The sequence below is a fragment of the Furipterus horrens genome, unplaced genomic scaffold, assembly GCF_987537825.1.
Source record: "Furipterus horrens unplaced genomic scaffold, mFurHor1.1.pri manual_scaffold_10, whole genome shotgun sequence".
Lineage (NCBI taxonomy): Eukaryota > Metazoa > Chordata > Mammalia > Chiroptera > Furipteridae > Furipterus > Furipterus horrens.
In genome coordinates, this window is record NW_028327180.1 from 43,798,713 (window position 1) to 43,870,801 (window position 72,089).

General features: G+C 41.5%; 3 protein-coding genes across 3 annotated transcripts; 2 read left to right on the plus strand and 1 right to left on the minus strand.

Annotated features, from left to right (window-relative positions):
• The first annotated feature begins 11,421 nt into the window (after nt 1-11,421).
• LOC149999906 (zinc finger protein 627-like) lies at nt 11,422-13,509 on the plus strand. Its single transcript, XM_090290194.1, has 4 exons — nt 11,422-11,439; nt 12,160-12,286; nt 12,482-12,542; nt 13,158-13,509. The coding sequence occupies exons 1-4, from the start codon at nt 11,422-11,424 to the stop codon at nt 13,507-13,509; spliced, it is 558 nt and encodes a 185-aa protein (XP_090146320.1).
• A 37,192-nt stretch (nt 13,510-50,701) lies between these two features.
• Nucleotides 50,702-53,512, plus strand: LOC149999907 (uncharacterized). Its single transcript, XM_090288818.1, has 3 exons — nt 50,702-50,822; nt 51,028-51,088; nt 51,799-53,512. Exons 1-3 carry the CDS (start codon nt 50,789-50,791, stop codon nt 53,510-53,512), a joined length of 1,809 nt encoding a protein of 602 aa, XP_090144944.1. The 5' UTR covers nt 50,702-50,788.
• Nucleotides 53,513-67,513: 14,001 nt separating this feature from the next.
• On the minus strand, nt 67,514-68,104 carry LOC149999908 (methyl-CpG-binding domain protein 3-like 3). Its single transcript, XM_090290195.1, has one exon. The coding sequence runs from the start codon at nt 68,090-68,092 to the stop codon at nt 67,514-67,516; it is 579 nt and encodes a 192-aa protein (XP_090146321.1). The 5' UTR covers nt 68,093-68,104.
• Between the last annotated feature and the right edge of the window lie 3,985 nt (nt 68,105-72,089).

The window sequence follows — 72,089 nt, forward strand, 5'->3', positions numbered from 1 at the left end:
AGCCAATCAGCACCCAGGATACACCAGACAAGGCTCTTGTTGGTCACCTTCCATCAATCAGTCAATTGTGTGCCAGGTACAATCTCACGTAGGCAAATGAGCTCGAGTATACATCTCGTTTTCGGTGTATGTGTTTGTCCACAAAAGAAATACATACTGTAAACAGTGTGCAGTATTTTATTTTGATTTAATATTATTTCAATGTTAGAATCATTTATTATATTTTTAAATATATTTTTTGAAAAATTTTAGGAAAAATCATTAAAATCATAAGTGCTATGCATATACATATACAGTGCCGCAAAATCCAGCGATATAGCGAAAAATCCACAATAAATAATTAAATATAATATTTTTAAAAATCCTGCGATACAGTGAGGCCACAATAAGTGAACTGCGATATAGAGAGGGACTACTGTACAGTTAAAAATAGTTAATGTGTGTTATATGAGAAGTTAAAGGGACTGGTTTAAAAAACAGAAGCTAGGGAGATGAAACAAAGGCAAACGAAACAGGCAACGAGAGTGGAAAAGGAACTGTGGGTAAGGGAAGCATAGTGGGGGGAGGTCAACAGGGAGGGGGAGTGGGGAGAGGGAGGGAGATGATATAGGAATTGGGGATCATGGTAGGAGGGAATGGAATAGACGGAGAGAGGTTGGGAGGAACTGTATGCACAACTAATGGACATAATCTAAAAGGGGGGGACAACTGGAGGGAGGGGGCCACCGGGTGGAGGGGAGCAGAGGGAAGGGAAAGTGGCACAAATGTAATATTTTAATCAATAAAACACATTAAATCTGAAAAAAAAAATAGTTAATGTGGCACTGACCAGTGTGGCTGGGTTGGTTGGGCATTGGTTGAAAGGTTGCCGTTCGATTCCCATAAGGGCACATGACTGGGTTTCCAGTTCCACCCCTGTTTGGCATCCGATGGATGTTTCTCTTTCACATTGATGTTTCTTTCCCTCTCTTTCTCCCTCCTTTCCCCCCTTTCTAAAAATAAGTAAATAAATAATCTTCAAAGAAGTTTAAATTGCAATGTTTATTGTAGGTATATATCACCACAACTTAAAGTAAAAATGTTCAGCAAGGGAGTTAAAACACAGCCCACAGATGAAAGATAATGCAAATCATATAGCAGATAAGAGGCTTGTGCAGAAAATGACTAAAGACCCTTTATAATTTAAATATAAAGTCAAATCTCAATCTAAAAATGTTAAAAAACATGAATACACACTTTCCAAGGAAGTTATGCAAATGGCCAAGAGCACATGAAAATATGCTTGATATCGGTGTCATTAGAAAATGCAACTCTGCCCTGGCCAAAGAGTGGTTAGAGTGTCATCTGAATATGTCAAGGCTGCTGGCACACACAAGAATCAACCAATGAATGCATAAATAAATGGAACAACAAATTGATGTCTCTCTCTCTCTAAACATTAATAAAATTTGAAAAAAAGAATATGGAAACTGTAACTCAAATCCCCACCAAGACTCCACTTCACAATCACTAGGATTACTATAATCAAAATGTGCGATAAGAACAAATATTGAGTATATGTGAGATATTTGAACCCCTATACACCAGTGGTGCAAAATATAAAATGGTGCAACCACTTTGGAAAACAGTCTGGCAGAACCCCCAGAGTTAAAACTAGAAATACCATATAACCCATCAATTCCTCTTCTAGGTATATACCCATAAAAACAAAAGAAAACATATGCTTGAACAAATATTTGTACATGAATTTTATAAGCAGTGTTATTTATACCAGCGCCATTCGGAAACTCAATCAGGAGTTCCCCGCTTAAACCTGTGCCCACGTGTTCACAAAGAGCTGGGTGAGTACAGTACAGTCAGCCCCATGTCAGGAAAAACTTGCATTGAAAATGCCAGTCAGAGAAAGAAGCCTTCCAGAGGCCGAAGCTACAGGAGTCTGGAGGGTAAGCTTGCTCCCGCGGGGTCTTCCTTAGTTCTGTCAATTAAGCATGACGGAGATGATTTCTGTCCAATCGCGATCGCCGCTGGGACAGGTGGGTGGGGCCACGCACCGCACAGGTGTAGATATCCCAACTCGGCCGCTGCCGGGCTGACGGTCTGTGTTCCTTGCCTGTCATGGTCCTTGGTGGGCCGGCGGCTTCCTTTGTCGAGCTGTGAACTCACTGGTAGTTGGAGTGGCAGGAAGGACTCAGGGAGACCCAGGAACGGTAGAAATGGTGAGTTTGCCAGGCCAGGTGCGGAGAAGGGGAGGAGGAAGCGAATATTGCAGTCGGCTGCGGAGGGAGCTGGTCCCCCTAGCTCGGTTCGGAGTCTGCGGACCCTAGTGCCCTCGGGGCGCCGCTACGTCGGTCCCCTCTGACTCGCATTCGTGGGAGCTGGGCCGTTAGACGGGATCCCAGGCGTCCTGTCCTGATTCTGCGTGGCGACTTCAGCCAGGACCCTATCTGGGCAGCTCTGCTCCTGCACCCCCTGTGTCTCCCCACATGGCGCGGTGACCACGAGGAGGGTCCCTCTGGGGTTCGTTTGTTGGAGCTGCTGTCGTGTGTGGCCCCCAGTCTCTCCTTTCTCCTCAGGGGGACCCATTTTCTCCCGCATTTTCCAAACGTTTGGGAAGCAGAGTCTCCAACACACGACCCTGTCCTCCCAAACTGGCCCTTACGAGGACTGGCAACAAATTCCTAAATTTTTATATTCCTTCACCAAATCCCAAAGCCGAAAGCTATCCCTCTTTGAGTCACAGCATCAGCAACTATTTGTCCTTCAGGTGCATTTCAAACGGATCTGATACTTTAGTAGTTTGTCTCTTTAAAAAGAGTAATGAAATGCTGTTTTTTAAGGATTTATATTAGTCGTGGATGTTTTACATGAGAGGAAGATAGTAATCACCTGGATGATGTTGTTCGAAATCCCTGTTTCTCTCCCCTCCCGGACTTTTCCTCGGCACAGACATCCTCTGGGAAGCCCTTTGGGTGGAGGGTTCTCTTTGGGAACCTTCCCGTGTGTTCTCTCCTGTCAGCACTGCTCCTCCCTGGGTTTGTCACTTGAAAACATGTATTGATCTAAGTCTCGTTTTTTTTAGTACAGGTAAAACGTATTTAATCAATAGAGCCTGAAAGGCTATATAAAATAGATTCAAACAGGCAAGAAATATATGAACTTAGAAAAAATAAAATATTGCATTATTCAATTTTGTAGAATTCTTTCACTTTTTCTTCCTGAGCATGTGTAGTAAGTTTCTGAGGTTTGTTTTATTTTCGATGTTTTAAAAAATATTTTTAGAGCTTAGTCTTGCAAAGCAGAATTTTTCAAGTTAGATTAATGAGAAAAGCCACGGAGCCCGGGAAGCTGGGGATACAGGGGGTGGGGTGGGGAATGGGGAACATGACAGGGAGGTGGGGGGGCAGTGATGATGGCCTTTCTAAGGTTGTAGTTATGGCTTTTTACACTTAGACATTTTTAGATTTTGTTCTTTTGCACTCAGATTATTGTTTGTGCACATTGAGAAAGTCTGAAGATCAGGTGTTTTATCTCAAAGACAAATGGTTCATGGAATTGGGGGGTCATTTGGGTCAGAATCTGAAATTGAGTTAGGCTGAGTTGCCTCACTGAGAATGGAAGCCTGGGGCGGGGGGCACTTCCATGCCTCCAGTAGAGGGGAGGGTGTGTGGAGTTCTGAGAGTTCAATCCTGGGGCTGCTTCGGGGTCCCCACCCTCCTTCCCCAAGGACTGACCAACTCTAGGGGTTTTGTCTCAACTGGGTTGTCTGAACCCCAAGTCTGGTGTTAACATAAAAATGTCCAAAGTTGCGGAAAAATGTAAAAAGAGTTTTAGAGTTTATTTGATCCAAACACAGGATAGGCCTGGAAGCAAGATCCCAACAGACTGAGAAAATGTTCTAGAGAATGACAGTTTGCAGTCTTTTTGTTTTTATTTTTTAAATACTTTTGGAATTAAGGAGGGAATGTATAGAAGATTACATGGAGGTGAAAGACAGCAAGGCCAGGATTGGATTACAGGACACTGATCAAGACTGTGTGCTCCCTTGAGGGTGGTTGCAGCTCTGGGGTCTGTAAAAAGGATGCTTCTCATTTCAAAGTTGTGCTAACCTTCATGCACAAGGACAATGGACAGGGCTTGCTTAAGGCAAAGATAAACCTGTAATACAGAGTGATAGGCTGAGGCTGGATGACCCTTCATGACCCACCCAGTTAGGAATTTGTGATCAGATCACCCTGTGAGGTGACTTTTCCCTCACTGAGCTTTATCAAATTTATTATGGAGCCCATTTTTATTCATACTGGGAATAGGTGGAATTTCCTTAATGTGCGTTTTTCTTCTGAGCTCTAGGGGAGCAGAATGCTATGTTTTGTTTCCAAGATTTGGCTTTCTTTCTTCATTGAATATGACAGCTCTTTGATTTTACTTCACATCAGCACTTGGGCTTTTAAAATGTAACTTGATTGAGCAATACCATATGAGTAAGGCAAGAAAATTGTGGAATTAATAGAATTTTGGTTCTATCTATGTATGCAAGAGAACCTGAAGATGTGAGATGGGTGTCTAAGTTCTTAGATACTTTTTCTATTTTTTGGTCATTATTTGTATGTTTATATCTCGAGAAGTTTGACAATTAAAAGGTCATACTAATCTTAAGGCAAATGACCTTATATTTTAATGGAAATGAGGAAAAGCAACTGAATTTCTGTATTCATTGGTATTGGGAAAACACCTCAAAACATAGAAAATTTAGGAATTTCTAGTTCATTTCAGGGCATTCAGGGGTGTGAGGTGTTAATTATAAACCCCTAATTCATTATAATAATGGTAGTCATTATGTAAATATCTTCAGTGTGAAATATATTAGAATGCATTTTTTAAATAAGAAAGATATTTGGAAGTTTTAAAGTTTAATGTTTAAAGGATTAAATTTTAGAGTAGTTTTCTTTGTAGAACAGTTAAAATTAAATTAGTTTTAAAATGTTTAAATAAGATGATAAGTGATTGGAAAATATGGTGTATGTAAATATCTGTTTGTTTTAAGCAAATAATACATGGAAATACCTAAGCTAGGAAACTAACTTAAGAAGACTTGCTGCTTACATATCCTGGTCCACTCCTGGCCCCTTACTCTAGCTACCCTCAAATAACCAATTTTCATTAGTTGTAGAACTTTCTGTTAGTGTTCCTTACCGTAGTTTTGTGTCAATGTTATTGCTGTTTTTTAATTGAATTGGTGACATTGGTTAATAAAATTGTATAGGTTTCAGGTGTCCAATTCTATAATATATCATTGTATTGTGTGTTCACCACGCCAACTCAAGTCTTCTCTTATCACCATTTATTCCCTTTTACCCTCGTCTTCCTCCCCCTTCACCCTTTCCTTCTGGTAGTCACTCAACCCCCTTCTCTTCTAACAGCTGTCATTCTGTTCTCTTTGTCTATGAGTCTGTTTCTATTTTGTTTGTTATTTTGTCCTTTAGATTCCACATATAAGTGAAATCATGGTACTTGTCTTTCTCTGACTGGTTTATTTCACTTAGCATAATAGCCTCTAGGACCTGTTACAAAGGGTAAGATTTCTTTCCATTTTTCATGGCTGAATAGTATTCCATTGTGTAAATGTACCACAGGTCTTTTATCCACTCATCTACTTGAGTCGATGTCTTGATTGGGACCTCTGTATGTTTAGAGAAAAGATATGAGGAAAGCTGAATTCTCCTTGACATGATATTGAGTCTTTGGGACAGGGTGAGGGGACAGTATTAGGATGATTATATCCTGTGAGACAAGTCTATCAGATTGTCACTCCTTAAATAACAGGAATACTTTTTTTTTACTTAGTTTAAAAAATCCTTTAAAATTTATCTTTTATTGAAGTGTATTGGACAGATATCATTTTAAAATGTATAATATGATGATTTGCATTTATACACCTTATGATGTGACCACGACAATAAGTCTAGTAACTGTCTGTCACCAAACAATCCTATGATATTACTGACTCTGTTTTCTGTGCAGTACATTACATCTCAGTTACTTTATAACTGGAAATCTGTACCCCTTATTTCTCTTCACCTTTTCTTTCCATCCATCGCCCTTGCCCTCATTCTCTCTGGCAGCCATTAGTTTGTTCTGTGTTTCTATGAGTCTGTTTCTATTCTGTTTATTAATTTTTTATTTTTATATTTTTATTCCACATACAGCATTTGTTTGAGAATATTTGTCTGTCTGACTTGTTTCACTGAGAATAATGCTGTCTAGGTCCTTCCATGTTTCACAAATGGCAAGCTTTCATTCACATTTTATGCTTAAGCAATATTTCATTATATGTAAATACCAGATCTTCTTTATTCATTCATCTATCTGTGGACACCTAGGTAAATTCTGTCTTGGCTATTGTAAGTAATGCTGCAATAAACATAGGGGTACATATATTTTTTGAATTAGTGTTTATGTTTTCTTCATATAAATACCCAGAATTGGAATTCCTTGCTCATATAGTAGTTCTACCTTTAATTTTTTGAGGAGCCTTCATACTGGTTTCCATAGAGGCTGTTCCAATTTGCAGTCTCACCCACAGTGCATGAGGGTTTCCTTCTCATCCTCACCAATGCTTGGTATTTTTGAATTTTTGTAATAGCCATCTGACAGGTTTTGGGTGATATCTCATTGTGGTTTGATTTGTATCTCCCTGATGATTAGTGATGCTGAGCATCTTTTCAGATGTCTGTGGTTATCTGTATGTCTTTGTGGAAATGTCTATTCAGAGTCTCTTTTTTTATCAGCTCCATTTTTTCACTGGATTTTTTTATGTTGAGTTGTATGACCTTTTGTATATTATGAATATTAACCCCTTACCCGATATATTATTTTCAAATGTTTTCTCCCAGTGAGTAGGTTCTTTTCATTTTGTTGGTTTCCTTTGCAGTGCAAAAAAATTTATTTGATGTCCTCCTATTTGATTATTTTTGTTCTTGTTGCCCTTGCCTGAGGATACATATCCAAAATATATTGTTAAGACTGATGTCAAAGAGCTTACTATGTGTCCTTCTAGGATTTTTGTGGTTTCAGGTTTTACACTTAATTCTTTAATCCACTTTGAGTTTATTTTTATATATGGTGTAAGAAAGTGATCCATCATCAATTCTTTGCATGCATCTGTCCAGTTGTCTTAACACCATTGATTGAAGGCACTGTCTTTGCCCTGTTGTATATTTCTGCCTTTTTTGTTGTAGATTAGTTGACCACATAAGCTTGGGTTAATTTTTTTGCTTTCTATTCTGTTCTGTTTATTTCTCAGTTTTTGTGCCATATTATACTGTTTTGATTATGAAAGCTTCCTACTATAAATTTAAACCAGTGAGTTTGATACCTAAGCTTTGTTCCTTCTCAGGGTTTCTTTTACTCTTTCCGGTCTTTTGTGGTTCCATCCAAATTTTAGGATTATTTGTTTTATTTCTTGGAAAATGCCATTATTATTTTGTTGATATGAATGAACAGAATCTGTAGATTGCTTTGAGTACTATGGACACTTTAAACATATTAATTCCTCCAGCCCATGAGCATGGTATATTACACATATGTGTGTTGTCTTCAGTATCTTTCATCAATGTTTTATAGGTTCCAGAGTACAGGTCTTTTGTCACTTTGGCCAAATTTATTTTTAGGTCTTGTATTTTTTGATGTATTTGTAAATACAATTGTTTTCTTAATTTTCCTTCTGATTATTTATCGGTTTGTAGAAACCTATTGATTTCTGTATTTTTTTGTATCTTGCAACTTTACTAAGTAGATTTCATAATTCTAGTAGGCTTTTTGGTAGAATTTTGATAATGGTGAGAACTGGAAATACAGGTTTGTTTGTTATGAATACAACCTCAAGGTTGCAGTGATCTAATGTGGGGAATCATTGATTCTTTCCAGATTTAAGAACAGGCCAAATTCAGCTGTTCATAATATAAGTGGAAATAATCACTACTTCCTAAAAGGTTGCTTATAACAGTTTCAACTTACACTGGGCCATATTATCTATTATTACTAAGAATAAGGACCATGTAGTCTCATTATATGAAGCCAATTGGGAAGTGATGAAGACTTAATTTAATGGAATTTTAAATGATATATTACTGGTTCAGAGCTTTCCTTCTCACTATGGATATTTAAAAGAATAAGTTTTATGATCATAAATCAAGGCACACTTTTGATTTTCAAGGTGTATATACCCCTTTCTTCTCTTTTATTTCAATAATTCCCCTAAGATCATGGAATACCTTGATTCAGTTAACTGAGATCCCAGGTATAACTGTAGCTTGAGACAAAAGATAGTTAATAATTCAAAATTATTTTAGAGACTCAAAATCCAAGGAGTGCCCATTAATATTTTTCTTTTTTTAAAATGTAAAAACTTTCTATATATTTTGGATTCCTAATTGGGTCAAACTGTATACAGTTTTCAATATCTTTTTTCTTCTTGTCTCTTGTCTTGCGCCCTTAGTTTTTAAATATTTTAGGTAAATACATAAACGTTGAGATAGTGTGTGATCTCTATACCTTGGTATCCATAAACCTCTTTTTTCTCCAAAGGACCTCAAGTCAGTGCCATCAGCATAAGAACCCTTCCCCACAGTCACACCTGGTTTGTTCTCAGAGACACTTCTTTATAAGGCTTCAGTGACCACCTTTCATACTTCCTGGAGTTACCCATAATGGGTGATGGTTTTATGTTGTAATTCCTACCTCCCTGTTTTCTTAGTTACATTTATGAATGTTGTTCATCTGATCAAAGAAGCAGCAATTTTTGAACTTTCTTCATTGATTTCCCACAATTACCTTGATTACTTCTAATTTTTTTAATTATTTTATTCTGTTTACTTTAGGTTTAACTAGATCTTCCTTTTATTATTTTGGATATTAGTCATGCACATTAATGATTCTAGATTTTTTTTTTTTTTTTGCTAGTGTATTTGTTCAGTGGCATAAATTTCCCTTCAGGCATTTCCTTTGCTGCATCCCACAACTTTGAAGTTGTACTTTTATTTCATGGAGTTTAAAAAAATTAAAAAAAAAATTTTTGAGACAACTTTTTTGAATTTTTATATTATTTGGAGTGTCTTTTAAAATGATTATACATTTGGGGATTTTCTCACTATCCTGTTATTGATTTCTAGAGTAATACCTCTGTGACATGAGAGCATATTTTGTATGATTTCTGTTCTTTCAGATTTGTTAAAGTGGGTTTTATGTTTCATGATGTGTTCTGGCTTGGTAAATATACCATGTGAACTCAAGAAAAATGAATATTCTCTTGTTGGATGAGTATTTCATAGATTACAATTAAATCCATTTGTTACATGACACGGTTGAGTTCATCTCTCTGTCCTTAGCGATGTTCTTTCTGTTAGAAATTATAATTTATGATATGGGGTTGTTGAAGCCGCAACTGTACAAGTACTAGTGCTTTTGTCCATTTTTTTTTTTGCTTTTTTGTTATGTACATACACAAATAATTGCTATTTCTTCTTAGAAAATTGACCTTTCATTATTTTAAATTTAAGTCTATATAGTTTTAAACAAAGTGTCATCTGTTATATTATGTATGACAAGAAATACAAAAGATATTTAATCTTTATTTGTTTTTAATTGACAAGTATTATTCTTTATATTCTTCTGATAATTTTTTGAATATTTCTTTTAATGTTGGGGTACCCATATCAAATGTCCTCAGTTTTTATCTCATAATATCTTTATTTTTCAAGGATAATTTTCTTGACACAATTCTAGGATAGTGTTTTTATTCTTTCATAATTTAAATATATTTTGCTAGCCTGATTTATGAAGAGTTTGATTTAATTCTAATATTTGTTTTGTATATGTAAGGCATTGTCTCCTCTGGCTTTTTTCAATATATATTGTTTGTCTTTAATCTTTGTCTAATTTAATATGAGACTTGGGTGAGCAATTTTGTTGTTTGTCATGTTTAGTGTCCTGTGACCTTCCTAAACTTACTATTTGGTGTCTATTGTTAATTTTAGGAAAATTTTAGTAATTGGTACTGCACTGATTTGTTTATTTCTGTCTTTTTTATTTTTATTTTTTAAGGTTTTATTTGTTTATTTTTACAGAGAGGGGAAGGGAGGACAAAAGAGAGGGAGAGAAACACCAATATGTGGTTGTCTCTCATGCACCCCCAATTGGGAACCTGGACCGCAACCCGGTCATGTGTCCTGAATGGGACTTGAACCAGTGACCCTTTGGTTTGCAGGCTGACACTCAGTCCACTGAGCCACACCAGCCAGGGCTAATTTCTTTTAAATATTTTATTTATTTATGTTTAGAGAGAGAGGGGAAGGAAGGGACAGAAAGAAGGAGAGAAACATCAATGTGCAAGAGAAATGTAGATTGGTTCCCTCTCACATGCCCATGACTGGGATCTGGCCCACAACCCAGACATGTGCCTTGACAGGGAATTGAACTGGCAATCTTTCAATTTGCAGGTCGGCACTCAATCCACTGAGCCACCAGCCGGGGCTGTATTTCTTTTTAAAAAGTTATTCCCGTTATATGTTTTAAAACTTTTTCTTTAAAGAAGGTTGCCCCAGTGTTCATGGATATTGTTTTCTGTCTTTTTGGTTATTTGTTGTTTCTGCATTATTTTTACTGGGATAAATTTGAGTATTGGTCATGTTTAGAACAGAATATTTGGGCCATATTTTAAAATGTCATGTTTATTTGCTCTTTCCCAATTTTTGAAATATCAGATGCTCTATGATGTAAATTATCTTATAGATCTAAGAATAGAAGTTCATTTTAACTTTTTGGACTTCTTTCCTGTAATTGATGGAATGACATCTTATAAGTAACTTAAATTCCAATCTAGAAACTTGAAGTCTCTGACTCTAATTATCGATGTTTGACTGCTGAGAGCTTTAAAACCTCATAACTCGCCCCCCCCCTTTGTCTTTACATTGATCTGAAGAGACAAGAAAGCCTTAGTACTTTATCCTGTGGTGTAGGAAGAGATTGACTACACGCAAGCTCAGTCTTTGTGTATGAACTCTGATCCTAGCCCCCACGCCCTCCCACCTCCAAGCTTAATAAAACAAGTCCATGCACCTTTCCTTGCTCTCTAACCTTTTTCATACCTGTCTGAGGATCCTGCTTTACTTTCTCTAGACACCTAAATTATGCAAGTAATAAACCCTTTCATACCCTATTGGCAATGTGTGGTGTCATCAGCTGAGGGATTTCTACGCCCAGGGGTTGAGTTATCCTGCCTGCCACTTTACTTCACAGCAGAACTCAGAAATGACAGAAGGAAATACCAGTTACACAAATGCTTAACACTTATGTTGCAGTCGCCTGCAGTATTCAGTACAGTAACATGCTATAGAGGTTTGCAACCTAGGAGCAATTTGCTATACCATGCATCCTTGGTGTGTGGTATGCTATATAATCTAGGTTTGTGTGTGCACACTGTATTATGTTCCCACAATGACAAATTTGCCTAACAACACATAACTCAGATTGTACCTTTGTCATTAAGTGGCATGATTAACATTTAGCTCATCAGATTGTACAGAAAGAGAAAGGAAGAACTGAAATTGGCGAATATTACACAAGGTAAAAGCAATGCTTCTCCCTAGAATATTTTTATTCAGCCAGATGCATCTGATAGCTTGTAATGTCCTGGAGGACTTTAGTGAGATATGGCCTGTTGCACCTTGTTAAAAGTTGGGTTACCTGAGACCACATGGACTCTCATGCTTGGTGATTGGAAAGCTTCTATTTCTTAGTTAAATTTTATTCATTGAATGCAGATTTGACCCTCCATGAGTAATAAGAAAGAACATGAATGAATTTTTCCACACAACGCATTGATGGTATTAAAATGGCAATATTGGTTTTATTTATATAGCATTTCTGTCATTTCCCAACATGCTCTGAACTTTGCCATTAGAGACATAAAAATGTAATGTGATCACACTAAAAATGTGTGTTCATGGCGGTTGTTAAATTTATGTGGACAGAGAGCAAGTTTCTGATAGCCAAGTCATTGAATAAATGTTTGGAGATGACAGAATCATATGCAGCCTTCTCTTAAATGGATTATAGGTGTCCAGTGCTGTCATTTTTACTCTCCATATATTTGAACTGTTTTAGGACTCATTTGTCCTTGAAGATGTGGCTATAAAGTTCACCCTGGAGGAGTGGGCTTTACTAAATCCTTCACAGAAGAAACTCTACAGAGATGTGATGTGGGAAACCTTCAGGAATCTGGCTTCAATAGGTAAGGTTGACAAGCTCCCTTCAGTTCCTCATTTGGAGGACTCATATTTCCTACCCATCAACATAGTCTAAGATGTGCAATGTGGGAAGGAAGGACACTGGCAAAAAGTCACAGCTCATCATAGAAGTAGAATGTGCTAAATCTTCTATAATTTCTAATATTTTGTAATTATTTTTCTGGGTCTACATTTTTTAGGTAAAAAATGGGAAGATCATGACATTAAAGATCAGTACAAAAGCCAGGAGAGAAAACAAAGGTGAGTCACAGTCACAAGAGAAAGCAGTGTTTCAGGTGAGAAATCTGTTTTCTATGAAATTTTAAAAAGCAACCAAAACAACCCCTACTTTAAATGTATTGCTTCTTAGGATATTTTTACCAAGTTACATTTTTATAAATGACATAAATAGTCAACATTTGCAAAATAAATCACAAAAAAGTCAGCATTATTATACCCTGTATATAGCTATCACTGTTTTAGTAATAGCAAGGGGGAACTTGTCTTGCAGAGCCTTCATTATATTAAATTTCAAACAATTCAGGCAAAACATAAAACCTATACTTAAAAATATTAATTAATTTATTTTTAGAGAGAGGAGAAGGGAGGGAGAAAGAGAGGGAGAGAAACATCAGTGTGATGATTGCTCGCATGCCCCGAACTGGGAACCGGGCCTGCAACCCAGGCATGTGCCCTGCCTGGGAATTGAACTGGTAATCTTTTGGTTTGCAGGCCAATGGTCAATCCACTGAGCCACACCAGCTAGAGCTAAAACCTATACTTTAAATATGAATCATAAATATGTTTAAATATTTTAATAATAAATACTAAAGAACTAATAAAAATCATTAATAATGTGCTTCCTGATTTTTACAGAATTCTCGTGTTAAATAAAAACTGTGAAGGGAAAAGCATTAGTCAAGGTGGGGAAAGTAAGAGTCTTATTCCAAATCTCAATCTGAAGAAGAAATCTCTTCCTGGAGTAAAACCATATGAATACAGAGTATGTGGGAAAGTCTTTGCGGATCATTCATCCCATAACAGGCAAATCAGATGTCACACTGGACATAAGCTCTCTGGGGATCAGAAATATGGAGAGAAGCCATATGAATGTAACATATGTGGGAGAGCCTTTAGTTATCTCCAGAGCTTTGAAAAGCATGAAGGAACTCACAATGAAGGAAAACCTATAAATCTAACAAATGTGGAAAAGCCTTCATGGGCTTAAAATCCTTCAAAGACCCATGATCACACATACTGCACATGCTCCTCATGAATGTAAGGTATGTGGGAAAACCTTTAGTTCTTTAACTTCTCTTCAAACGTGTGAGATAACCCACACTGGAGAGAATCTCCGTAAGTGTAAACACAGTGGGAAAGCCCTGAGAAATTATGAAAGTTTTCAAAGATATGAAAGAACTCACGTTGAAGAGAAACCCTATGAATATGTTATGTGAGAAGGCCTTCAGCTATTACAGCTCCATAGAATCACACAAATATACTCACACAGCAGAACAACCCCATAAATGTAAAGAATATGGAAGAGAATTCAAACAGCACAGTTCCTTACAAACACACAAAAAGACTCACACAGGACAGAAATCCTATGAATGTAAAAATTATGGTAAAGCCAACGGTTATCTCAGCTCCCTTCAAGTACACGTGAAATAGGTCCCTGGAAATATGCCTTTTCGGTGCAAGGAATGTGGGAAAGTATTCATCCGTCCGACTTAGTTGGTATCACAGACATGAAAGAACTCACACTGGAGAGAAACTCTGAGTGTAAATGATGTGGTGAAACCTACAGAGATAATAGTTCCTTACAAATACACAAAAGAAAGCACACTGGAGAAAAGCCTTTTAAATGTAAGAATGTGGAAAAGCATTTACTTGTAACAAAATCCTTCAATTACATTTCAGAGTGCACACTAGAGAGAAACCATATAGGTGTGAAGAATGTGGGAAGGCGTTTATTGATCACTCTTCTTTACGAAGGCATGAAAGGATTCACTGAAAAAACAGTGCCTGTCAATACTGTGGGAAAGACTTCAGTTTTCTCACATCTTTACATGTGAAAATACCCACTGAAAAGAAATAAAAATGTAAATGACATGATAAGGCTTGATGAAAATTTATTTTTGTATAATGTTCCAGAAACTGTTTAAGGTGAAAGAGTTATTAAAGTTATAAATAATTGTGTTTACCAAGTTCCTTAAGTATGTTATTGGAATGTGGATTTCTACTATAGTTGTCCTTGAACAATGTGGGTATTAGGGGCACCAACCACCCACATAGTCAAAAATCTTTGTATAATTTAAGCCACTTCTCCGCATGGCTTCTCAACTACAAGTGAAAACTATAGTTTATTCTTTAACAACAAGGGTTTGAACTGCCACTTATAAGTGGACCCATGCAGTTCAAACCTGTGTTGTTCAAGGGTTAAATATAAATACTTTCAGAAATGAGTATTGTAGTGATATAATTTTGGGAGTTGTCTTTCAAAACTATTACATATTAGTAATTTTTTATTATGCTAATAATATTGTCTATTTACTTTTTGAAGTCTACCGGATTTAAATTGTCTGAATTCAAGTGTATTTCTACTATGCAATTAAATTCATTTTTTATGATGTATTTGCTTTGTGTTAAGGGGGCATTGAAAAATGGCAGTTTGTTATTTTTGATTTTGCTGTTTGAATTTTCCTACTGGCTTTGTGGAATATTGTGGGTATCTCTATTGCATTATATATGGTTCTCCCTTTCTTTCAGAAGGAGATGGTATAAGAGACTTTTCTCATTTTTATTCCAATAAAAAGTTGGAGTAAAGTTTTATGTAAAAATTATAAAAACTATTTTTATGTTTATTGTTACTTACATATTTGACCTTGTGCTTTGGATTTTTTTTTTTCTGAAAGTCTTGTTGGATATATTTTGATGTAAGGGGAGATGCCTGTGATATGATCAAAAATCTAGATTTGGAGCTGTCTCCCTGTAGGTAAGATTAGGAACTAGATTGCCCACAATTCATTTTCCTTGTGGTTCCATATTAGACTTTGCCCATATCCTCACTTGCATGAGATTTGGGGGGCAGATGCAAAGAAGGCATTAGTCACATTGTGGAGCCACCATACAGGGAGAGAAAATGAGACACAGGGGCTTCAAGGACATCATCTTCTAGCTCATTTTTTTTGGATTTTTTGCCTGCCTGGTTAAGAGCATTCTCAAAGTGGCTACGATCTGTGTGATTTCCATTTTCTTAGAGGTATAGTTTTCCACTGGTGTTTTCAAAAGATTCACTTCTAAGATCCATCAGAGTCTGGCTTTTTCTGTAACTTCTCCTGTGTCCACCAGGAAATTATTTCAGCCTTTTATGCATGGGACTATTGTCTGATTTCTGTTTCTTCTAGATTATATGCATATAAAGTCTGATATGTATATGAAGCAGCTTATGCTGTGAATAGTTCTGGTGATTATGTGTTCTCCATTCATCATGACATCTACAATTGTAAATTGAAAAAAAACCCATGACAGTTCATTTTTCTACTGCATTTTACAGTGTTTGGCTTGATCTGTTTTTTTAATATGACAGTAAGCACTTCTGTCAAGAATACTGGGTATTTTCTGTTACTTATAGCTTAATGTAATCCCACAAAGTGTTTTATGTTTGATTGTTGTGATTAAAATTAAGCATTTTTGTCAAACAAATACTTCTCTTGTTATTTTATACAAAAATTATATCAACTTTTAAACTAGAATTCTAACAAATATTGTGTTAGAGGTTATAATTTCTATTCAAGGAAGCAAGACCTTTTTCTGTGTTGAATACTGTGAAGAGGTAAACTTGATTCTGTCATTACCACTCATAATGCTAGGAGGTAAACACAATATAGTGGAACTAACCTTAATTCAGAAGAAGCTCTACTCAGTGATGTTAGTATGAAGAGGGGAATATCGGTCATTATTATGATTTAGAACTATATCTTTTACCATTTTTAGAGATATGGTTATAAAATAAAATACCATTATAATTTTTGGTACATTCTGGTCACTGATTACCTTTGATGAAGGTGGTGTGTGATTTTTTTCTCTTTAGCAAGATAAGACTTGCTCTTAAAAGATTTCAGGCCAGGTACTAACTAGTCTTCTGCAACAATTTTGTTTTTATTGTTATCTAAATACTAATCCATTTTTTATGGTATATTAGACACCATTTACTGTAAAGTACCTCAGTTAAAAATATAAATCTATTTCTAACTGTACTGCACAGTATACTTACTATTTCTTTTATGACTCAACTGAGTCCTTTGTGATTAAGATAATTATTTAAAAACCCCACAAACCTAGCAATAGAGAAATAGAGGGACACAATTTCAACCAAACTTTTTCAGAGACTACACTCTTGTTGCTGATTTTTCAAAATTCCTTAGTATAGCATGCACTTTATCTTTTTCTTTTTTATTGTAATTTACCATTACCATTTATCCCCTCTGTGCCCTCTTCCACCTCCACCCAACACCCCTCCCCCTGCAGTCACCACACTGTTGCCTGTGTCCATGAGTTCTTTCTCTCTTTTTCCTTTTTGCTCAATCCCTCCACCCCCCACCCCCCTTACCATGCACTTTAAATTCAACATATGCCATTAAGCACAAATAATCAAGACATTGTCATATTTGGAAATATTGTCATGAAACAAGTTCTTTTAGTCCTGCTGCTTATATTTTTGTGGGAAGAGAGAGATGGTTAACAAATGATAGAGTTTTGGTTTATAAATGAAAATAAGGGCTGTGACAGAATGCAAAAAAAGAACAAAATATAGTAAGGAATCTGGGGTATGTATAACTTTTCCATGTGAGTATGTAACCAAAATGCAGGTTCTCTTTTAAGATTATCTCTTTGTCTTTAACCTTTGGCATTTTAATTATCGTGTGTTTTGGTGTGGGCATCTTTGGGTTCATCTTGACTGGGATTCTATATGCACCTCCTGAACTTGTGTGACATTTTTCTTCACCAGGTTAGGGAAGTTTTCAGCCATTATTTCTTCAAACAGGTTCTCTATCCCTTGCTCACTCTCTTCTTCTTCTGGTACCCCTATGATGCAGATTGCAGATGTTGTTATGCTTGTTGTTGTCCCAGGGGTCCCTTAGATTTTCCTTAATTTTAGAGAGAGGGGAAGGCAAGGAGAAAGGGAGACAAACATCAATATGTATGAGGAACTTTGATCGGTTACCTCTTGTACATGCCCTGACCAGGGAATGAACCTGCCACCCAAGCATTTGCCCTGACCGAGAATTGAACTGGCGACTTTTCACTTTGCGGGACAAGGCTCAACCAACTGAGCCACACTGGTCAGGGCTAGACAGTCCTCATTTAAAAAAAAAAAAATCTCTTTTCTTTTTGATGCTCTGCTGGGGTGCTTACTGTTATTTTTATCCTCTAAATCATTGACTTGATCCTCTGCTTCATCTAAGCTGCTTTTGATTCCTTCTAGTGTATTCTTCATTTCAGATATGTATTCTTCATTTCTGACTTCTTTTTTAATGGTTTCTATGTCCTTTTCAATGCTTACTATCTTTGTTTAAGTTCTCATTGTTCCCCTTCGGTCCTTGAGCATCCTTATAACAATTGTTTTAACATGTTAAGCACCATGTCAGTCACTGGTGACTGGCACTGTACTTTCCGTTCGGACCGTGTCAGTCACTGGTGACTGGCAGTATACTTTTCTAAAGTATTTAGAATGTATTTCAAAAAAAAATTGAGTACAGGTTGCAATAAATACATACAAGAAATATATCTGAAGATATATCATACATGCAGTCTTATCAGAACCTTACACAGATCTCCAGCCACCAGCTATTGGTGAAATCGGATATGGGGGCTAAACAGAAAGGAAGACAAACAGGCTGGGCGCTTAACGTGTTAAACTCTGAATCTGGTATTTTGGTTGCTTCCATTTCACTGAATTCTGGGGATTTCTCTTGTTCTTTCATTTGGGGGCATATTTCTTTGTCTCCCTACTTTGCCTTTTTGTGCTTGTCTTTTTGTATTAGGTAGAAATCAGCTTGTTACAATACGATGACTTTGTTATGTAAATGTCCTGTTGGGCTTGGTGGCACAATCTTTCAGATTACCTGAGCTCAGTACTCCAGGAATATTTCTTGTGGGTTATGTGCACACTCCAGTTGTAGTTGAGTCTGCGATGCTGTTGGCCCTTTTGTGGGTGGAGTTAATTCTTCAGGCCGGCTGACTATAAGGATAACCACTGTGTATGAGTCACTGTGCAGGGGCTGCTCCCTGAGGTGGAGTTGTTCCCAGCAGGGTCTGGTGCCTGCTGGAATCCTCCTTTGGGTGTGCCTGTGTGTGGCTATTTGGGTCAAGCTCTAGTGTGGTCTGAAGTCCTTTTTATAATTTCTGAAAAAACCTTCAAACTGTATTCCATAGTAGCTATACCCATTTACATTTCCACTACACTTGTTATTTTTTGTCTCTTTGTTAACAGTCATTCTTCAGGTGTGACTTTTTCATTTACATTGCTCAGATCTTTAATTCATTTTGAATTAATTTCTGTGTATGGTGTAGACAGTGGTTCAGTTTCATTCTTTTGCATGTGGGTGTCCACTTTTCCCAACACATTTTATTGAGGAGACTATCCTTTGCCCATTGTATAGTCTTGACTTTTTTGTTATAATTCATTTATTTATTTACATTATCTAAGTTTAATTTATTGCAAAGCTCAAGAAAGCACACTAGAAGTTGGCAGCTTCTATTTCACACCATTCACAGTTCTCACTCAATTCTTCATTCACTCACCCAGGCAAAAAAAATGTTGGTATACACAATGATGTCTGATGTTTCTTAATTTCCATAGTATAATAGGAAACTCGACATTTCAATGAAAAAGGTAAAATGAAGACATTTATCCTCAGAATATAAATAAAATACTTCTGGAAGAGGGATACTTGAAGATATGTTTTGGAAAAATCATATGCAAAGTGAAAGGGGCACCATTTCAAGTGCTGTAGAACTACATTAAACTTAAGTACATTTCAACATTCAAAATAAACAAATCTAGTGTTAACAAAAGTTTCAATAAGCTAAAATTATCTTAACAGACACAATGAACAGTGTAAATAATATTAATGGGCATCGAGTTTAATAGGGCAGACAATAATTGCTTTTGCATTCACACTTTTTCAATTACATTTTTTTAAAAAAATGGTGCTGCTTAAGCTATGAGTGTTTTACAAAAATTTAATTTTAATAAATATGACAAGTGCTAAAAATATAGTCAGATTCTCATGCAAGAAATTATGTAACCAAGACAAATTTATAATAAAGGCAACTTGCACTCAATATGAGCTCTACCCTTATATCTTACCAAAAGGGCAAATATCATGAATTAAACCAGATGCTTACTTGAATTACAAAAGTAACATTTAATATGAAAATAAACTGTCTATAAATATGACAGTAATAAATTGCAAGATACAGCCCTGGCTGATGTGGCTTAGTGGATAAAGTGCCAGTCTGTGAACCAAAAGGTCACCAGTTCGATTCCCAGTCAGGGCATATGCCTGGGTTGTGGGCGCGCGCGAGGCAACCAATTGATGTTTCTCACACTACGATATTCCTCTCCCTCTCTTTCTCCCTCCCTTCCCCTCTCTCTGCAAAATAAATAAATAAAGTATTTATAAAAAATAAATTGTAATCTACAATGCATACAGCATCCAGAGTAACAAACTCATACAAAACAAAAATATTTTAATACCTTTAAAATTCAAATTTTTCTTTAAAATCATTCATGAAAAAGATTCTCAAGTCAGAACGAACACCTCAATTAGTCAAGCATTAGGAAGTGACATTACAGCTACTTAATGTACAGAGACACCCTTTCACCGGTCCTCACCTCCTCACGTCTCCTTCAGAATCATATGGACTCTCTTGCTTCTCTGTATTTCCCACTCCGTCATTTCTTCCCATCATGAAAACTGAACTTGTTGAACACCAGGAATATGTTGATATGATGTTGTGTAAACCTTAACATTTTGTTGTTGACCATCTGCAGTTATTAAGCAAGCCAGTAACTGGTTAGTAAATGCCTCCTCTGTTAGCTCTTTACTTATCCGTCTGCACCTGTGACTGCGCCTCTGCTTCCTTTCTCTCCTTCCATTGTCTTGCTGAATTTCTGAAAGTATAATTTTAGAGATTCTACGTAACTGTCAAAGCCTCAGGTACACATGGCAAGAAGAATATCTTCTCCATTGATTGTCTTCTGTTTTTCTTGATGGCATCTTTCACTTCAGATCTTCCAGTTCCTTTCAAATGCAGGGAAAACCATGAATTATATATATATAATTTACAGAAAGTGAAAAAACTGGTGAAATAGACCTTTGCTGCAGATGGGGCCCCTTCTGATTAACTAATCAGAGAACTATGGCCATCTAACCCTGCAAGCCAGCCCCCTCAGCTCATTGCTAACCCTCATCCCCACCTTTTCTTGTGCTGCACTACCTCCTGGGCCCACCAGGGGGCAGGCACTCCCAGTAACAGGACTTGACCCTGCGCCAGGCCCTGGGCTCCAGAGAAGGGGGAACAAGGGAGCTGAGGCCAGAAACCTTTCAGCCTAACCCACTCTGATGACAGATGGGGAGACTGAGGCTGAGGTTTTCCCAGTACTGAGAGCTCAGGACTCAGTGAGGGGCTTTCTACTTCCAAATAGTATCCTGATCCCTCATACTCACCCTGAGACTCACTACCCTCCTGACAATCGTCCCTCGCAGTGTCCAGCAGCGGCAGGTAAGTGAGGATGGTGCTGAGGAGCACGATGGCACCCTGTGCCCCCAGGGCGGGGTGGTGATGAGCCTGGCTAGCAAGTGCCCCCATGGGCCTTCTGAATCTGTTCAACCTCAGCCTTCTGTCCCCACCCCCACCACAGGGCTCCCATGGAGAGCAGCCAAGGACCCTTAGCAGCCTTCCCCTAATATCTCCCTATCCTCCCCTCCAGGACACCAGAACCACTTCAGTCACCCCCAGGGCCAGCTTTGAACAAATCCCAAAGTAAATGTTTCCTGCTTTCCACCCCCCTTTCCCCAGTTCATCCTGCACCCAGTTCTTCTAGGCCAAGAGCAACGCAGGCATTCCAGGCTCAGTGGCAGCAGGAGCTGGGCTGGAGGAGGAAGGCCCCCCCTCTGAAGGAGGCCTCCAGCTAGGAAGTAGGAGCCCCCTCCCCTTTATTCTGGGGCCCTTTCCCCACAGGCATCCTTTTATTTAAAAGGCAACTCACTTTTATTTAAGCAGCCAGAAGACCCAGCCAGCCTAGATGAGGGTTTTCATTGGTTCCACTGAGCCTGGAGGTCTCGTGGGGCTAGGGAGGGGGCTCTCATGTTGTCACATGGGGCCTCCATTCCCACTTCTACGAAGCAGGTCTTTTTTGACCAGAATTGGTTTCAGAAGGACAGAATTCTCTTGATATTAAGAAAACACTTGAAAATCTCCAGTTTGGCTCAACTTGGGGTCTGACATTAAATGAAAGTGATTACCGAAGTGGAACCACTGACCTAAAGTCCAGAGAGAATCAGAGACCCTGCCAACCAGGTCAGGCCCCGTCCCCAGCCAGTCACAGAGGGGACCCTGGTCCATCCTGGAGCTCTGATGGAGAGTGGCCAGTACACTCATCCCCATGTCTTCTTCTGTCGGTGAAGTGAGGGGCTTTGCAGACCAGATACAATGACACGTAAGGAGACATCCCCGAGGACTCAGCTAAGAGGGGAGAACTACAGCACTGCTTCCTGTGGCTTCTGTCTCCTCATTGACTCCTCCTGTCCTGGATGAGACAGAGCTCACACCTGGGACCCGAAGAGTAACACTCCCAGGAAGGAGAATTTTAGCTCAACCCAATGAAGGAGCCAGGTAGAAAGTGAGCCTCCCATCACTGGAACTGGGAGTCAAAGGGGTCAGACCCCAGACTCCAATCCTGAGAGCTGGGAAAGTACAGTGAATTTCCCCTGACTCCATAGATCCCTGGGCCATCCCATAGCATATCTGTGCCACCTTGATCCAGAGCTCTATCACCCTGTCCCTGTTCTGGGCCATCATGCTTGGGTTCCCGAGAAGGGTAGTAATAGCACAATTGGCCACACTGTTGAAATGGAAGACAGTGGCATGGATGGGGACACCAGGTGTTCATTGCCCCTGTTGGTCCCTTGGGAACAGATGAGCCCTGGCAGTGATGGGGCACCTACCTTCTTAAACAGATCCTGGGAAGGACAGGGAGTGTCACCAAGCCATGCAGCACTGAGTTCAGCATTCACAGTCCCCCACAGTCCCAGGTAGGTCACTAGAGCTCATGAGCATATAGCCTGAGTTTTGTGGGAATTTCTGTTTTTGTTTTTTTCCTTGTCCACTGAGGGTACCTAGTATGACACAACCCTGGCTGGAAAGGGAGAGTGACATTTGCACAAGCACAGCTTCACTTTCTCTGCCAGATGGTGGCTCATACCTGCCCATCCTGAGTGGCTTCTTCCTCCCTTTCCGATTACCCATTGGCTCAGACTCCCCATTCAGATGCACGTTCTTTCATGGCAGCTACAACCACGGGCTTTGTTTGATTCTCATGTAGACAAGTACACATCGGGTGCCTAAGGAATGCTCAGGCTGTTGACATCTGGGCAAATGGTTGACTGACCCAAGTACCAGGAAGCACCTCAGTGAGACCCCGCCCCACCAGCAGGAGGGGCATATCTCCCCTTCCATCTGCTCCCCCTCATTGATCTGCTCTGCTCTTCTGCCTGGCAGGTCCTCTGAGTGTCCAACTTTACTGTCCCTGTGTGGACACTGAAGTGTTGGGGGTTAAGGAAGTTGCCCAGGTCACACAGTAAGAAAACGAGGGACCTGGGACTTGGGTAAAATCATACATTCCAGGTCAGCAAATGGCAGGTCTGGGGACACTGATAATGAGGGGTGGGCCATCAGCCCAGCCTAAGAGGCTCACTGCATCCATCAGTCAACTGCCTGGCTGCCAGCTGGGGACAGAGCCCTCCAGAGGCTAGGCTTCTTGTTGCTCAGCAGGTTCTTGTGGTCACAGCCCAGGGCCAGAAGGCTCTGGGGCTGAAGCTGGCTCTGTCGTTACTGGTACAGCTGGAGTTGGAATCTGCATTGAAGCCAAAGGTCCAGCTGGCTCCAGCTCAGCGGCTGGCGCTGGGGCTGAAGCTGATGTTGGCACTTGCTCCAACTCCTCAGGGGCTGATGGAGGGGATGCTGGCTCCAGTCTGAGCACAGGTGGTAGACTTAGAGCCGGAGCTGGCTCTAGCCCAGGGGCTGGCTCTTGCTGTGGTGCTGGAGCTGGTGTGGAGCACACCTGACTTTTCCTGTGCCTTTCCTAAGCCAGGAAAGGTGCTACTGCCTTTAAGGGAACTCCAGCCCATGACCCCACCTCAAACAGTCTTCCCATCACCGTAAACCACCAGAAGGATCAAGGTCTGGAGCTCATCCAGGAACTCCCAGCCACTTGGAGTTGTGTATGGAGGGACAGTAGTGCCCAAGCTGAAAAAAGATTCTGGACTTTCAAAGTACAATTTGATTTTAGGGGGCGGGAAGGATTGTGTAATCATTCCCTTTAAGACATTTTTTTTTTGGTCTGAGGAACAACAGGCCTGTCTGCAATAATAGCCTGTATTAAGAGCATTGTCCCAGTGAGTCCTCAACAGAGATGAAAAAGCAGAGGCTTAGGGATATCAAATGGCTGCTCCAGATCCTGCAGGTCAGAACTGAGAACTGCCCAGAGCAGGGCTACACCGCACTTCCCTGAGCTACTGAGGCTTCATCTGTCCCCAACATGGAGGGGAAGGTTCTGAGGAGTGTCACCCCTCCTCAGTTTGGAGACAGTGTACAGGGCAGACACATTCTCTGAGAGCCCTCTTGATTTCCATAAAAACACGATTGTTCTTCCTTTTACATTAAATTGAGTTTTGAGAGCCTCATTATGGAGCTTCCAGATTTAGTAAAGGGGCAAATGCTTGGAGATTTCAGGAAACCAGCCCATCACAGGGAAAAGATCTGAGCAGATGACTCAGGGAGGAGGAGGAAATGGTCAACAGCTGACAGGTGACACAAAATATCACTGGGGCAATTGCAAGTCAAGGACCCTTGTGAGAGCATTGGACAACCTGACACCAGGTTGATTTCAATTTTAAAAAATGGTGACTTCTGAGTCAGGCCAAATGCAAGGAAGCAGCCCACCATCAGAGTGCAGGTGGCAATGTCACTGCCACAGCCTTTTCAGTGTGGAATCTGGCTGTAGCCATGGACGCATGAAAACATTGTACATGGCAACTCTCTTCAGCCAAGGATTAGCATATGTTAAGAGCTGAATTGTGTCTCCCAAATTCACGTGTTGATATCTAAAGGCCCATTACTTCAAATGTGCTTGTACATGACCCTAAAGGAAATACGGTTGAGTGAATTCATCGGGGTGGGTCCTAATCCAAAATGACCGATGTCCTTATAGGAACATGTGGGGTCACAGAGAAACACAGAAGAAACGTGAACACAAAGATCTGAGACGCTCATCTACAAGACAAGGAGAAGGGCCTCAGGAAGAGCCAGTCCTGCTCTCACCTTGATATGAAATGTCTAGCTTTCAGAACTGGGAGAAAATAAATGTTTGTTGTTTACACCAAGCAATGTGGATCTATGTTACGGCAGCCTGAGTAAACTAATACCACCCATCTGGATATACTTGAGAGGTTGCCGACAGAACTGCGGCAACTGAACTGAATCAGGTTGAAGTTCAACGGCATTACAAGACCACATCGCTGCGGCAAATGGCCTCCCTTGTGGGACATCATGAGAACAAGCAAGGCCCCAGCTCCTGGCCATGGGAAGTCCTGGTCTGTGAGAGGACGAGTTGCACAGAAACCTGTAGAATAACTGAATCTTATTTTCCTTTTTGTGCACAAACCATCCTATTAAGTGTGACGTGTGTCAGGCTTGGAGAAGGTCTGGAGGGACAGTGGATACCTGGGGCCAGTAGTTCAAACAATCAAAACAGGAGCAAAATACAAGATGCTCATGGCCTAGTGTGAAGTCAAACAATATACCATTTTCTCTAATATTCCCACAAATACACGAGGACTGCTTTCTGCCCTTTTATCTAGCGTGTGGTGGTGGGAGAATGGGGATCCGGAGTCCTCTGGGAGTGGGACAGAGGAACACTCTAGTGGGAAAGCCTGGGAGGGTCCCAAGGAGACCCAGATTTAAGTCCAGGTTCCGGGCCCACTTGGGTCAAACTGAGATCCTGGGTGTACACAGCCCTCTGTGCCCACTCTCACCTCTGACTGGCTCTGATTGTTGGTGGCCTGGTGCACCTGCCCAAGGAAATGGAGAAGTTATACCTGTCTACCAGTCTCCTGGGTGGAGCTCTGTAAAGACAGTGTCTGGTGTCCAGCACAGGCAGCACTAGGGACCAACCTGCGCATGACCACAGTGGTAAACTCATCATAAATCCTGTCCCCCTGATCACCTGCATAGACCTCCACCCAGGGAGGGAACAGATGACACCTCAAGGGCCTAGGATTACAAGTGGGTAAAGAAGCTTGTCCAGCACTCGCTTCTTATCCTACTGGCCATGACTTGGGGAATGACTTGGCAGACCCACCAGGCTTCCAACAAACTGCTGCCGCTGCCCAGGTTGGCCCCCCTCCCTGCCTGTTGTCCCCCACCCCAACACAGATACACACACAAGTGGCAAGGGCTGAACAGCTGCCCCTGTGGGCTCACAGCAGTGGCTCTACCCCAACTGACCTGCCCGGGGCTGTCGTAAGTTCCCTGGGGCTACATGCTGCTGAGTGAGCACAGACGTTGGAGGGGAGGTCAGAGTCCCTGTCTTCGGTGAGTGAAACAGCTTTCATTATCAGCTTTCCAGAATCCACGGCCTCAGGAAGTTGGGAGAAACTGGAGACCATCCTGCTCGCTCAGCTGCCTCCAATCAAGTGAGGCACAGGGGTCTTCCTCTAGAATGTGGGTGCCTGGTTACCAGAGTTCTAACTTGTTTTGTTCTGTCACCAAGGATATGAGGTCACTTCCTCAAGAGTCCATTACCTTGGCCCCTCCCTTCAATCAGACCCCCTCAGAGCCCCCTCTGGGCTGGTGACTGCTCCCGCTCCTTGCCCATGTCATCTCTCTCACTACAGACGTCCGACGCAGGCCTCTCCATGGCTCCCTGGGAATGTAACCCGAGTTTCAGCTTGTGCAGAATGTTTTAAAATATTAAACTGTTGTTGAGTGTGAAGTGTAGCTTTCTCTGGGGTTAGGACAAGAACCTCATCTTCCAGGCACAGCTGGAGGTCTGTTTCTGGTTCTAAGACCATGGCCATCTGCATCCTGGGATCTGCCCCCCTTCCCTCATAGTAAAGCTCCAAGTCCTCGACCTCCAAGGGATGCTCAAATGGGGGGGAGGGAGAAAGGGGCTGCTGGCCACCTCACCCTCCCCAACCAAAATTATGGGTGGCCTTGCAGTCATCTCCTGGGCATCCCTTGGGGCATGGAGCTCAGGCAGCAAAGTCTTCCCATTGACCTCGAAGAAATTGGGGACTTACCTGGGTTGGGGTTGGGAGGAATCCACCAGCCAATGGTGGCTCTGGGCATGAAGCTTTCACTGTGGTGCATCCCTATCTGTGGAGAGAGTAGAGTGTGGGAGCTGAGTGCTCTTCTCAGGCAGCATTGTCTTGAGTGTTAAGGGCGTGACCAGGAGAAAGCACCAATGAATCAAATTTCAAACACACACACACGTGTGTGTGTGTGTGTGTGTGTGTGTGTGTGAAAATAATACTATATACAATTCTGAATTAACATGTCACTTAAGGACAAAAAAATAAAAATAAAGATCTATATCTAATTTGAGAACATAGATATAACAACTCTTTAATGAAATCCTATGTTGGAATTTGTTGGAATATCACACCCATAAAAATATTATCCATTCTGAATAGGTAGGTTTTACTTTGTGACTGTTAGGGCAAACACTGGATAATTCCATGACTTGGATCTCTATTGGTTTCACAACACACAAAAAAACAATGTACATAACAAATGAAAAAATTTGAAAAACTAAGATGTCCATTGTTTCCTCACTGAAAACCCAAGCTCTCACTTTAAAAAACAAACCAATTTGCAACCAAAAGAAGACTTCCTGCTGCCCCTGTGTGATAAGTAGAAAAAGAACAAAATGCCTCTCAAACTTAGAGTAGAAAATTACTAAGCACCCATCCCGAGCTAGCTGTAACCTGTCCCAGAAAGAACTGAAGTTAGGCAACCATGAAACAAACATGGCCTGCAGTCTCGAAGGACCTGAGCCAACACCTGTGCTAACACAGAGTATCCATCACTGGCCATGTACCTGATCACGAAGTTCCCTATTGTCAGAGGCAACTGAGGCATAGCTGCCAGCACCCTGCTGAGACCTGGTTTCTCGCCTCTTGAGCATTTCCCAGGAGCAAGGGCAATAGATCTCCTGGACTTTCTGTTCCCATAGCAACCATCTCTAACCAGAGGGCATTGTTACAGAACTGACCATCATGGTGACTCAGTAGAACCAATCAGTTTTAGATACCTTGTGCTTAGAATGTTAAGTCTGGACTACCCAGCCAATGGGGAAACGGGAGGGCACCCTGCGTTAGAGCTTAAATACTCTTGTCTGTCCTGACAACCGTGTGCCTGCCTCTGGCATAGCAGCTGTTTCTGCAGACTCATGAATGAATCTCTCACTTTGCTGCTGAAGTCCTGTGTCCCAGTGTCTTACTGTGAGCATTTCTCACACCTGGGAGGTCCTATCCTAGCCCCGCAGGGAGCCCTGTGTTAAAGGGTATTTCTTAGGTGTCCAGCCAGTAGGGTAATCAGCTGAACTTGGGTCCCAGACTCTGGACCCCCGCGGTTGCATGCTTCAACCAAGCAGAACAAGGAACTTGACCTAACTGGTATTCCTTTGAGCAGTGACCTATTCCTTTGAGCAATGACCTGGGGAATAGTGGAAAATTTTTGTCTGTACAAGCTGTATTTCTGTCCAAGTTCTTGCACCTGCAGGAACAAGAATGCACCTGAAATGCTTTATAAACTCCCCAATCCCTAAGGTCGGGGCTGTCCACCTAAGTCTGGCTTGTGGATGGGTGGGCAGTCGCTGGCCAGCTAATAAAGGCTCTTTAAATTCTAATTTGGTTGTCTCCGACCGTTTGATTCCCGCACTTGCTCCACAACACCCTGTGGCTCACACTGTGCACCATGGTTATGCTGTGCACATCCTGAGCTCACATGAGGATCTCGGGTTCCCTGCCCATGCCAGGGGGACCCATACCACGTGGGAATTCAATACTGAAGACCAAACTATGTCAGCCCAGAGAGCTGAGCATGTGCAAGTCCCATGTGAAGAAGAGGAGGGGGAGGCACCATTAGGCCTGCACCCCCCCCTTGGGACCCTCAGCAAACCACATCCTGGGATCGGCTTCTCTTCCCCGAATACCCTCTTCAAACCTCTCTCCAGGGCCACTCTCCCCCAGGGCTGCTCCTGGTTGTTTGATTCCAGGCCAGAGATGCGCCCTCTGCCGGCTAACTTCAGCCTGGACCTCTGCAGTCTGGGGCCCTGGCCCTGCTCTGCACCTCTGCCTCCCTTGCTGAGTCTGCAGAACACCCAGGAAGGCCCAGAGATGTCCCTCCTAAAGGGATTGTCCCTGAGTACCCAGCCCACAATCAAGAATTGGCTCATGGCACTCAGGAAGAGGGAACCCCTGCTTCTTCTAGGGTATCTGGATAGAACCTGTCGTTCTGGTGTGGCTGACACTTTCAATGTGAATGTTGGATTTCTTGAGTCTAATAAATTGTTATAAAAATGCACTGGCTCTATTTGTGTTTATTTTTAAAATGTTTTTGTTCAGAAATTTGAAATCCCATATGGTGCATTGTTGTTTCTATTGGACTTGGCCAAAGCATAGGATAGATAGCAAAGCCCAATGAGAGCGGACAGTTAGGAATTCCCAGGGCAAAGGAAGCTCTGCCACGTCCGGAGAAGGTGCAATTTACCCCGCAGCATGCCTGCGCGCATGCACACTCATACTGTGAGGTGATAAAAAAGCTAACCTATTGTGGTCATCATTTTACAATATATACATATATCATAACCCTGGCTGGTTTGGCTCAGTGGATTGAGCGTCGGCCTGCGAGCTAAGTGTCACTGGTTCGATCTTCCAGTCAGGGCACATCAGAGAAGGAAAACTCTGACTCCAAAAAACCTCCGCTGCCTTGCGGCATACCTCTTCAGGGGAAAGGCTAAGGGAGTAAACCCCGACAGAAAATCCGGAGCCGGAGTCCCTAAGGCGGTTTGACGTTGTAGTTAACACCGGCAACTCCTGCGGCGCACCTGAAGCCAAGCTGTATTGACTCCGTCTTTCCCTTGGACCCTTCAGCTGCGAAGAGAGGGGGGGTCTGCTGCATGGGCAACAGCAGACCCTCCATATCACCCTGCCCAGGCTCTGTAGCTTCAGCTTCACTGGAGAGGACACTCCAGCGTCATTGCAAGATGTCGATTCAACACGGGAGGAGACAGATACCGTGTCACTCCCGAGTCGGACTGCACAGCCATTCTCGGCGGTGCAGATAGACTCTTAAGAAGCTACACCATCGTCTCTCGAGACGGACGGCTGCCGACAACATATATCATATCATAGTGCTGTATACCTTAAACTTCCACAATGTTCTATGTAAATTATATCTGATAAATCTGGGGTGAAGAAAAGATTTATCTGGAGTTTCATAGGAGCCATATTTGTAATCATCTTGGTAGATTGACAGTAGTGGGTGTAGGTGGTGTGTGCGTAGAGAGTGTGTAGTATGTACTCTTTTACTTTGGTTGAAGATCAAAATATGTATTATTTTAGCAGTCACTTGTTTCCTTTAAGAAAGCAGATCTTTGAGCATATTTAAGTGCTGTTAAGTAGAGAGGTAGATATCCATTATCTCTAGCACCTGAAATATCACAGGTGCTTTGAACAAGTGGGATTTATTCCACAGACGAAAGGTTGGATTAACATCTCAAAATTCATCAATGTAAAAAATGAGACCAGTAGACTAAAAACCAAAAATGTTAAGATCATCTCAATAGGCTTAAAGAAAATAATTGACAAAATCCAGTACCCTTTCATGATTAGAATACTCAGCAAACCCAGAAGAAAAGATTTCCAAACCTCATTATCAACATCGGTGGAAAACCCACAGCTAATATTATATTTAATAGTGAAAGACTGAATGCTTTTCCCTGAAGATAAGGAACCAAGAATGTCTACCCTTGTCACTCTATTCACCAGTATACTGGAGATTTTAGACAGAACCTTTAGGCAAGAAAAGAAATAAAATGCATGCAGATTGGTTAGGAAGATGTAAAACTATTTTTACTTCTATAACATCTTGTATATATATATTTACAAGATGTTATAGAAGTAGGCTGCTTTTCTTTCCACCTGACTGCCACCACCACCACAGACACAAGTTGTGTGCAATCTATCAGGCTAGTCAGGGTCACCAAGGTGCTGGGCAGGACCAGTTTCCAGGGACAGTGCATGCAGGTGTGCTTGGAATTCATGGACGATACGAGCTGCTCCATCATCTGCAACATGAAAGGCCCTGGGCACAACAGCAACGTGCTCACCCTATTGGAGTCCAAGCAAGAGGCTACAGGTTGCCCTGCGTTTGTGTCTGGGTGGACCACCTGGCCCATGGGAATGACATTTGACTGTTGGTAAAATGTTTATACAAAGTATGTGTATGTAAAAACAAAACAGAATAAAATCTCTAAGGAAGCCACTAAAAAACTAATGGAACTAATGATTGAGTTAAGCAAGAGTGTAGAATTCAAGATCAAAATATAAAGATCAACAATATTCCTATACACTTGTAATGAACAGTCTGATAATGAAATTAAGAAAAGAAATGCATTTACTTAGAATCAAAAGAAATCAAATACTTTAAGAAATTTAACAAGATATGTACAAAATACCTATTCTAAAAATGACCAAACATGTCAAAAAATTAATAAATGTATAAACCAATGGGAAAACATCCCAATTTCATGTATCAGAAGGCAACATTAATGAAGTGTCATGACTCCACAAAACGATCTAGAGATTCAGTGCAATACCTATTATGATCCCAGCAATAATCTTTATAGAAATTGGCAAGCTGCTTCATAAATTTATGTGGAATTGCAAATGAACCAGAATCACCAAACCCACTCTTGAAAAAAAAAAGTAGGACTAACATTTCTTGAATTCAAACCTTTTTACAAACCAAAGAGGATCAAGATGGTTTGGTACTAACACAAGGATAGACATACAGATCTGTAGAATAGATTGAGACTTGATAAATAACCCCCTATATCTATGGTCAACTGATATTTGAAAAAGGTACCAAGAATGGGGAAAGAATTTCTTTTCATCACTTTTTATAAATTGGTCTGGACCAACTGGACTACCACATGCAAAAGAAACAGGTTGTAATATACACATCACACCACACACTGTAATTTACCCAAAAGGATCAAAGACCTAAACATCAAGTGTAACTAAAACAAACTTAGATAAAACATAGAAGAAAATTCTGGACCTTGGATTACACAAAATAGTTAACTATGACATAAAAGACAATAATGAAAAAATTAGTAATATAGACTTCATGATATTAATGATTTTTTGTGCTTCAAAGGACAGGCTCATCCAGAGAGTGAAAACACCCAGTGAAACCCTTGTGCAAAACTGCTGGGAATATAAAATTGTGTTGCCCATTTGAAAACATAATGGTTTACCAAAAAATTAAATGCCGAGTTACTATTTGATCTAGCAATTTTACTTCTGTGTAAATACCCAAAAGAATTGAAAGCCATAATTCAAGCAGATATATGTCTACTCATGTTTATATTAGCATTATTCGCAATATCCCAAAGGTGAAAATAACTCAAGCATTCATCATCAGATGAAAAGATCAAAAAAAATTTGGCACATCAATGCAACAGAATATTTTTCAGCTTTAAAAAGAAAGCAAATTGTGACACATGCCAGAAAATGGAAGAACTTTAAGGACATTATGCTAAGTGAAATCAGCTGATCAGAAAAGGCCAAACACTATATGATTTTATTTGCATAAGGTGGGTAGAGTAGTCATATTTATATAGACAAAAAGTAGAATGGATATTGCCAGGCACTGGGGTGAGAGGAAGGAGAAGTTTTGTCTTATGGGGTAGAGTGTCACTTTTGCAAGATGAAAGTAGTCCTGGAGATTTGTTTTGAAATGTCAGCGTTCTTCTCCCTACTGAACAACACACTTATAAAATGTGGAAAATGTAAATTTTATAGTATGTACACATTACTACAATTAGAAGTAAATTTTTAGGCAAGAGAGTGAAAACACAACCCACAGAATGGAAGAATTTGGCAAATATATCTAGTAAGAAACATGCATCAGAAATACCTGGAGGCCTCTTATAACTTAATTATAGAAAGTAAAAAAACTAAGTTTAAAAATGGCAAAGGGTTAAATACACCTTTTCCCAGGGAAGACAGACAAATGGTCAAGAGCACTGAAAAAATGTTGGACGTCATTACTCATCCAGAAAATGCTGAAGTAAAATGAAGTCATCAATCAAAATCCCAATGTTATACCACTTCACAACCACTCGGACAGTTAGAATCAAAAAGTGAGATAGTAACAAACATTGTCAAGGACTGTGGAGCTATCTGAACCCTCATACACAGGTGGTGCAATATAAAATGGTGAAGCCACTATGGGAAACCTTCTGGGAACTTCTAGAAAACTAAACTTAGAATTACCATATAATTTATCAACTCCTATCACAAGTATATGCCCAAGAAGAATTAAAACACGTTTGAACAAAACAAAAAACCTGTATATAAATTTTATAGCAATATTATTCACAGTAGTGAAAACATGTAGCTCATCCGATTGGCGAAGGAAACGAGCGCCAGGGGTCTCCTCTGACGGTGGGAGAGGTCATCGCACCTCACTGGACAGCTACCATCTCGCCATGGCTCGCCTGCCCCACTGGGTGCGTGGGGATCAGAGAGGCGCCTCTCGAAAAGTGGGCCACAAAACACCCGCACCAGTTAATTCCAAGCAAACAACAAGAAAGAAGCCTCCGGCTCTTTGCCTCGCTAGCTGGAACATCAGGACCATGTGCCCCGGACTTACTGCAGACCTTCCGTGGATCAAGGGTGCCAGGAAAACCGCTGTCATCGATAGGGAACTGGCACGACTAAACATCGACATTGCGGCTCTACAGAAGACCCGGTTGGCCGACAACGGAACTATCAGAGAAACCAACTACACCTTCTACTGGCAAGGGAAGTCTCCGGACCAACCAAGACAGCACGGTGTTGGGTTCGCTGTGAAGAACACGCTTGTTAACTCCATAGAGCCTCCCACAGGAGGCACAGAGAGATTACTTACCCTCCGATTGTCAACAACTTTCGGCCCAGTCAGCATTCTTAGCGCATATGCCCCAACCCTCTGCGCCACCACTGAAGAGAAAGAACAGTTCTACCATGCACTGGACGAAGCGTTATCCAAGATTCCCAGAAGTAACGCTCTCTATCTCCTTGGAGACTTCAACGCAAGAGTAGGAGCCGACCACATGGCCTGGCCCACCTGCCTTGGAAACTTTGGGAGAGGAAAGATCAATGAGAATGGTCAGTGACTGCTTGAGCTTTTGTGTCACCACGGCCTGTGCGTGACAAACACATTCTTCAAGTGCAAAGAGATCCACCAGGTGTCATGGAGGCACCCCCGCTCCCGTCATTGGCACCAGCTTGACCTCATCATCACCAGAAGAACGGATATTGGCAGCACCCTCCTCACCCGCAGCTACCACAGTGCAGACCGCGACACGGACCATGCCCTCGTGGTAAGCAAGGTGCGCATAATGCCGAAGAGGTTGCACCACTCCAAGATGAAGGGTCGCCCACGCATCAACACCAGTTGTGCCAGCAACCCAGTTAAGACCCAGCAATTCATCAACAAGATGGAAGATGCACTCGGCGAGGGAATGGCGGCAGATGACATTATCGAATCCAATTGGCCACGTCTCCGCGACGCCATATACAACTCCGCCATTATTGCTTACGGGAAGAAAGAGCGGAAGAACGCTGACTGGTACGAGGCTCACTGGGAAGAAATGGAACCCATGATCGAGGCTAAGAGGAAGGCCCTACTGGCTTACAAGGTCACGCCCACTCCCAGTACACTTCAAGCTCTACGGGCTGCCAGGAACAAAGTCCAGAAGACCGCCCGCCACTGTGCCAACACCTATTGGCTAAACCTGTGCAGAAGCATTCAGGAAGCCGCCGATATAGGCAATGCACGAGGAATGTATGAGGGTATCAAGAAGGCAACAGGCCCAATCCCCTCCAAGATCGCCCCCCTTAAGTCCAAGACAGGTGAGGTCATCACTGACCAGGAACAGCAAATGCGGCGGTGGACCGAGCACTACCTCGAGCTGTACGCAACGAAGAACATCGTAACAGACACTGCTCTTAACGCCATCCCAGACCTACCAGTCATGGAGGAGCTAGACACCCCACCTACTGCGGCAGAGCTCGGCAAAGCCATCGACCGCCTCGCTTGCGGGAAAGCACCAGGAAGCGACGGAATCCCTCCAGAAATCCTAAAGAGCGGGAAACCAGTCCTGCTACAGCCGCTCCACCATCTACTCTGTCTCTGCTGGAAGGAGGGTTACATCCCCCAGGATATGAGAGACGCCAACATTATCACCATGTACAAGAACAAAGGAGACCGCAGCGACTGCAACAACTACCGGGGCATCTCTCTCCTCAGCGTCGTCGGCAAAGTATTCGCCCGGGTCGCTCTTGCCCGCCTGCAGACCCTTGCTTCCCGCGTCTACCCAGAGTCCCAGTGTGGCTTCAGAGCTGGCCGCTCAACAGTGGACATGATCTTCTCCCTACGCCAGCTGCAGGAGAAGTGTCACGAGCAGCATAAACCACTCTACCTCGCCTTTATTGACCTCACGAAGGCGTTTGATCTGGTCAGTCGAAGCGGACTCTTCAGCTTGCTACGGAAGATTGGCTGTCCACCACATCTGCTTGCTGTGGTCATGTCCTTTCACGACAACATGCACAGCACGGTGTCCTACAACGGCGCAACCTCTGAGGCCTTCCCAGTCAGCAGCGGAGTAAAGCAGGGCTGCGTCCTCGCGCCTACGCTGTTCGGAATCTTCTTCTCCATGCTCCTCCAATACGCCTTTAAGGACTGCAGCGAGGGTGTCTTCATTCACACCAGATCCGATGGCAAGCTCTACAACCTGGCACGTCTACGAGCCAAGACCAAAGTCAAAGAGGTGCTCATCCGTGAGATGCTCTTCGCCGACGACGCAGCTTTGACATCACACTCCGAAGAGGGACTCCAGCAGCTAGTCACTTGCCTTTCCCATGCATGCAAGGAGTTCGGACTAGCCATCAGCCTGACGAAGACGAATGTTATGGCTCAAGGCACGGGGACTCCCCCATGCATCACCATCGACGGATACACCCTGGAGGTTGTCAACGACTTCACTTACCTCGGGTCCACCATCTCGAGCTCTCTGTCAGTCGACTTGGAGGTCAACCGGAGAATCGCCAGGGCAGCCACAGTTATGGCCAGACTGAACCGACGAGTGTGGAACAATTCCAGCCTCACTGAGAAAACCAGACTGCGCATCTACCAAGCCTGCGTACTCAGCACCCTCCTCTATGGCAGCGAGACGTGGACCACCTACGCAAGGCACGAAAGGAAACTCAACAGCTTCCACATGAGGTGCCTGCGACGCGTCCTGCATGTCGCCTGGCAGGATAAGGTCCCCAACACCGAGGTGCTGAAGCGAGCCAATATGAGCAGTTTGCATGCAGTTCTTAGCGAGAGACGCCTCAGGTGGCTCGGCCATGTCAAAAGAATGGATGCAGGCCGTATCCCCAAAGACCTCCTCTACGGCGAGCTAGCAGAAGGCAAGAGGATGACAGGGCGCCCAAAACTGCGGTTCAAAGACATCTGCAAAAAGGACATGACACAATGCTCCATCAATCTCAACACATGGGAAGTTCAAGCAGACGACCGCCTAGCCTGGAGGCTCACGGTCAGGCAAGGTACGTCACGCGCGGAGGCTGCGCCCAACGAGGAGGCGGCCCAGAAAAGATCGAGGCGGAAGCAGCGTCAGCAGCAGCAACAACAGCCATCTGCCTTCACCTGTACCAAGTGCGGCAGGGATTGTCACTCCCGAGTCGGACTGCACAGCCATTCTCGGCGGTGCAGATAGACTCTCAGGAAGCTACGCCATCGTCTCTCGAGACGGACGGCTGCCGACGACGAGTGAAAACATGGAAGCAAACCAAACATACATACCAGGTGAATAGATCAATTTTATCCATCCAGTGGAATACTATTTGTCCCTAAAAAATAAATGAAGTATTGGTATACGCTACAACCTGGATGACTTTGAAAAAATTATGCTCTATCAATGAAGTCAATCAGAAAGACCATAGGTAATAGAATTCTTTTCACCATAAGACTCTGGATAGGGAAATCTGTAGAGGCAGAAAATAAACTCATGGCTTCTGAGGGCTAGGGATTGAGAGGAAGATGGGAAGTTTGGAAGTTATAGCTTTGTTTTTTTGAGGTGACAAAAATGTTCATAACTGGACTGTTGTGATGATTGCACATATATGCAAATATCCTGAAAACCATTGAACTGTACACTTTGACTTGTACTCTTTAGGTGTAGTGCATAGTATGCAGATTACATTTCCATAAATGTTGTTCATATAAATAAATAAGTGCATTCAGAGTTTTGCAAGCAGATCTCTCAGGCGCATTAGAGTTTGCAGGTTGTGTTGCATCCATCCCTCCTGTAGCTACTGTTTTGTGTGTTCGGTAAGAATGCTTAATTCACTTTTTTGAAAGCAGTTTGGAGGGTTGTAACACATAGTTAAATACCAGTCTACATATTAATACACATTTGGCCCCCAAACACAATATTAATATGTCATTTTGGATTTGTAGATAAACCATGCATTTTCTTGCATACTTAATATAAAATAAAGTAAGTGGCATGCATCACTTGTTAAATGGGGAAAAGGCAAATTTTATCTCTCTATATTATGAATGTTATTAAAGAATGTATTAAATATGAAAATTATAATATAATCTTGAATAGTGTACTGATCTAAATTAATTTTTTAACTTAAAGTTGTTTCCTCTTATATACCATACTTTTAAATTTTTATTTTTATTTTTCAATTACAGTTGAAACACAATATTATATTAGATTCAGGTGTGCAACATAGTGATTACACATTTATTAAGTACTGTACAATTTTATTTTTCAGTTATACCTCAATAAAGCTGGGAGAAGAAAGTTCCCAGGTGCATCCTACATCTACATAACGATTTATTATTTTTCTTACATTACTAAATATAGGAATAAATCGGCTTAAGGACACTTTAGTTGTCTGCATTTTAAAGTTCTCTAGGGACACAGGCAAAAAGTGATCTAAATTAAATTTCCTTCCAGTGCGAAATGCACATCTGAGAATGAACGAACACATCTAACCCTGTGGTTAGACTGAGGAGAGTCCTTGCACCCAGGCTGATGCTTGGGGGTTTTAACTTCCCACCAGAGCCAAGTGTCCTGGGATTCTTTCTTACGGACAGAATGAGTGGGGTTGGAGGAGATGGATGGAAGGTTCAAGGTCTGCAAGGATCAAAGCCTAAAATGAGCCAGACTCAATTACAGATGGTGAAGTCGTATTTCAGTGTCACAGTCCTATGAATGGACTCACAGACTTACCGCCGAGCCCTTGACCCCTAGGACATAAGACCCTCTTGTTCCAGTGTGGCCTGGCCTGGGCCACCTTCTTGTCTGTACTTACTTGCTCCATCTAGAAACTGAATCAGGATTCCCTGCACACAACTGTGCCCTCGCCTTCACAAAGAACTGGATCTACTACATGGGCAGCTCCAGGATTAGAAAAAATTCTGTTTATGCAAACCTTCCAAGGTGGGTCAGCTTCCAGTTCACCAAGGGAGGCTGTTTCCCCGGAGCCTGAGTTCTCCCTCCGGCTGTTACTCAGCCTTGGGATCTGCCCAATCAAGAGCGCGCTGGGGCAAGTGGGTGGAGCAACGCACCACGATGGCACGTACATCCTTCTGGCTGCAGAAGTACCTAGGATGCAGCACCGCCTGCTTTTCATGGTCCCAAGTGCGTCTCTTGCAGCGTCTGTCGCACTGTAATTTACACGATCTTGGAAGTCATAGGAGGAACTCAGGGAGACCCAGGAAACCTAGAAATGGTGAGTAGTGCCCAGGGCCAGTGGGAGATGGGAGGAGGGGCTTGTTGGAACCGGTTGGAACCGGCTGTGGAGGTACCTTCCATTCCCCCCGCCCCCATAACCTCGGAGTCTTGAGGACCCAAGTCTCTTGGGGCGCTGTTTGGACTCGGTCCCCTCTGGCTCGCAAGGTGGGCGCTGGGCCAGCAGCGTGCACCCCAGGCGTCCTGTCCTGGCTCTGCGCGCGACTTCAGCCCCGGAGCCTCTCTGGGCAGCTCTGCACCCCGGGGCCCCGTGTGTCCCCAGATGGTGCAGTGACCACGGGGAGGCTCGTCAGGGAACAATTGTGACTTGGTCTCCGGGGTTCATTTGTGGGAGGAGCTATGGTCAGTGGGGTCCCCAGTGTGGAGGAAAAAGGGGCACTATAATAAATCTAAACGAAAGTAACCTAACAGGGTGACCAAATCATAAATTCCTAACTGGGCAGGTAATGGTCACACCCCAACACACAACTCCTGTAGTAAAAGGTTTATCTTTGTCTTTAGCAAGCCCTGTGCATTGTTCTTGTGCATCTAGGTTAGCATACCTTTGAAATGCCTCTTTTTCAGACATTTCGGAAACATAACCGCCCTCAAGGGAGCAAGTAATCTTGCTAAGCATCCTGTAATTCTATCCCCCACTTTGCTTTACCCAGTTCTGCAGTAATCTTCCTTAGGTTCCCTCCTTAATTCCAAATGCATACAAGAAACTGCAAACTGTAAGAAAATAGTAAGGGTCTTTTACTGAGAAGCATTTTTCTCAGTCTGTAAAGATCTTGCTTTTAGGTATATTCTCTGTTGGGATCAAATAAACTCTACCAAACAAAAATTTTTCTGCAGGGACGTTTCTTAGTGCAACACCAGTCCTTTCTGTGTCCCCAGGAGAACTGTTTTTCTCCTGAGTTTTCCAAGTGTTTGGGGAGGAAGATCTCAAATCCACAACCCTATGCCTCCAACCTAGCTCTTTCTGGGACAAGTCCCTAAATTTCTAAAGATTTTTTTTTTTTAATGTCTATGGATATTTTACAAGAAAGGAAAGCAGAGGACAACCACATGGAAAACTTGGAAGTCCTTGACATTAGATTGCTTGAAGTCCCCCAGACCTTCCCTGGGCACGGATATCCTGTGAGAAGTCGTCTGGGTCGGAGTTCCTCTTGGGAAACTTCCCTGGGTGTTCTCTCCTGTCAGCACTGTCCCTTTCTTGGTCTGTCACCTTGAGAAGATCAATAGGGATAAAATGTATTTAACCAATGGAGCTGGAAACAATATAAAATAGTTTCAGACAGGCAACGAAGAGGTGAATTTCAGAAAAAAGGAAAACATTCCGGTATTACATTGCATTTGCATAGAATTCTTTCACTCTTTAGTCCCCTGAACATGGGTAGTAAGTTTCTGAGGTCTGTTTTTTACTTTTGGGTGTTTTCACATACAATCGCAGAGTTTAGACTTGCAGAGTAGAAGCATGTAAGTATGATTATTTACAAACCAGTTATTTTCTGTTGAAATACAATTAACTGACACTTTCCTGAAACTAGTAGGTATTAGAAGTTTTCTAATTGAACTAGTAAAAGATCCTTATGGTTTTCTTCCTTTCTTTTCACATAAGGCTGGGTTTATGTGATTTTGATGGATTTTTAAAACACTGGGCTTTTGCTGTTTAAAATATCAAAAGTGGGCCAACGCAACTCCGATGGGGGTTAGAGGCCTGTGGTGGGTGACTCAGGCTAAGGTCCCCTGAGCCTGCACAGGGAAGTACTTGAAGGCCCAGTTGTCCCTGGGGAGTCTCCCCCTGCAGGTGTCCTACCTGCTCATGCCCAACAGGGGAGGAGCCTGTACACTGAGAGAAGCTATTGCCCTGGTAAGCTGGGGTGCACAAGCACACGGAGTTGAGGGTGGTGGGGAGGGTGATGATGCCCTTTTTGAGATTATAGTTTCTTAGGCCCAGACATTTTTGGACCCAGGGTTTGAGTTCTGAATCCACAGTGTAGGTGCACTCAGGTGAAATTTTTGCACATTGAGGAAGTCTGTGAATGTCAGGGGTTCTGACTTCTGGACAAAGGTTTGAAGAATTGGGGAAGAATTTGGTTCAGGACCTTAAACTGAATCAGGCTGAGAGGTTCCTCACTCATGGGATGGAAGCCTGGGGGAGGGAGCCCTTCCACGCTTACAGGAGAGGGGAGGGTGTGGAGCTCCTGAAGTTCGTTCCTGGGGCTGCTCAGGTGTCCCTCCCTACTTCCCACTCTGGGGGTTCTGTCTCAGAAAGGGGTGTCTAGACTCTGAGATTGTGATTATGTTCAGCTTTCTCAATGTGGGTTTTTCCTTACCTGTGGGAAAGCAGGCTGCTTCTCTGTTTTGATTCCAATGTTGCTGTGTCTTTTCATTGGATTCTTTTTATTTTCTTTCTCTTGAATATTGTGGCCCTTTGGCTCTCATTCCCATTAGCACTTGGACTTTAAAATACAACGTCATTGAGGGAAATTATGTGAATAAGGCAAGACTGATTGTGCAAATAAAAATTTTGTTTTCATTCAGGCAAGAGAACATGAAATACACGATAGGTGTTTTTAAGTTCTCAGATGCATTTTCCATTTTTAGGTCAATTTTGTATATGCCTGTCCCTAGGGAGCTTTGACATGTAAAAGGCTATACTCTCCCTAAAGTAAATAAACTCCTATTTTATTTAGGATGGGAGGAAAACAGCAGTTGAATTTTGATTTTCATTGATATGAAGAAACACATCAAAGCTTATGTAAATTTTTGAAATTTCTAGTAAAGGGCTAAGTTGCAAACTCCTAATGTATAAATATCCAGAGTGTGAAATATAGTGGATGGGAAAGTATTATAGTTCTGTTTGGGGTTTTTTTTTTGGTTTGTTTGCTTTTGATATTTAGAAAGGGATTTGTAAATTTTTTTATGCTCTTGCAGTTTTATATCATTTTATTTTTAAAGGCTTAAATTTTGTAATGGTTTCTTATGTAGGAAAGTTAAAAACAATTAATTTAATAAGCAAAGTTAATTAATAATGATGATTAACCATAGGAAATATGGCATATATAAATATCTGTTCTTGTTTTAAGTAAATAATGAGTGGGAAAGTGTTTTAAAATGCCTGAAAGGAAGCTAATTTAATGTTACTGCCTGAATATTCTGCTCCACTCCTGTGCTCCAAGTCCCTCCACCCTCAAATGACTAGTTTTGATCACTTTTTGCTTATTCTGTTAGTGTGTGTTTATATAAAAACAAGCCAGTATGACTGCATAGTTTTTATAGTTGTGTTTGTTCTTGCCATGGGTTGTCAGGCTCCACATGTTTGATGTTTGTTTACTAAAAATGAAGCCTCAGCCCTCCCTTTCCCCTGGTCCTTCTTATCTGTCAGGCTGGTAAGAACCTGGAGGTTCCTGCTTTGTGAGTTGCTGCTTGCTGGGGGCCCCTCCCCCAAGCTGTGCTGCCCTGGGTTGTATTGTTGACATCACTGAGCCTGGGTTCTATATTCAGAGAACTCTGGGCTCACAGTTTAGGCAAGTTCTCATCCTTTGGGAACAGGAGTATGGGAATCAGACCTTCATTAAAGTGGTCCTGGGTCAGTGTCTTGGCTGGAACCTATTTGTGTCATAGGCATTAAGGTATGAATCAGGCTGCGGTCATGTCCACAGTATCGGCAGCCATCCGTCTTGAGAGATGATGGTGTAGCTTCTTAAGAGTCTATCTGCACCGCCGGGAATGGCTGTGCAGTCCGACTCGGGAGTGACACGGTATCTGTCTCCTCCCGTGTTGAATTGACATCTTGCGATGACGCTGGAGTGTCCTCTCCAGTGAAGCTGAAGCTACAGAGCCTGGGCAGGGTGATATGGAGGGTCTGCTGTTGCCCATGCAGCAGACCCCCCCTCTCTTCGCATCTGAAGGACCCAAGGGAAAGACGGAGTCAATACAACTTGGCTTCAGGTGCGCCGCAGGAGTTGCCGGTGTTGACTACAACGTCAAACTGCCTTAGGGACTCCGGCTCCGGATTTTCTGTCGGGGTTTACTCCCTTAGCCTTTCCCCTGAAGAGGTATGCCGCAAGGCAGCGGAGGTTTTTTGGAGTCAGAGTTTTCCTTCTCTGATGTGCCCTGACTGGAAGATCGAACCAGCGACACTTAGCTCGCAGGCCGACGCTCAATCCCCATGTCCACAGTAGGGTGGATCTAAGTGGGGTGTAAGAATGATTATACCCCAAGAATGAAGTGAATCCATCAGATGGCCACTTCTTAAAGGGCAAGGATTTCAAAGGGAAAGAGCAGAGATGGGAAAAGGCAGCCATAAATGGTAGGCTGAATCCACTTCCCTAATACCACAGGACTTCCCAGGACCCTTTATTACTTCTGCTGCTACACCAGCCTCTACTGCATCAAAGATCCTGACCCTCTGATATACCGGGGATAACACCCATAGTCTCATTGTTGCACAGCAAAGGTATTCATTCAAACCAGACTTAAGCCCAGGTTCCTTAAGTTCTATATAGCAGGGGTGGCCTCTAATCCAAATGGCATGGATTTGAGGTCCTCTACGCCATGGTCCAGGAGAATAGGTATGACATGACATTCATGGTATTCTTTGTGGGTATTCATTTGACATTCAGGACATACCTATATTGGAAAAACGGGTTTCAGAAAAAGTGGATGAGACCTTGCCCCACACATACTGTGAAGCCCTGATGCCTAGGATACATTTTAAAAAGTTATTTAATAAACAGAAGGCCATTCACTTTGTGACATCATGAAGAAATAGCTATAGTCTCTTTCAGCACCCACAACACTGTCTAGATTCTTTTGTGTTTGGGAGGCAGCAAGTTCCTTGTTTACTAATTTTATTTGAACCCATTTATGCTGTTACTTATGATCTACTCCACCATGAGTGGATACTCCTACCATAGAAGGTTCTAGGCTGCTTCAGTTGCCACAGGACCTGGCAATGTCCTCAGAGACCTGTTCACATAGAGATTTCAGTGGTCACCTCTCTGAGCTCCTTAGACTTGCCCATGATGGCCTTAAGTTGCAGTTTTTCTCTCCCTTTCATTTGTTTTGTTGACCAGGTGCTTGTCAATTCTATTAATTGTTTCAAAAAACAGCTTAGCTTTCCCCCCCTATTTATTTATTTTTGTTTTTGTTTTTACAGTTGAGTTACAATTTTATATATTTTTTTTCCTAACTTTTTTGTTCTTACTTTTGGTCTGCTTACTTTGGATTTAATTTGCTCAACTTTTTATTGCTTCCTAAGGTAGATCCTTACATTATATGATTATAGATCTTTCTTTTGCTACTGTATTTGTTCGATGGCATAATTTTTTCTCTAGGCATTGCTTTTGCTTCATCCCACAACCTTTGGTAAGTTGTAGTTTCATTTCATTTAGTTCAAATAAGTTTTCATTTATTTTAAGATAACTTTTTTAATCCCCTGTAGATTTGTATTGTTGAATCTCCACATATTTGGCTGTTTTCCAACTCTCTTGCTATTACTGATTTCTAGGTTAATGTCTGTGCTGTAGAGCTTATTTTGTATGATTTCTGTTCTTTCAAATTTGTTAAGATGTTTTATGTCCCAGAATGTGTTGTTTTGGTGAATATTCCATGTGAATTTGAGAAGAATATATATTCTCTTCTTGTTGCTGTGTGAAGTATGCCAATAATTAAAAATTTTAAGGCATAGATTTTACATCACAGATTATAATTTTTAAATTAAATTTTGTTGTTACATGGCAGTGTTCAGTTCATCTCTGTCCTTTGTGATTTCTTTCTGCTGGAAGTTATAATTTATGATAGAAAGTGTGGAAACCTGCAGCAATCCTTCTTGCAGCCTATCAGCTCTCACCTCATGTGTTTTACCCTGTACTGTCATATACAAGCATAGAAAGAACTGCTAAGCCTTTTTGGAGAATAGACCCCTTTATCATTATGTAATGTCTGTCTTTATCTCTGAGATTTTTTTTTTTGGTCTGAAATCTTCATTGTCTGAAATTTATACACCCATCCCAGCTTTCCTTTGATTACTGTTGGCACAGTACATTTTCTCCCTGCTTTTACCTTTCACCTATCTGTGTCTTCATATTTAAAGTGGGTTTATTATGGGCAACATATAATCATAATTTTAAAATCTGATAGTCCAGTACTTTGTCTTTCAGTTGTAGTGAGACCATTAATGATTAAAGTGGTGATTGATACAGCTGGATTAATATCTACCACGGCTGGTCCTGTGTTCTATTTGTTGGTCTTGCTCTTTGTTTCTTTTTTGTTTTCAACCTTTTTTCTTCATTCTCTGTCTTTAATTGAGCGTTTGACCTGAATTTTCTTCTCTTCTCTTATATCAAATACACATCTTTTCTTAAACTTTTTAGTGGTTGCCCTTGAGTTTTATGGATACATCTACAATTAGGCACTACCTTTGTCAAGTTACACTGTACCGCCTGACGGGTTGTGCAAGTACCTCACACCACACTATTTCCACTTGCCCCTCTCTGTCCCTTGTCACATTGCTGTCACTTATTTTAATTATCCATAGCTTGAAATTACCAAATACATAATTTCTAATATTAAAACAGTATGTCATCTATTATATGACATGTTTAGTGTTCTCTGACCATCCTGGATCTGCACTGTGCCATCTGTCATTAATTCAAGGAAATCTCAGTGACTTACTTTACTGTCTTCCTGTCTTTTATAGTCTTCAGGTATTTCCCTCAGGTGTATTTAACCTTCTGTTTGAAGACAGTATCTAGGGATTATGAACATTGTGTTCTTTTTTGTTGTTGCTGTTGTCCCCCCCCCCCTTTCTTTTTTGGCGTTAGACTTTGCCGAAATTTTTTTTTTTTTAGTACAGGCCATGTTTGGGGTATTTTTCTAAATGCCAAGTTTATTTTCTCTTTTCCAATTTTGGTGACACCGAGTTGCCCTGTGACCTAAATGCTCTGATACATCTAAAGTAGAGAAGTTTGTTTCAAATTTTTAATCTTTTTTCTTGTGAGTTTGGGAATGACAATTTCTAAGTTACTTAAATGCCAGAACATAAACCATCAGCCTCCTGCCCTGATTTTTTTTTCTGCTCTCATTCTTAATTTTTATTCTTATGTTGATTTTAAAGAGAGGGGAAGGGAAGGAGAAAGAGGGAGACAAACATCAATATGAGTGAGGAACATCAATCAGTTGCCTCCTGCACGTACCCAGACTGGGGACGGAATCCACAACCCAGGCATGTGCCCTGAGTGGAAATCGAACCAACCTTTCAGGTCTGTGGGACGATGCCCAATCCACTGAACCACACCACCAGGGCAACCTGCTCTAATTCTTGATGGCTGGTTGCTGACAGCATAGAGCCTCATCTCTGCTCCTTCCCCTTGTGCCCCACGTGTGTACAAGGTGATAAGAAAGCCTCAGTGTGCCCTCCTGGCAGTGGCAAGTGATTGAATCCTCGCAAGCCGGTGCCGTCGTGCATGAACTCTCCCCCTAGCTCACCCTGTAACCTCATAAAAGAACGTGTCCACGCACCATCTTTTCTCTCGCAGGCTATTTAATGCCCTCTTGAGAGGCCGGCCTTACTCCGTGTAGACACCTCACTTGGGACAGTAATAAACCCTTTCACACCCTACAGGCTGTGTGCGCTGTGATCAGTGGAGGGATCCCATGCTCAAGGGTTGAGCTATCCTGTTCCTTTACTCCACCGGAGCTTAGAAGTGACAGAAGGGAGAGCATCCTCCAGAGAGGCTGGTCAGAAAACACCTCCCCCTGAGTGGGGAATTGGTGTTACACGCTCTTTTGGAAGAAACCACTGATACAACCTTTACGTATTTTATAATCATGAGCAAGTTCACCATGACACCACTGTGGATGTCAATGAACTCCCTTGCACCCTAAAGCTCTTAACCTTTCCTGAGTGTCAGCAGCACCCAGGAAGGACTGTTATGGTTGTGCTCTTCTGCCATATTGTCTCAGTGTGTACCTGTGTGTGCCAAAAACTGACTGGAAGCACCCCTGAGGCACATGGCTATAGGGATTTTGCCGTGTAAGTTGTCATGCCTTCTACTTTGTGTCTGAGCTCTAAGTCTGAAATAACTTTTTAGACCATCAAATCAGACAGAATGAGAATGGAAAAACTGAGTCTGTAAAGAACATTACACAAGCTAAGAGCAGTGCTTTTCTATGAGGATACAGTAGTCCCTCTATATGGTGGTTCACTTATCGTGGCCTCACTGTTTCGTGGGATTTAAAAAATATTATATTTAATTATTTATTGCAGATTTTTCGCTATATCGTGGGATTTTGCAGTACTGTGTACGTATTTATATGTGTAGTATTTATTATTTTAATGATTTTTGCCTAAAAATTTTCAAAAATATATTTAAAAATATAATAAATGATTCTAACATTAAAAGAATATTAAATCAAGATAAATACTGCACACTGTTTATGTTACAGTATTCCCTCACTTATTGCGGGTATTACATTCTAGACACCCCGCGATAGGTGAAAATCCACGAAGTAGGAACCTTACATTTATTTTAGTATTTATATATATTTTAAGGCTTTATAAACCCTTTCCACACTTATAAACCATTGCCAGTCCCTTATTAATCTTTCCCACTTTCTTATTAACCTTTTCTACACTTTTATAAACACTACTTATGTTTTTAAACATATTCTACACTCTTAAACCTACATAACTTTAACAATATACAGTACCACAAAATCCCGCGATATAGTGAAAAATCTGAGATAAATAATTAAATATAATACTTAAAAAAATCCTGTGATACAGTGAGGCCACGATAAGTGAACTGTGATATAGAGAGGGACTACTGTATGTACTTTTCTTGCAGATGAACACATACATTACACTGAAAACGAGATGTATGCTCGAGCTCGTTTGCCTATGTGAGATTGTACCTGGCACACGATTGACTTATTAATAGAAGGCGACCAACCAGAACATTGTTTTGTGTATCCTGGGTGCTGATTGGCTCAGTAACTGTAGCATCAGTCTGTCTGCTATCCCACACTGTGCGCATATGTTCAGCATCTCACCTTGTCCACTTCACTTCTACCTCTGATCACTGTGCACAGTTTTGCTCTGCGGTGTTGTGTTTTATGAAATTTTCCTTAAAGACTGAATTTATTCAAGCCCTACAATGCCACTCAAACGTTCTGCATCTTCTAAGGATTCTGGCAGTGAACCCAAGTGCCAGAGGAAGATGCTTACCATAAAAGAGAAGGTGGAACTTCTTGATATGTTAAAGGAAGGGAGAAGCTATGTGTCTGTTGGCTGCCATTACGGGATCAATGAGTCTATGGTTCGCTATATAAAGAAGGATGAGAAGAATATCAAGTCTACAGCATCAGTGACTTTCAACAAAACAGCAAGGAGAGTGGTTACTTCCCACAATAAGATCATTGTGAAGATGTAGTCTGCATTAGCTGTGCGGATAAACGATTGCAGAAAAAAGAATATCTCGCTGGATACAAACACCATCTGGACAAAGGCCAAGCAACTGTATGATCATTTAGCAGCAAAAAGGGATAATCACGATGGTGATGAGAATGAAGAGGAGGATGACAATGACGACGCTGAAGCAAGACCTGCGAGTGCTTCTCCAACCAGACCAATCCCATTCAGTGCCAGCAAGGGCTGGTTTGACAAATGTCAGAAATGCTCTGGACTCAAGAGCATTTCTCTGCACGGAGAGGCTGCCTCTGCAGATAAAGCCGTAGCCAAGAAGTACGTGAACAACACGTTCAAAGACATCATCAAGGAAGGAGGCTATAAGCCTGAACAAGTTCTCAACATGGATGAAACGGGCTTATTCTGGAAATGGATGCTGTATCACTTTCATTATGAAGGAAGAAGCAAAAGGCCCTAGTTTCAAGGCCCAAAAAGATAGGGTAACTTTAATCATGTGTGGGAATGCTGCAGGCTTTACGATAAAGCCAGGGCTTATTTATAAGTCCAAGAACCCAAGGACCCTAAAAAAGAAAAATAAGAATGTGTTGCCTGTGTACTGGATGCACAATCCTAAGGCTTGGATCATGAAACTCCTCACGACTGATTGATTTCATCAATGTTTTATCCCGAAAGTTAAGGTTTATCTGGCAGAGAAAGGCCTTGATTTGAAAGTGCTTCTGATAATGGGCAATGCTGGAAGCCATGCTGTCAACCTGACATATGATGGCTTCCAGATAGACTTCTTGCTGCCGAAAACCATCTCACTCATTCAGCCAATGGATCAAGGCGTTATTCGTGTTTTTAAGGCGCTCTACACCCAAAAATGCCCCGCAAAACCTTGTTGAAGCTATGGACTCAGATGAAGACTTCTTGCTAAAGGCGTACTGGCATGAGTACACAATTGCATTGTATCTCCAAAATATTCAAAAGGCCATAAAGGAGATGAAGAGTGAGACTTTGAATGCCAGCTGGAAAAAAAATGTGGCCAGAAGTGGTCCATGATTACAAGGATTCTCTCCTGATTAAATCCATCACTCTGTGGTGGATAAGGCCGTGAAGCTGGCAAAAATACTGGGAGGAGAGGGCTTCAGTGACATGACTACTGAAGATGTAAATACCTTGATTGATGTACACTCTCAAGCGTTGATGGATGAAGACCTGGAAGAGCTGACTAAGTCAGCAAGTGAAGAAGAGGATGAGGAACAAGATGAACAACAGGTTGAAGAAGAGGAGGAGGTTGGCCTAACACTTGATTGTCTTCCAACCATAGTCAGAATGGCCAAAGAACTTCAATGAGTGGCTGAAGAATGGGACCCCCATATGGTTCATTCATTGCAGTTTGCAAATTCAATCAACAGTGCCATGTCAGTTTACAAAAACGTTCTCAATCTGAAGAAGAAGCAGAGCCAGAAACTCCCCATAACTATGTTCATCACTTGAGTGAAGAGGTCAGTTATGCCTATACCTTTAGCAGAAGTAGAAGTTATGGACGAGACCAAAGATACTACTGCACCACCTGAAGAAGCGTCTGATGAAGTGGTGCCTTTAGAAGAGCTGTAATGCTCTTCTTTGCTGTGCAGTACATTCATCTCATCTTTATCACCTTCATCATCATCAGTACTGCACAGTTAATTCATCATCTTCATCATTCAAGTTGTAGTATACTTCACTGGTGAGTACCCATATAAAATTTTATAGTACTGTATACATATGTTGTTAAAGTTACGTAGGTTTAAGAGTGTAGAATATGTTTAAGAACATAAGTAGTGTTTATAAAAGTGTGGAAAGGTTAATAAGGGAGTGAGAAAGGTTGATAAGGGACTAGGAATGGCTTATAAGTGTGTGAGAAGGGTTTATAAAGCCTGAAATATATATAAGTACTAAAATAGATGTAAGTTTTCTACTTTGCAGATTTTCACCTATCGCGGGGGGATCTAGAATGTAATATCCGCGATAAGTGAGGGAATACTGTACTTCCATTCAGCCAGCTGCCTGTGGTTACTTCTAATGTCCTGGAGGAATTTAAGACAATATGTTTAGCTGGGCTGTTACAAGTTGGGTTTCCACAGGCCTCCTGAATGATCATGTTTGGGATGGGACTAGAGGGAAAAGCTTGTAGGTCTTCACTGTGTTTTTATCTTTTAAAACCTCATTGCAGATGTTAACATCTACCTCATGGAGTGCTGTAAATGGTGGGTAGTGAGGAAGGAGATGAAAGAATGTTTCTCATAAGGAATTGATGGTCTTACAATGATAATACTTGTTTCATTTGAATAGCAATCTTGTTATTTCCAAGCATTCTCTGAACCCTATTCTGAAAAAAAAAAAGGTGTAATGTGATTAAAATAATAATGTATAAACAATTTCCATGTATTCATGATGGTGTTAAATTTATGAGGAAGCAAGTGTGGACAGAGAGTGAGTTTCTTATAATCAAATAATAGACTAAATGTTGGGAGACAACAGAATCACACATAACTTTCCTGTAAATGGGATTTAGGTGTCCACTGCTATCAGTCTCACTCATCCTACTCTACATATATTTTGGGGTTTTAGGACTTGGTGGCCTTTGAGGATGTGGCTGTCAACTTCAGTCTGGAGGAGTGGGCCTTACTGAATCCTGCACAGAAGAAACTTTACAGAGATGTGATGCAGGAAACCTTCAGGAACCTGGCCTCAATCAGTAAGGATGACAAGTTATCTTCATCTTATTAATCAGAGGACAGGTGTTTCTTGACCATCAACATTGTTCTTAGATGTGGGGTGTGGGAAGGGAGGACATTGGTAAATAAACGGGGCATGGTCACAGCTCATCATAGACCTAGAAGCTAATGATTTTTCTAGACTTTCTAATAGTTTGGAATCGATTTTCTGGGCCTGCCTTTTAGGAAAGAAATGGGAAGATCATGACATTGAAGATCAGTACAAAAACCAGGGGAGAAAACGAAGGTGAGTCACACTCACAGTGGAAAGCACTGTCCATTCTGAGAAAGCTGTTATGCTACCAGATTTAAAAAGAAGAACCAAAATAACTTTTGCTTCAAATTTATTACCTCCCAGAAAAGTTCCACATAATTTGTTATATATGACAAAGTTGTTCAGTGTTTGAAAAGTAATTCATTTATTTAAAAAAATGTGCTGTCGAGGGTCTCCCTGGGCATAGGGCTACCCTGTGATTTGGCAAGGGCCTCACCTTCAAGGCTATCTACGATATATTTTTTTTGAGATTTTACCCATTTATTTTCAGAGAGAGGGCAAGGGAGGGAGAAAGTAAGGGAGAGAAACATCTATGTGCAATTGGTTGCTTCTCACACCCCCGCAACTGGGGCCTGACCAATGTGCGCTGACCAGGAACTGAACCGGTGACCTTTGGTTCACAGGCCAACATTCAATCAACTGAGCCACACCAGCCAGGGTTGAAAATTAACTGAAATGGAAAGAGTGTTGATAAACCCTTTAGATGAATATCATTGTTTTGATAGTAACAAAGGCATACTCCTCTTGCAAAGCATTCAGTACATTAAGTTTCTAATCATTCATTCAGACAAGAGGAAAATCTAAATTTTTGCTGTAAATTGTGAAAATATAGTTCAAACATTGTACTAATAATTTTAAAATCATTAAAAATTTATTAGTAATGTGCTTCTCAGTTTTTACAGAAATCCAATGTTAGAGAGACTCCATGAAGGGGAAAAGAATAGTCAATGTGGGGAAGACTTCAGCCTTATTCCAAATCTCAGTCTGAAGAAGAAACCTCTTCCAGGAGGAAAACTACAGGAATACAGTGTGTGTGGGAAAGTCTTCATGCATCATTCATCCCATAATGGGCACATCAGATGGCACACTGGACACAAACCATATGGTTATCAGAATTATGGAGACAAGTTATTTAATCATGATGTATGTGAGAGAGCCTTCAGTTATCTCCAGTGCTTTGACAAACATGAAAGAAACCACAATGGAGAAAAAGCTTACAAATGTAAGGAATGTGAGAAAACCTTTAGTTCATCAAATTTACTTCAAATACATGAAAGATCCCACACTGGAGAAAAACCTTATAAATGTAAACAATGTGGGAAAGCCTTCAGTTGTCTCAGTTCTCTTCAACGTCATGAAAAAATTCACACTGGAGAAAAACCCTATGAATGTAAGGAGTGTGGAAAAACCTTCAGATATTATCAAAATTATCGAAGACATGAAACTAAATTTACTGGAGAGAAGCCCTATGAATGTAAGGAATGTGGGAAAGCCTTCATATGTTATCAAAGTTTTCGAAGACATGAAAGAAATCACAGAGAAGTGAAATTATATGCATGTAAGCAGTGTGGTAAAACATTTAGTTGTCTCCGTTATCTTCAAAAACATGAAAGAAATCACACTGGAAAGAAACCCTATGAATGTAAAAAATGTAGTAAAGAATTTAGGTATCCCAGTGATCTTCAAAAACACGAGAGAAATCACACTGGAGAGAAACCCTTTGGATGTCTGGATTGTGGTAAAGCCTACAGAGATCCCAGTTCCTTACAAGCACATCAAAGAACTCATATTGAAGAGAAACCTTATGAATGTAAAGAATGTGGGAAAGCTTTCAGTTCTCATCAATGTGTTCAAATACATGAAAGAAATCACACTGGAGAGAAACCCTATGAATGTAAAATATGTAGCAAAACATTTGGTTATCCCAGTTCTCTTCGATATCACAAAAGGACGCATACTGGAGAGAAATCCTATGAATGTAAGGAATGTGGGAAAGCCTATAGATATCTCAGTTCCTTACGAATACATGAAAGGATTCATACTGGAGAGAAACCTTATGAATGTAAGGCATGTGGAAAATCCTACAGATGTTATCAAAGTTTCCAAACACATGAAAGTAATCATACTGGCGAAAAACCATATGTATGTAAAAAATGTAGTAAAGCATTTAGTTGTCTTCATTATCTTCGAAAACATGAAATAAACCACACTGGAAAGAAACCCTATAAATGCAAAAACTGTAATAAATCATTTAGGTATCCGAGTGATCTTCAGAAACATGAAAGAAATCACACTGGAGAAAAACCCTTTGAATGTAAGGAATGTGGTAAAGCTTACGGAGACCACAGTTCCTTACAGACACATGAAAAAACTCACACTGGGGACAAACCCTATGAATGTAAGGAATGTGGGAAAGCCTTCCGATGGTATCGAAGTTTTCAAACACATGAAAGAAATCACACTGGAGAGAAGCCATATGTATGTAAAAAATGTAGTAAAGCCTTTACTTGTCTTCGTTATCTTCGAAAACATGAAAGAACTCATACTGGAGAGAACCCCATATATGTAAGCAATTTGGAAAAGTCTTCATTTATCACACAACCTTTCAAAATGTGAAGATGCACACTGGAGAAAAAACATATTAATGTGCAGAATTTGGGAAAGGCTTCCCTTTCAAAAGCATAAAAGGACTCATGGGATAAAAATTGTAGAATGTAAATTGTGGGCAACCGCTCCTTGTGGTTTAAGGAATTGTAGACCCAGCCTGAGCATGATGAGCCACCAGCGTCCTGGCCGCGCTTGTCTCTAAGTCTCAACATAAGGCTGTGTGTGGAACATGACTGTTAACCACTCAGAGGGTTGCCATGGTAATTAGATCAAAGAGCGCTCATTAAGCTCATTGTACTTTAACACTTGCTCCGCTTTTCTTATCAGTAATGTAGTGTAAGCTATCCTTAGCAGGGAGTATATGGAACCCTGCACCTGGTCCGAATGCTTTATAGACCTTGACTCTAATCAGTCAGTGTGACTCCCGAATTAGTGCATGTAATCTGTTACTGTCAAATGTCTGAATACAATAGACAATTTATGAATTTTAACCTTGTAGCTCTCATATGTATCCTCCTCAATAAAAGACATGAGGGATGAAGGTTTGGCTGCTGGTCTCCACTAGAGAGGCAGTCACCTTCTTTGCCCCAGACATAATAAAGTGTCCTGGGTAAAAGTTTGTTCTGCCATGGTCACGAAGCCTCTGCTGGACAGAGCAACTTCCAACCTAGCCTAGGGTGTGTGTGGCACCTCCGCCATAGTAAATAGTTTGGGAAAAATTATGAATTGGTCCACATTCTTACAAGTGAAAATTTCCTTCAAAAAAAATTAAAATTAAGTAACATGAGAAAGCTTGATCGAAATTAATCCACATTTAATGTTCCAGAAAGTTTTCAATGTGAAGAAGTTCTCATTAATGTTGTAAGTATATTGTGTTTATTGAAACTTTTTCTGTTCTTCAGCATTGGACTGTGGATTTCTACTAATTACTTTCAGATATGAATACTCACATGAGATAATAGAGTCTTTCAACAAGAGTACATGAAATCAATAGGTAGTGATGTTTTCTTAAAACATTTAATAATATTTTCTATCTTTTTGAAGCCTTTATTGATAGATACATGGATGAATTGAAGTCTGTTTTTAGCATACAGTTAGGTTAAATATCTTTATATAATGCTTTATTTGTTTTGTTTTATGTGGCCATTAAAAAATGACAGTTTGGTATTTGGGTTTTCGTAGTGGCCCGAGGCAGCCCTTTCTATCCCTAGTCCCTTATGTACATTCAACTCTTCCCTCTGATAAAGCTCCTTTTTTGGAATGGTAGGTGTAGGAGCCTTTTTTTATTTTCTATACTTATAAATAGTTGGGATAAATTTCATGTATGTCAAGTTTAGGAAGAATATAGTTATACGTGAATTATTTTCATATTTGGACCTTTGCTGTTTATTCCTCCTCTGGACTGATGTTTGGTGAGTGCACTTTGAATTAAGAACAGGGGCCTTTGATAGGGCAACAAAATCAAGAGCTGAAGATTTTCCCTCCCATTGGGTGATGTTAGAGCCTTGAATCCATCTCCTTTATAGTCGATGTTAGAATTCTTTAGTAGCTTCACCTGCATGAGATTTGGAAGGCAAAAACGAAGAAGGCCAAAACTCCCACTGACAGATAGACACAGGAACTTCAAGGACAAATTCCTCTAGCCTGTTACCTAGATTTTTTGCCCTTCCAATCAAGACTATCCGCATAACCACCACCAAATATTTAATTGACACTTCCATGGAGGTGTAGATTCCCACTGATGTCTTCACAAACCCAACACCAAAGATCCATTAGAGGACTTCCAGCCAAGATGGAGGCCTAGACAAACATGCTGCATCTCCCTCCACAACTGAGAAGGAATACAACTACCTCTAAACTAGAAACAACCAGAAGTTCCAGAAAATCAAGCTGCATGGAAGTGCAACAAACAAAGATATAAAGAAGAAATACTCATCCAGACAGGTAGGAGGGGCAGAGCTGGGGCGGAGAGGACACGGTGTGCTGGCGGCAGCAGCGTCAGGCTGGCGTAAAGCACAGTCACGTGTTTTAAAAAGTCAGGAGGGACACCTGGGGAGCGCTTCGAGCACCAGACCAGACCGCACAGCTCACTGTCCCAGCGCAGGGGAAAATAAAGCCTCATTGCTTCTGACTGTGCAAACCAGTGAGGGTTGGGGTGGAGGAAGAAACTGCGGGTCTCTCATCAGAGTCTGCTTGTTTAAAGGGGCCCCATGGTTCTAGTGCATCCACAGACCCACCCACTCTGGGAACTACAGCCAGGGCGGCAGCTAGAGAGGCACCAGTCCCTTATGGAAGTGGGAGAAGTGCCTGGAAAAGGGGTGAGTGCTGGGCAAGCGGCATTTTTCCCTCTCTGACCCATCCCCCACATACAGCACCACAACGTGGTGAAACGGGTCGTCCTGTACTGACAAGTACCTAAGACTCCGCCCCTTACAATGTAACAGGTATGACAGCTCTACCTAAGACATAGAGGCAAACAAACACAAAAGTCTGTCAAGATGAGGAGACAGGGGACTTCCGGCCAAGATGGAGGCTTAGACGGACACGCTAGGTCTCCCTCAACAACTATAGAGGAATACAACTACTTCAAAACAAAGGATAACTAGAAATTCCAGAAAATAAAACTACACGGAAGCCCAACATATGAAGTTATAAACCAGCGGTGCCATTTGGGCAGGTAAGAGTTAAAGAAGGCAAAGCTGTTTGCGGAGCGGCGGGCGGGGCGGCGAAAAATCCCGGAGCAATCAAGCCCCTGGCGTGCGCGACTCCAATCAAGCCCCTGGCGTGCGCGACTCCGGGGGCTGGGGAGAGCAGCCGCAGCATCGCCTTGAACAGTGAGGCCCAGGGGGGCGGGAGGACGGATCCCGGTCTCCTAGCTGAATAACTGTGTGAATCCATCTTGGACCCCCGCCCCCACAGAAAGCACCACAGGGCTGCGAAATAGGTCGCAGACAGGCAGGCGCCTGCCGGTCGCTGATTTGTGACGCGTACACAGGCACTGCCCCCGACAGCCAGCCCAGGAAAACAAAACGCATCTGTCAAAATGTGGCAGACAAATATAGAGATCCCGGTGGCACAACTCACCAGACAGCAGATAGAGAACCTGACAGATGAACAGATAAGAAACCTGTCAGAGGCTCAGTTCTGGGCCATTGTTATCAGGTGGCTTACAGAATTCACAAAAGAGCAGGAAAAAGATATGAAAGAAGCGAAAAACTTTCATAACGAAAGGAACAAAACCACATACGAGACAGATGGTGAGGAATCCAGAGTTCATTTCAATAAACTGGAATATGGAGAAGGAACAAGCAGTCAACCAATGCAGCGAGAGGAAATGGCAAGCAACAATGAGAGGATCAGAAACCTCTGGGACAGCTATAAAAGGCCCAACATAAGAATCATTGGTGGACTTCCGGCCAAGATGGAGGCTTAGACGGACACGCTAGGTCTCCCTCTACAACTATAGAGGAACACAACTACTTCAAAACAAAGGATAACTAGAAATTCCAGAAAATAAAGCTACACGGAAGCCCAACATATGAAGTTATAAACCAGCGGTGCCATTTGGGCAGGTAAGAGTTAAAGAAGGCAAAGCTGTTTGCGGAGCGGCGGGGCGGGGCGGCGAAAAATCCCGGGGCGGCAGTCAAGCCCCTGGCGTGCGCGACTCCAATCAAGCCCCTGGCGTGCCCAACTCCGGCGCTGGGGAGCAGCCGCAGCATCGCCTTGAACAGTGAGGCCCAGGGGGGCGGGAGGACGGATCCCGGTCTCCTAGCTCAATAACTGTGTGAATCCATCTTGGACCCCCGCCCCCACAGAAAGCACCACAGGGCTGCGAAATAGGTCGCGGACAGGCAGGCGACTCCGATCAAGCCCCTGGCGTGCCCGACTCCGGCGCTGGGGAGCAGCCGCAGCATCGCCTTGAACAGTGAGGCCCAGGGGGGCGGGAGGACGGATCCCGGTCTCCTAGCTGAATAACTGTGTGAATCCATCTTGGACCCCCGCCCCCACAGAAAGCACCACAGGGCTGCGAAATAGGTCGCGGACAGGCAGGCGCCGGCCGGTCGCTGATTTGTGACGCGTACGCAGGCACTGCCCCCTGCCCCCGACAGCCGGCCCAGGAAAACAAAACGCATCTGTCAAAATGTGGCAGACAAATATAGAGATCCCGGTGGCACAACTCACCAGACAACAGATAGAGAACCTGACAGATGAACAGATAAGAAACCTGTCAGAGGCTCAGTTCTGGGCCATTGTTATCAGGTGGCTTACAGAATTCACAAAAGAGCAGGAAAAAGATATGAAAGAAGCGAAAAACTTTCATAACGAAAGGAACAAAACCACATACGAGACAGATGGTGAGGAATCCAGAGTCCATTTCAACAAACTGGAATATGGAGAAGGAACAAGCAGTCAACCAATGCAGTGAGAGGAAATGGCAAGCAACAATGAGAGGATCAGAAACCTCTGGGACAGCTATAAAAGGCCCAACATAAGAATCATTGGTTTGCCAGAGAATGAGGAAGATGAACTAGAACTTGAAAAATTGAGTGAAAATATAATAAAGGAGAACTTCCCAGACTTGGGGAAGGGAATAGACTTGCAGGTCCAAGAAGCAAGGAGAGTTCCCAAGAGACTGGACCCAGGGAGAACCATTCCAAGACACATTATAATCAAAATGTCAAAAATTAAAGATAAAGAGAGAATCTTAAAAGCAGCAAGAGAGAAGAAAAGAATTATGTACAAAGGGGTCCCAATTAGACTATCAGCTGACTTCTCAAGGGAAACCCTACAGGCAAGAAGGAACTGGCAAGAAATATTCAAAGTAATGAAAATCCAAAACCTACAACCACGAATACTCTATCCAGCGAAATTGTCATTCAGAATAGAAGGACAGAGAAAGTGTTTCCAGGACAAAATAAAACTGAAAGAGTTCATTAGATCCAAACCACTGTTATATGAGAAGTTAAAGGGACTGGTTTAAAAAACAGAAGCTAGGGAGATGAAACAAAGGCAAACGAAACAGGCAACGAGAGTGGAAAAGGAACTGTGGGTAAGGGAAACATAGTGGGGGGAGGTCAACAGGGAGGGGGAGTGGGGAGAGGGAGGGAGATGATATAGGAATTGGGGATCATGGTAGGAGGGAATGGAATAGACGGAGAGAGGTTGGGAGGAACTGTAAGCACAACTAATGGACATAATCTAAAAGGGGGGGGGACAACTGGAGGGAGGGGGCCACCGGGTGGAGGGGGGCAGAGGGAAGGGAAAGTGGCACAAATGTAATATTTTAATCAATAAAACACATTAAATCTGAAAAAAAAAATCATTGGTTTGCCAGAGAATGAGGAAGATGAACTAGAACTTGAAAAATTGAGTGAAAATATAATAAAGGAGAACTTCCCAGACTTGGGGAAGGGAATAGACTTGCAGGTCCAAGAAGCAAGGAGAGTTCCCAAGAGACTGGACCCAGGGAGAACCACTCCAAGACACATTATAATCAAAATGTCAAAAATTAAGGATAAAGAGAGAATCTTAAAAGCAGCAAGAGAGAAGAAAAGAATTATGTACAAAGGGGTCCCAATTAGACTATCAGCTGACTTCTCAAGGGAAACACTACAGGCAAGAAGGGACTGGCAAGAAATATTCAAAGTAATGAAAATCCAAAACCTACAACCACGAATACTCTATCCAGCGAAATTGTCATTCAGAATAGAAGGACAGAGAAAGTGTTTCCAGGACAAAATAAAACTGAAAGAGTTCATTAGATCCAAACCACTGTTATATGAGATGTTAAAGGGACTGGTTTAAAAAACAGAAGCTAGGGAGATGAAACAAAGGCAAACGAAACAGGCAACGAGAGTGGAAAAGGAACTGTGGGTAAGAGAAGCATAGTGGGGGGAGGTCAACAGGGAGGGGGAGTGGGGAGAGGGAGGGAGATGATATAGGAATTAGGGATCATGGTAGGAGGGAATGGAATAGACGGAGAGAGGTTGGGAGGAACTGTATGCACAACTAATGGACATGATCTAAAAGGGGGGGACAACTGGAGGGAGGGGGGCCACCGGGTGGAGGGGAGCAGAGGGAAGGGAAATTGGCACAAATGTAATATTTTAATCAATAAAACACATTAAATCTGAAAAAAAAAAAAGATGAGGAGACAGAGACGTATGGCCCAAAAGGGGGAATGGATCAAGGTTCCAGTGGGATTACTAAATGATGAGGAGATAGCCAACCTAACAGATGTAGAGTTCAAAACACTGGTGATAAAGAAGCTCACAGGCTTGACAGATATGCTTAAGTATGGCAAATGCAAATGCATAAGGGAAGAAGTGAAGGCTATGCTAAATGAAACAAAGGAAAATCCACACAAAACCAATGGTGAAGGGAAGGAAAGTAGGGTTCACATCAATGATTTGGAACATAAGGAAGAAAAAAACAACCAGTACAGAATGAGGAAAAAAGAATTGAAAAACACAAGGAGAGGCTTAGGAACCTCTGGGACAACTTTAAACGTGTCAACGTCCGAACCATAGGGGAGCCAGAAGAAGAGGAAGAACAAGAAATTGAGAGCTTATGTGAGGAAATAGTGAAGGAAAACTCCCCAAATTTGGTGAAGGAAATAGACATACAAATCCAGGAAGCACAGAGAGTCCCAAACAAGCTAGACCCAAAAAGGACCATACCAAGACACATCTTAATTAAAATGCCAAAGGTTCAAGATAAAGAGAGAATCTTAAAAGCAGCAAGAGAAAAGATGAGAGTTACCTACAAAGGGGCGCCTATAAGACTGTCAGCTGATTTCTCAAAAGAAACCTTGCAGGCAAGAAGGGGCCGGCAAGAAGTACTCAATGTGATGAAAAGCAAGGACTTAACAACCAAGATTACTCTATCCAGCGAAGCTATCATTTAGAATGGAAGGGCAGATAAAGTGCTTCCCAGACAAGGTAAAGCTAAAGGAGTTCATCATCACCAAGCCATTATTATATGCAATGTCAAAGGGACTTACTTAAGAAAAGGAAGGTCAAAATTATGAACACTAAAATGACAATAAACTCACAACTATCAGCAACTGAATCTAAAAAACAAAAACAAAATCTAACTAAGCAAACCTATAAAATAGGAACAGAATCATAGCTATGGGGATCATTTGGAGGGTTATCAGCTGGGAGGGGGAAGGGGGAGAAATGGGGAAATGGTGCAGGGAATAAGAAGCATAATTGCTTGGTACAAAATAACAGGGGAAAGTTAAGAATAATATAGGAAGGGGTGAAGCCAAATAACTTATATGCATGACCCATGGACATGGACTAAGGGGGGTGGGATTGCTGGAGGGAAGGGGGATACTGTGCGGAGGGGAGCAAAGGGAAAAAAATTGGGACTACTGTGACAACATAATTAATAAAATATACTTTAAAAAAAATCCATCAGAGTTTTGATTTTTCTGTAAGCCCTCTTGTGTCCACCAGGAGACTGATTCAGACTTCATGTTCCTGTATTATATCTTATCTTCTCTAGATTATATCTGTATAAGATCTAATTTGTATAGGAAATACCTTATGCAATTAACAGTGCTGTTAGTGAGTATGTTTTTCTTACGCACCATGACATCCACAATGGTGCTGCCAAAAAGTGGCACCTGTCAGAAAGACTCTGGGTGTTTCCTGTTACTTGTAGCTGCATATAATCCTTCAATATATTTTCAATCATGTTTGATTGTATGCAATTGAAAGTATGTGTATTGTCAAATAAACACTTCTGCAGATGTTTTATAGAAATATTTTATTAACGGTTTTCTAAGCTCTTGTATGCTGACAAATACAGTGTTATTTCCAAAGAAAGTATGTTAAAATGTGCCATAATAATTAAATGTCCCAAATAAACTTTGTAATTCTCTTCATTAATAATTATACTTTATGGGTTTATTTTATTATGTGCATTTATGATCAGGTGATTTTTCCTAAGAAATATTTTGTTTCATTTTTTCATGGTTACAGGTTTGTCATGATACTAATTGCCATTCAATCTTAATATCAAAACCCTTAATCATGACTTTTTGAGTGCCCCCTTGCCAGTGACCTGTATGCTCAAAGCTGTAGTCAAAGAGGGGAGTGTAATGAATTCTAATAATAAGAATAACCACAAAGTACACATGACTGTGGGGTGTAACATAAAAGGTTGATCAGGACTTTCATAGGGTTTAGTCTGTGATACATGATATTATGGCTATTTAAGGTACCAAGACATTTTTGTATATTGAATGCTCTGAGGAGGTAAATGTATCATGTTATTGACAATCATAAACATTATTTTCTGGAAGGCATTGTAGTGGAGCTACACTTAATTTGTAAGATGCCCAGTGTGTCATATTAGTAAGAAGAGGGCACTATTGACCACTTTTATAATTTGGATTTGTCACTTATCATTTTGTGAGACACGGTTATAAAATATATTTATTTTGGTCTTGGTCCATCATGGTCACCAAATCTCATCTCTGACGGGATGAGGCTTGGCCGTGCAATGATCTCAGCTCCTGTCCTCTGAAACAGCCTGTGGCTTTGGTACTCGCTCTCCAAACAGGTGTATTTCCTATGGTGCGTTATACCACTTACCATAATATAGTTCAATTAAAATATGTAAATTCCCTTCTTAGTATACTGAGTAATATTAATATCACATTTCTGACTCAACCGAGGCCTCTAAACATAGGTAAGTTGTGAGAGAACACAAACCTAGCAAGAAAGGCAGGACGACTGGTCCAGTCAGGCCTCTCTTGTTCAGAGACTGTACTCTTGACACTGGTGTTTCAACATCCTTCATTGCTATGCACTTTAGAGTCATCCTGCCCAGTTCACAAATAATCAAGGCCCTGTAGGATCTGGATATAGTGACAGGAGGCAAACATGTTCTTGCAGTCCTGGTGCTTGTATTTTGTGGGAAAAGAGAGATAGTTAACAAATAGTAAAGCTTTAATTTATAAGAAGGAAATAAAGGCTATGAAGGAAAGTGAAAACTGGTGTGCCATAATAGGGTGGTGTGTGTATGTATATATATATATCTTTATGAGAGCAGCGGCTGCAGTGAGTGAGGGTGTCATTGATTACTTGCAGTTTGACCATGTAACACATCTTCATCACTGTTTCAGGAACTGCTTGGTTATGGAAATAGAGGGAGGCAATACGAAATGTCCTGCTTTCATTGATTCACAGTAAAGATTCACCAGAGATATATAAACATGCTTTATCTTCATTTATGCAGTTGTTACAAATGTGTGTATATAATATGTAGTCATGAGTTTACACATTGTTGTGTGGAACTTGAGACTTCCTATTTATTTTGGCCACAGATATTTGTGGTGTCTTTCTGTATTTAATTGATTTGAAAGGATTTTCACTTAACTTTAAATATTTAATATCTTATAGTGTCTGCCATTTTTATATTGCTGTGGTACACACCGACACAATGTATACCCCATTACACAATGGAGTCCCCCCAATTGGAGAAAGAGTTATGTTCATTTGCATATTCTAGCCATCCCAAGATTACTTTATGCATAGTTGATATCTGTGCAAGTTTACTGTGATTCCCCAGTGGATACACCACAAACAGTTGTGGATATGTAAAGGCAGTCATCCAAGAAATAATTGAGGTGAGTTGCAGAGAGAGGATATTACTCTGAGTTGTATCCTTATTGAGTATGACAGGAGAGATGGGAACTCTATAACATCTTTTTCTTGCAAGAGTATTTGGAAGCCTTTGGTTTCATGATCCAGCCCCATGGCCCAGTTTCTGTTCATATGGCCCATTTGCTGTTGCAGAAGTGAATAATACACTTGCTTTCATATGCTGAGAATACTCAGCTCTCCTTCCCTGGCCGGGTGGCTCAGTTGGTTGGAGCGTCATCCCCTAAACAAAAGGTTGTGGGTTCAATCTCCAGTCAGGCACCCTAAGAGAAGCAACCAATCTATTCTTCTATCTTGCATCAATGTTTTTCTCCCTTCCCCTCTCTTGTTCTCTCTCACTAAAAAGCATTTAAAAAGAGGTTTCCTGGTGAGGATTAAAAAACAATGCTCAGCTCTTCTGAACCTTGATTTTTATGTTTTCAGCACTTATTTCCACAGCTGTGGAATCTTTCTGAGGAAGAATTCAGTCCCCACCCGGTCTTCCTTGCAGCCCCGTCTTGTGAAAACACCCTCTAGAGTTGCACTGCCTCATCTCACTCCATGACAGGAGGGAAGTGACCGGGCTCCCAGAACCTGTCCTGGAGTTTAAACCAGGCTCCTGGGACAGATCTCTGTATGCACTGTGGTTCTGTAACACAGAGGTGCCATCCCACGTGGGCTCTGCCTGGGGCCGTCCTTAGTCATGTGCATCAGCATCATTTTCTGTCATTGCCTCCATAGGCCACTTTCAGCTCTTTGCTGTGTCTGCTCACTTAGAAATGTCTTCAGAAATCCATGCATATCCTACTTGGGAAAATTTCTCTGAGCAGGGAGCTGTGAGTTGAGAGGGCAACAGAAGCAGTCGGCAGACATTCCATCAGCCACAGCAACCAGAGCCATGTATACTCTTGAGGTCTGCTTACCTTATTATTCACAGAATACCTTAAAATACACTGATTTCAAATAGGGAAACAAGTCACTCAAGAACTTGTCCAAGTAGCAGTCTTACTGTCTCCTCCCTAAACCCCTTTATTGTAGAGGCTTCAGTAGTGTGCATCTCAGGGTCTCTAAACCACCCATGGTGGGCAAAACTACCCAAGGCATCCTGGTACCAGAAACTATTCTTGTCAATTGGTGATGCCCACACAGAATGGAAGAAGCAGTGAAACAGAGGCCCTTTCAGGGGCCTGAATTGTTGACCTTCCACAGCCTACTTCCCCTTTGCTTTGGGTCATAAATGCAGAACCCCTCAGACTTGCCAGAGGCTCTTCATCGAGAAGGTATTGGTACTTGAAGAGCAAAAAAACAAAACAAAACTCTCTCATCCCCTGACACATCCCACTTACAGGAGGAAGCAGGTTCCTCTCACGCTGATGCAATTCATTCTGGAGAAAATCACTTTTCTGGACCTAAGGTACACTCCAGGAGTCACTTGGCATCACATGAGTGACCAGGTGCTTCATATAATCTATAAACAGTGTGCTGCCAGCACGTGAGATGGAGTCCACTGCCAATCAAACAGGCCATCCCTGATCAAAGATTGCACCCAAGCATCAGATCCATTAGTCAAACTCCAGGCAATTATGTTAGTACTGGAGAATTCCACAGTCTTTGGTTTATTGGGGTAGTTCACTCTAGCCACCAACCTTACGTCTCACTCCTGGGTCTGCCATGTAGCATCACCTGTATAGCCTGTGTCCTCTGCATATCAGTATTGCATTTGGGCATCCTCCTTCAAACTCCTCTGGCCTGTCCAACACACATGTGTTGTTTTCCTATTGTATGCATTCATGCACTCATTTTCCTGTGAGTAACTGGTGCCGACCTGGGAATGTATGATATCATTCAACAAACATATCACTAATGCCAATCAAGAAATGTCCAAGACACTCAGATTACATGTAGCAGACAGTTAATGCTTTAGATGATTCCTTGAAGGAATGGTAGCTGCAGTCATGGTAGCTGATGACCACTTGACTTTAGACTACTTATTAGCAGCCAGGGAGAGTTGTGTCCCCCTAAACAGGGTATTGCTACATGTGAGTAGGCTACCCTGGCAAAGGGTCACCAATAACACAATGCATAAGAAAATACATTGAAATAAAAACATTACTGAAATATTTAAACGGAGTTCTGGAATCATATTAACAGTTTCCTGGATCTTTCCAATTCTCTGGGATGACTAGATTTAAATACATTTTTAAGGCTTCATTATTTTAATTAAAATGTTAATGTATTGTATGTGCTTTTCACATGGCTTTAAACATAATATTCAAATTTAAATTTATGTATGAGTTTTGGCTCATTCATTTATTGAACCAAGTACTTTTTGAGGAAAACAACCCCTGCAATATTGCTTCCACTCAAATCTGACTGAGCCATGAAAGCTGTCTATTTATTTTGTACGGCTGATGCTGATATAACTCCTTTAGGTCTCATCAGGCACAAGATGATCACTTCCAGGATGGATCTCCCACCACCCACGATTGAGTGAGGAGTGGGTAGTGGATTGAAGTGTCTACCAAAAATTCATGTCTACCCAGAACTTTAGAATTTGACTTTATATAAAAATCAAATCTTTGTAGATGTGATTAAAGATATGAAGATGAACTCACCCTGGATTTAGGGTGGGCCTTATATCCGATGACTGAGTCCTTATGAAAAAAGGAAAGGACACAGAAACATGAAGGGAAGAAGACCATGTGAAACACAGAGGCAGAGACTGGAGCTATGCTGACACCAGCCCAAGAATGCAGGCACCGCCAGGATCTGCTGGTGAAAAGCTGTGAATCAATGTATGCTTTTCCATTCATTCTCACTCAAACTATCAAAACCTAATAGTACTTTGTCTTAAAAATTCTAATTATCCCATGGCTTATCATGTGGATGTCCTGAAGATCCTTAAGCATGCTGGATGTCATCATTTAAATTTCTTAGACCCCCAATGATCATGTTTTCCAATGTAACTCATTGAAATCATAGTTACATCTAGGAATCAACTCAGGAATAATTTAAATTCATGAGAGACAAAAACCCAACTAAATTAACAAGATAAAATAATTTAACAGAATGTAAGAGGGAAGAAAAGATTCAATGGGTGGGGGTGGGGGAGATCAGCTTACATTAACAGAAATATGTCCAGACACAGACACAAGCATTACACAAATGATGGGCAGGTCTTGCCCTGACCACCCCGAATGCTCACCTACTATGGTCCCCTCCCAGGTCATCTCAGACCCTGTCAGTTGCTTCTACACTGTGACCTCACACAGCTCCACTTCTCAGAACTCCAGGTCTGACATGAAAGAACCCTGTGTATACCTAGCTCCACCTGTTCCATAAAGGGTCCTGTGTCTGGACTCTATTGGACCATGGAGTGCCATGTGACACTCCCCTCCCCCAGAACCTCTGCTATAACTGCTCTACCTAAAGTTTAAGCAAGTCCAGAAAATGCTCGATCATTCCAAACTCTCATCACTCCTTTTCATTCTTGACCTAGTGAAAGAATCTTCTTATCCTTGCTTCTGTAACTTGACACTTTTTTCCTCTAAATACTGTTCATCCCCTGTTGACTGAAAGATTACGATGTGCCCTATGCTGTGAGCAAGTGAGCAAGTTTCTTGACTCAGGACCTAGTGTCAGGGCCAAGACAATGAGCCCGCTGCCAAGGTTCTCTCCATGTGAAATGTCCCCAGACAACATTTCCTTCTGAAGAATCTAAGCTTGGCTCTAAACAAATCACCCAGGTAATTTTTTGTAACAGAAAGCAGAAGTGCTAATTAAATTATATTATAATGTCTTAGGTCTGAATTAGCATTTGGCAAAAAAATATATAATTTATGTTAGAATGAGATATAAAAGCAAGCTTAATAAAATCATAGTTGGGGGCATGTGAGAGGCAACCGATCAATGTTTCTCTCCCTCTTTTTCCCTTCCCCACTCTCTAAAAATAAATAAAATATTTTTTAAAAAATCTCTGTTGAGTAGATCTCACCTTTTCTTGGATTGTAAATATAAGAAATGGTAACTGATCAATCTCAAAGTTATCTCTGTAGAACTTAATATAAAAGTGAATAAAAGTCATGGGAAACAAAGTGAGGTGTACAAGGACAAGATTTCCTTTCATGTCACATGAAATTCAATCTCTCTCACCCACAAAACCATCTACTCTCCATGTTTTTGTCTTTCAAGAGAGTTTAATAATGTACAATTTTAATGTAACAAAACATCACAGTCCACAGCAGGAAACAGGACTGACATTAGAGGAAACAATTATACTGAGCAATCTCAACGAACCACTTCCCAAAAGCCACACCACTGGACTTTTTTGGCACAACCTTCTCATAATTTTTGTTCAGTTTTCACAATGTCCTTCTTGGGTCCTGGCTTTCTCTGCCTCCCTGGCCAGCCTGTCTTCCCTCAAGGCCACAGCCAGCCTCTCTCTTGCTTTTTTCACTTTCAGAGTCTGTCTCCGGATATCTGTACGGGTAACTGGTTGTCTGCAGAGAAGCTGTGGGACACAGAGACCTGCTTCTGGGATCATCTCTGCCCAGTTTGAAGACCATGCTGTGGTGGGCTCAGGGCTGGTGCAGACAGACCCAGGACCAGCACAGCCCAGGGACTCACCTGCACTTCTCGGTGCAATTATGTTCATGGTACTCATGACATCCAATGTACTTAAAAGTTCTCCTTCACTGCTGTAGGCCTGGAGTCCCTGCAGTCTCCTGTATGCACAGACTTGCTGGGGCTTCTCTAAGGTCTTTTCTTGCTGCCTGCGCCTGACCTCATTGCCAGGGTGGGAAGTTATCCTTGTGACTGGTCTCTTGAAGATGCAGCTGGTCAGCCTCATAGGAAGTTCAGACTTTTCACGATGTCTCCGCTTGGTCTTGGATAGAAAGAGTTGTCTCTTCTTCTCTAAAGTCTGGGGCATCATATTTCTTCTGAGTTTTCCCTATGAAAACAAAATAAAATTTAAAGTTTGAATAACATGGGAGATAAAGACTTTCAGTTTATTTGGATCCTCTACCCCCCTCTCTTTCTGGAGAAAGTATCTGTTCATTACAGTCATCAGGAAAGTTGTTAAGTCAGTTTGCTGAACCTCAACTCAAGTGGGCCTAGGGTGGGGTCAAGAGTTTGCATTGTTAAGTATCCCCAGATGATGCTGACACTGCTAGAACAAGCACTGCACATTAAGAACAAGATCCTGGGCATCAAGCAGATAGGAGTTAAGAACAGAAGGCTCAAGGTCATTATCCGGTTTCAATTCCAGACCATTTCACCCATCATATTCCTCTGAGGATGTTTCCCTCACCCTATTCTTGTCAATGACAACTGCACGTAGGCCACTACCCTCTAACCCACTGAAGTTATGTGCCTTTCAACCCCTCAATACACACTTTCACTTGCACACCCAAGTCCCTTATTTCCTCAGCTATTCTCTGGTTCATCAGTACTCAGACATATAATATTCCTATCAGTTTCTTTTTTGCACAGACCTCCACGGTAAATAACCATTTTTTACCCTGCTGACTCCCTTCTCCCCTACTTCTCCTTGTTCATCTCAGCTGCTCTGTCTGACTTAACACAATTGATGCTTCTTAGAAGTCAGTCCTACTCTCACATTTGTTCTACATCCATACCCTTTCTAGTCCATCCATTCACTTCCCTGGCTACAAATACCATTAATGGACTAGAAACACCCACAGAAGCAGTGTAATCTGACTTCAACCATGAGACTCAAATGTCCATCTGCCCACTCAGCACATCAGTGCTCACATCAATGACTCAACAGTGACCAGGTGTCACACTGAACCAACCAGTCCCCAAATAATTCACCACTATCTCAGTGTCTGAAAGTCACTTGTTGGTGGTAATATCCTGTGTAAACCTGAGTGTCATTCTGGACACCCTGCCATCTCACACTCATATCAATGGATCGTCTATCCATGCTTCTAGATCCATGTAAATATTCTCAACTTCTGAATAAATTTTTAGCATCTTTCTTTCATATTTCCTACAAAATACTGTTTACACAGAATGACCTTCTCTGATCCAGCAATCAAAATAAATATTACATTTTCTGTGTTAATTTTTTAAATTTTTATTTGTATGTGTATTATTATCTTTTGTATTATTTTTCTCACTAAACTGGATACTTCATGAAGAGAAGTCCAATGTGGGCTTTAATGTTTCACACTGCAATATTCACTTACTGCATTGCTCTCAGATGGTGCTCAGATATATTTGTTGAAAGAAATTATTCAAATTCCAAAAAAAAAATCTAAACATTTCAGACAAATTTACTCAAACAGAATTATACAATGACCTGTAATATATTATCACCGCCTAAGAGTTCAAATCCTTTCTCTCTTAACCCATTATAAAATTCTAGTCACAATGATCTCTTTAAAATGTAAATCCAATCAGTTCACCTTTTCTTTTAATCCCTCATTTCTGTCTTCATAGGTACTTTTTAAAGAGGATAATACCAATCTCATTGCATTCCTTTTATCCTGCCATAATTAATACTGACCCTTCCATTACCCAAGATGTCTCAGTTTGGAGAGGAAGTTTTGTGATCCTCTCATTTATAGAGCGTCTATTGTATGCCAAGCATGTACTAAAATCTGTGATTTAGAATTTAACTTAAAAGTCACTGTCCCTGTTGATTTTAATCTGGGTTGGAGGAAAGAGTTAATAGATTTATGAATGTCTAACACAGTGTTAGGTATAATTAAGTGATGTGAGAAACAGTAAGGTCAGCACAGAGATAAGAGAAACAGGAAGGGATGGAGGATGAGAGGTTAAGAGGGTTAAAGAGAGAAAAAAAGTAACTGCAATTATTGATGATAAAGAGATTAGGAAAAAGTGATGACAAGATTTTGACTACAGAACTAAATTTTTGTTTAAATGATCAAGCACACTATATATAAAAAAATTTCCAGCCCTGGCTTGTGTGGCTCAGTGGACTGAGCACCCGCCTGTGAACCAAAGGGTTGCTGGTTGAATGCCTAGTCAAGCACATCCCTGGGTTTTGGGCCAGGTCCCCAGCTGGGGACATGTGAGAAGCAGCTACACATTATTGTTTTTTTCCCTCTCTTTTCCTCTCTCTGCAAATAAATAAATAAAATCTTTTAAAAAAATTCAGAAAGGGGAACAATTTAAACAGTGCAGGGTAAAAAACTACTTCTAATTTCTTTTTTTTCCTTTTTTTTCTTTTATTTTTTGGTTTTTCAATTACAGTTGTCCCATTTTTCCCCCATTGCTCCCCCTACCCAGCCCATCCCTTCTCCCAAAATCATATCCCTCCCCGTTGTCCATGTCCATGAGTCATTCATACACGTTTCTTGACTAGACCCTTCCCTTACTTATCCCCCTTCTCTCCCTCCCCTCTGCCCCCTGCCCCCTACTGACTACTATTCTAGTCTTTGCCTATTTAGTTCGTTTGTTTGTGTTGCTCTTTAGTTTCCTGTATCAGGTGATATCATATGGTATTTTGCTTTCTTTGCCTGGCTTATTTCACTAAGCATAATTCTCTCTAATTCCATCCATGTTGTCACAAATGGCAGGAGTTCCTTCTTTCTTTCTGCTACATAGTATTCCATTGTGTGAATGTACCATAATTTTTCGATCCACTCATCTACAGATGGGCATACTTCTAATTTCTAGTGATGATTGATGTTGGTTAAAAACAAAGCAAAACCAAGACAAAACAAAAAACATCAGGCCCATTACCCCAAGAAAGCTTTATATACAAAAAATGTACCTTTAACATTATTTAACATACATTAACACCTAAGAAATGACCGTTAGTAAGATACTTTCTTGTTTTAAGAGCAACAGTCTACTGATTTCAGGAGGTTTCACAAAAGGAAAAATATACAAATGGACACTCTTGCCATCAATATGGAGTCTGTACTCACCAGAATAGGCTGGTTTGCAATCCACATTGAAGCAGGTTCCCCCATGGCTGCAGAGTTGTCTTGCTGACCCGCTCCTGAGATGCAGACAGCCTGTGCCTTGCTGAAAAATGCAGCAACTTTTGCCTCCGATTCCCCTTTTATGAAAGAAGGGAGTGGATAATCCAATAAGTAGATAATCCAAAGGAGGCATCCTGTCTCACACCAATGGTATTGGACAGATTCCTAAATTTTTATATAGAAACACAAAAATATGAGGTTATTGATACTGTTTGAAACTGTATAGATTTTAAAAATTAATGCATTTGTATGTGTGCCTTGGTTGGGGATCAAACCTACAGCCTTTTGGTGTGTGGCAAGGTACTTTGGCTGACTGAGACACTTGGCTGGGGTGAAACAATCAGCTTTTAAGGGTTGCACCAAAAGGAGGGAGGTCTTGCACCTAGATAAGTATGCCGAACTCTTTTCTTTCTTAGGAAATGTATACTATCAAATGACATTAAAAATATTAGTGTGGCCCTGGCTAGTGTGGCTCAGTGGATTGAACACCACCCTTGAACCAAAGGGTCGCCGGTTCAATTCCCAGTCAGGGCACATGGCTGGGTTGAAGGCCAGGTTCCCAGTTGGGGGCGTACAAGAGGCAACCACACATCAATGTTTCTCTCCCTCTCTTTCTTCCTCCTCTTCCTCTCTCTCTATAAATAAAATCTTAGAAAAGGCAGTATCATATTTAAAAAAAATATTAGTAAGAAAGTCCTTTTCACTGTGGTTGTGTATAGCAAAGTTAAGTAAATATTATTCACTGAAAAAAATCAATGCATTTGTTGATGGGGGTGACATTTTCAGTTTCTAGCAACATTTGAATCATTTTTTAATTCCCCATATGGTTACATTCTATAAGAACAGGAATGGAAGTTTCTATGCACAAAAACTTCCATGCAATTTATGTCTTAATAGAAAAATATAGAGACTGTTTAAATGTTTATCATGAGAAAAATATCCAAAATACTT

Excerpts from the sequence above, each read along its gene's own strand:
- LOC149999906 (XM_090290194.1), top strand. Across the intron at positions 12,287-12,481 it reads CAGGAATCTGGCTTCAATAG|GTAAAAAATGGGAAGATCAT; the intron begins GTAAGGTTGACA and ends TACATTTTTTAG. Across the intron at positions 12,543-13,157 it reads AGCCAGGAGAGAAAACAAAG|AATTCTCGTGTTAAATAAAA; the intron begins GTGAGTCACAGT and ends TGATTTTTACAG.
- LOC149999907 (XM_090288818.1), top strand. The coding sequence starts at position 50,789 with ATGCAGGAAACCTTCAGGAACCTGGCCTCAATCA. Across the intron at positions 50,823-51,027 it reads CAGGAACCTGGCCTCAATCA|GAAAGAAATGGGAAGATCAT; the intron begins GTAAGGATGACA and ends CCTGCCTTTTAG. Across the intron at positions 51,089-51,798 it reads AACCAGGGGAGAAAACGAAG|AAATCCAATGTTAGAGAGAC; the intron begins GTGAGTCACACT and ends CAGTTTTTACAG.
- LOC149999908 (XM_090290195.1), bottom strand. The coding sequence starts at position 68,092 with ATGATGCCCCAGACTTTAGAGAAGAAGAGACAACTCTTTCTATCCAAG.